This window comes from Ruditapes philippinarum, unplaced genomic scaffold (assembly GCF_026571515.1).
Source record: "Ruditapes philippinarum isolate M1 unplaced genomic scaffold, ASM2657151v2 ctg10855_1_1_1_1, whole genome shotgun sequence".
Taxonomy (NCBI): domain Eukaryota; kingdom Metazoa; phylum Mollusca; class Bivalvia; order Venerida; family Veneridae; genus Ruditapes; species Ruditapes philippinarum.
In genome coordinates, this window is record NW_026856065.1 from 1 (window position 1) to 72,089 (window position 72,089).

At 32.0% G+C, this 72,089-nt stretch overlaps 4 protein-coding genes and 1 long non-coding RNA gene across 5 annotated transcripts; 2 read left to right on the plus strand and 3 right to left on the minus strand.

Annotated features, from left to right (window-relative positions):
* Positions 1–881: 881 nt before the first annotated feature.
* On the plus strand, positions 882–2,085 carry LOC132745309 (uncharacterized). The gene is made up of 2 exons (XR_009627819.1): positions 882–968; positions 1,306–2,085. It is a non-coding gene; the product is annotated as an uncharacterized LOC132745309 (long non-coding RNA).
* Positions 2,086–2,345: 260 nt separating this feature from the next.
* On the minus strand, positions 2,346–7,665 carry LOC132745308 (uncharacterized; the record flags this gene model as incomplete). Its single annotated transcript, XM_060734197.1, is given in 2 exon segments — positions 2,346–6,779; positions 7,199–7,665. A coding segment is annotated over 1 exon segment (2,706 nt). The 5' UTR covers positions 6,052–6,779; positions 7,199–7,665.
* A 7,424-nt stretch (positions 7,666–15,089) lies between these two features.
* LOC132745305 (uncharacterized) lies at positions 15,090–16,873 on the plus strand. The gene has a single exon (XM_060734194.1). It carries the CDS (start codon positions 15,090–15,092, stop codon positions 15,669–15,671), a length of 582 nt encoding a protein of 193 aa, XP_060590177.1. The 3' UTR covers positions 15,672–16,873.
* A 3,053-nt stretch (positions 16,874–19,926) lies between these two features.
* On the minus strand, positions 19,927–22,519 carry LOC132745307 (uncharacterized). Its single transcript, XM_060734196.1, has 2 exons — positions 22,352–22,519; positions 19,927–21,993 (listed from the first exon to the last, which is right to left on the minus strand). Exon 2 carries the CDS (start codon positions 21,829–21,831, stop codon positions 20,857–20,859), a length of 975 nt encoding a protein of 324 aa, XP_060590179.1. The 5' UTR covers positions 21,832–21,993; positions 22,352–22,519; the 3' UTR covers positions 19,927–20,856.
* Positions 22,520–67,136: 44,617 nt separating this feature from the next.
* On the minus strand, positions 67,137–69,758 carry LOC132745306 (uncharacterized). Its single transcript, XM_060734195.1, has 2 exons — positions 69,735–69,758; positions 67,137–67,651 (listed from the first exon to the last, which is right to left on the minus strand). Exons 1-2 carry the CDS (start codon positions 69,756–69,758, stop codon positions 67,352–67,354), a joined length of 324 nt encoding a protein of 107 aa, XP_060590178.1. The 3' UTR covers positions 67,137–67,351.
* Positions 69,759–72,089: the final 2,331 nt, after the last annotated feature.

A 72,089-nucleotide genomic window follows, 5' to 3' on the forward strand; every position in this document is an offset into this window, starting at 1 on the left:
TAAAAAAAACGACTGACGACGACAGACAAATCATTTTAGAAGATAACACCATTAAGGCTATATGTTCAACACGGACACAGTCACTCATAGAGGTTATTCCATCCTGCTCAATCAATATTGTAGATGTAACTGAATGTCAAGGAGAACCTTTTGCACAGATTGAAACAAGAGAGATAAGGAAAGCACAACGAGAAGACAAGATTTTAGGAACTTGGTATAGATCGATATTAGACAAACAATTACCAGACAAGTTTGTATATAAAAAAGAGGACCATATCATGAAAAGACATTTTAAACAATAGGGCCCGTAAGTCTCGTTTACTTTCACTTTCGATTTACCACTTCCGGGTACATCGGCAGACTTATTTACCGTTACGCATATAGGTAACCCTAAGAACTCGAGGGATATAGAAGTTAAATTTGTTTCGGTCCTCTTCAGATTTGAAGGAATGGATAGCACGGGTCAAAACATGCAGGTAGGTCAATTATCTGACGGAAAAACGAGGGATTTATAGAGTTTAATAAAAGTAGTTTATTTTCGGATAGTGACAATTGTTTCGGATGTTTTGTCAAGGTAGTGAATTCTAGTTGTTTAGCTTTTATTATTGTTTTAAAACTACTGATGTGAGAAATTAATTCAAACCATTTTAACTTATGAAATAAACAATGGAGAAACACTTTAATTCTAGTGTATATTAAAGTTATACAAAATTCGGACATTGCACAGTAATTCGGATATTTTTTCCCTTCTATTTTATTCTTGTTCCTTTTTCAATTATTATATATACATGTTAATATGGTACCTAGCAAATTATGATTGAATTAAAAAATATAATATTTGATTAAACCATTTCAGATGTAAAGGACAAGGAGGTATATGACAAGTATAGAATATACAGTTGTTCAATATGGGACCATTAATCAACTGTTTGCACTGCCTGTGATCCTGAAATATCTATACATCAAAGGTAAATACATGTTAAAATAATTGATTAATTTTTAGTTGAGATCGGAAAGATAAACAATTATCAAAATATATTATTATAATTTAATAACTTTTGGATTTCACTGCATGATAATTGATAAGTAAATAAACATTAAAAATAGTCATGTTTCACATTCAAGAAAGATCAATATTTTTGACTTGTTATATATTATGTGTTGTTGTTTATCTTTAATGTTTATTTACTTCAAATATGAAATTTTTTCTGTAAATCATGACCAGCTTATTAAATGTAATGTAAATATCATTTCTTAGTGTCTTACACTTGTAACAACATATTTTATTGATTTTTCATTCTGCAGATAAAAAGGGAAAAGATGAAGGAGGATTTGTCCATGAAGACCTTTATTGCAACTACCATCTTCCAGTTCCTTAATTTGAGAATGATATCAGAGAACACACAGTTACAGTGAAATATTAGTTTAATATAAGCCACTGAGAATAGTCAAATGTACTTTCCTGAAGAAGATGAATGACATCCAGCACAAAAATCTTAATGTATAAAGAGTATGATTTTATGGTGTTTGACACTATGATCTTGTTAACATGTTAATGTCACAATGATAGAAACAGAGTAAAATATCCACATTTCATTGCAGTTTTAAGTATTAAAACTAGATAATCTATATATACCAAAGCTGATAACACACCAGAAATAATGTTTTTTCATGGAATCACAGTATAGTCATATGACATTATGGACATTAAATGACTATGAAGTAAAGATTAGCAAAAATATTATATAATTATCATCTACTACTAATATTGTGAGGTAATCATTGATAAGCTCACAAATTTGCAATCAAAGCTTTGATATCAAGCTGAACATTTTTCAATTAGAATATGATTTATAACTCTATGATAATTTGTTCATGTTAATTTTCAAAGTCTTTACATTTGTAAAAGGAAATATTCTTATTCTTGTATCAGTAGACATTCACAGTGTAAAGTTACATTGTCCAAATAACTAATAATAATTCCAAGTGCTTTCCTGAAGTTTTTCTTCCACTGGAAAATCAGTGTGATATATATGCTAAGCAGTGCACTATAAATTGTGTAAAAATAAAAGTTTATTAAACTTATGAACTGTTTTTTGTTTCTACTATTTGGCATATATTTATAGCAGTGCTTGATCATAAGAGTTCATCTGCAAAATAAGTGTCACTGTGTACTTTAATTCTCTAACAGCAATGGCTAGATTGCTTGAATATGCAAGCATTGACTATATTAAATACTATGCATGTCATTTGAATTTTGTCTGTCCTGAAATCGAAACAGACACTATCTAAATAATATTGATGAAAAGTTCTTGACAGCTCTTCAATGACTACATTTACACATATCGTCGCTTTAGTTCCAGAGTGACGTATGTCGTATTTCTTTCATTTCGAGAAAATGAGGTTTAAAGTTTAAAAGTCTTGTATCTTTTTTACTATTTGATGAATTAATATGAGAATTTAGACATAAACAAAATGTGTGCAGATATATATGTATGCAAAATTTAAGTGTCATTCCTTGAATTGTTTTTTTAATATTTAATAAACAAAATATAGTAATGTCATTGAAAAATACGCTGTAGCTGTTTCAAATATTTTCTAAAGTGACGCATTGACATACGTCAATTTGGTTCGAAATAATAGTTTGCGTCAATTTGGAATGGACTTAAAGTAAATACAATTTGCTTACTTTTCTGACGTAACTTTATTTAAAAATATGAAAGCATATTCAAAATATGAAGATAATAACACTTTTATTAGTGAAAACAAAGTAACTGTTTCTATTTACATGACAATACATTTGTAAGATAATTTGTTAAAACAAAATCTTTGAAAAAAAAATTAACAATGAACAACACAAAGAAAGATTTTTAAACATAAGAAATAACATATTATCATTGACATATACATGTACTGTAAGTTGTCAATATCAAAAGTTTCAAGCATATTCACCGAAAAGTACTGCTGCAAACTATGTAAATCAATAGTTCAAATATTTATCATAAAAATCATTTTCATAAGAACATCAATGACTAACATAAAGTAAAGACCTATTATTTAAACACAAGAAATTCGGACCGCTTCATGAAATGTAAATATTGTAGTCATTTATCATGATATCATGTCCTTCATCTGTTCGAATTCATGTGATAAAATGTCTTCAATATGGCACAAACGGAAAGAATTATTATGAACGTAATTATCTATTCACATTATACCGATTATATTTAGGGTAAAGCAACTTTTAACTCAAAGACTTATGATCCCATAACAATCAGTTTAACTACATATTTGAACAAACATCCTAACTACAATTGAATAAGTTTCACCGCTAATTGACTTCAATTATTGTTTAACAGTTACTAGTTTACTGGCTTTGTAAAACTGTTGGTCCACTTCAGGCATATATTTCAGCATTTCTGAAATGTCTTTCTTCTTTTGATCTGACATAATCCTGTGACACTTTAGCATTTTTGGATTGGGCAGTTCTAGAATCGGTAAACTTTGTCTTGTTTTTCGCGTTGCAATTATAACTGTTTTAAATACATCTTCTTCATAGGAAAGTTTGTACCCTACTGAAAATGGTCTTGCTTTTTCATACTTGAGACACTTTACTTTAGTATAAGGTATATCATTGAATTTTAATGGCATTATGCTTTTTTGGTAATCCATGAAGTGATGCTTCTGCATTTGAATAAATCGAACTGCATTCTTGCGTTTCATGTTCAAGGATTTAAGGACCCGAATTAAAGATAGTGGACTATAGATTTCCGTGTATCTGGTTATACGTTCAATATTGCTATGTATGTTGTCCACTTCTTGGACACAAGAGTGTCCAGGACAACCAAATTTCTGAACTATACAATCTATGTCATAATCGTTCATAAATCGTTTCAGAGCTATTGTCATAATTGAGTTTTTATTTTGTGGAATGCAGTTGTCAGACCATAATGTAAAATACTTTATTGTTGGATGGACTCTTTTAACGTCTTTCAGAATAGTAACAATCGCACTAGCAATCTCATTGGCTCCTCTTCCGCCGATAATTTCATTCCAGATACAGTTGTATGCTGTTCCATCCTTTGATACGTGTGCGGTGAGATTATACGTGGCTAATTTTCTTTTATAAAAGAAATTGCTCACATTCGCTTTCGGTAAAAGTATTACATTTTCTAAATCAAAAGAAACAATCATGTCTGTTTTGTTCATTCTATCTTTGTCTCTTTCCATTTTTGTTGATTTTTTATCACAAATGTGTTTCTTATATTTTTCTTGAAATTCCTTTTCGATCGAGTTTAATGAATTATTATCAGCTCTTATCTTTATTGCTTCACATAAGTCACAACGGTCTTTTTTAGGTATATGGAAGCCGATATTATATTCTTTGTTGAATATTTCTCTGTACATACCCCTTTTTAAAGGCTTTCTTAGAATATTTGCACAATGTTCTAAGTATAACTTGTACATTATGTTTACATTTAAACCTGGTTCTAAATATTCTTTTGAAGAGTTTGAACGGCAGTAATGAGACGGTATTCGCTGAAAGGATTCAATATGCTTCCGAATGACGTTGATTTCATCTTCACTTTTTCGTCTCTTAGTTCGTTTCCCCCGCATATCTCTAAACTCGTTTCCTTCTTTTGTATCAACTTTTTTGAAGTATTGTCTGTAACGATTATCTGATATATGAAGGACACCTAGATAAAAGTCTTTACACACTTGTATCTTATCATCATTTCTGAAGAAAAAGAACTCATAAGTATATCTACGATTACTATCTTTTTTCTTGTTTTCATTAGTGCGTCTTGTTATTGTACGGGCAATGAAACCATTCTTTCCCCCATCATCGTCTAATGACCAATATCCGTCATGAATAGCTTGAATTTGTTCATCACTAAACTGCTGAGTACACTTTCTTCGACAATTGCTGGTTCCTTTACAATTTGTTTTGACACTCACTCTTTTCTGTGGTACCTTTACTCCTTGCCGGTTTATATATTCTTTACCTGCTTGTCTCCTCCTTTTATTAATTGTTTTTGACCACATTTCGTTATTTCTGACTCGTTTTCGTCCACGTGTAACAGTACCATTCTGACAAGACTGATTGTTGATATTTTCATTGATAGGTCCATTAAAAACCTGACTTTGATCACTTTTCTGAGTGTTATCATTTTCATTTTCTATCTCATTTGACAAATTTGAATTCGTCTCTTCATAGATACAATCTTCCTTAGCAGCTTCATATCTGTTTGGTAATGATATATTGTTATTATTGTCTAAATGTTTGTCAAGATCTAAGATGTCATATTCTTCGTTTGTGTCTCTTGAGTATACGAATGTATCAACTTCTTGACAGCTTGTTTGATTAAAATTCGCGAAGACATCGATACTATTTTCAGATACCATACATACATTGTCATTGTTCAGTTCGTCTAAAAATGACGCAGGCAAACTATTCAAGTCATATACATTCAGAGAAACAGAAGATTCTTGTGGATTGATATAAGTTGCTCTTTTCATCTCAAATTCATCATTAATTGTCATAGGATATTGAACTTGATTCATGTCTGTTGATGTGTTCGATGTTGCTTCATCATTGCAATTAAATGATAAAGGCCCTTCACAGTGAACTTGAATCACATCTGTAGTTACATTCATCAGTTCAGGGCATTGAATATTATTCATGTCCGTTGTTCTATTAATAGCTGTTTCATTATTACCACTAATATGAAAATATCCCGTGTATTGAACTTGATCATCATTACTTATTCTATTCACGGTTGTATCGTTATTGTTATTAAATGTACAAGGCATAACATCTTGATTTTGAGTCACTTCTAATGTTTTTTTACTTGTTGTTTCATAAATGTCACGAAAGGACATAGACCTTACGCATAAATTATTAGCTGATTCATCACTATCACTAGTATTTGTTTGTAATGGAATACTTTTTAAAAGTTTTAAGTTATCTTCAGAGTCTTCAAGTATCTCATTATCTGAATCACTATCCTCTAGCATGTTAAGTACTTGGTTTACACTGAATTTATTCATTTCAAAATCTGTATATATTTACAGATAACGATTCATAATGTCTCGACACAAATCCTTTGAGCCATATTTCATCTTCTTGACTTTCAACACTTAAATGCAAATATGCCAAATCTGGTTGTAAAATTCTTACACATTGTTCTATATTCAACTTTATGCCTGAGATATCTAGAACAGACAATGTTAAACTTTCACACACAAATGCTATAGTATCAGGCCTTATGTTTGTAAAAGATACATATAAGTGATCCAAATGTGCTAACTTTGAAATTATTTCGAAATCCTCGTTAACCAAATTTGTACATTCCGAAACATTAAGTATTTCTAAGTTGCAAAGCATTGGCAGGAAACACAGTGTTGAAAGTCTGCATCCTGTTAAGTCGAGCCAATACAGGTTTTTAGCATTGGATAATTTGGTAACTAGCTCAAAGTCGATTTCTGAAGACCCCAAATGCAGTGTAACGCCTGGGATGAGGAACTCAAGAAAGGCAGAAGAATGATCCAAAATGTTTCTGAAATTAGTAAGTGTCAGTTCTAGTGGATGGTCAAATGAAAAATGCTTCCACAGACAAGATGTTTTCTTCACAATTTCATTGAATCTTGTATGTGTTACAGACACAGTTTTAAGCAGTTCCTGTATGTCCAAATGACTAAAGATTTTTACTAAGACTAAATCAGGTAGATCAATTAAAGTCACCATCGAATTCTTGTCAACTTGGTTTTCCATGAATCTGAATATAATGGAAAAAAATGCATTAGAAGATGAAATGTGTTTTTCTTATGATATATGGTTATAATAATGTAGTTTTTTTATGTACAATCACAACAAAGGTCTTCTAGGTGCTAGTGTGGTGGCTGTAAAAATCTTCCGATATCTGGACACAGTGTTGTTATATCGTCTGAGAACAATATTTTAATAATACAGTTCCGCTTATACTAGTTAACAGGCTATGAGTGGTATTGTACTATAAATAATCACTAGCGAACAGACCAAATCATACTCCGTCGGTTTTCTAATTTTTTTATATTGATTGTAGTCTGTAATATCAACAGATCTTTCTTCATATTATATTAAATAAAAACATTTATAGATAAATTACAAAATATCAGTAATAGAAAATGTGACAAACAGTTTCCAATGCTTACTTACATTTTATCCGAAACCTTGAAAATCCGAAAGTATTTCAGTTCCTTGGAGCACTAATTCCAATTCTGTCAATTACTGAACAATTGCTTTTGGAGCACAATCAACAGATACTCTGGTTATGTTTCTATAAAACATATTTAGATTAACCAAAACATATCAGGATCAATGAAATCTTATCGAAAAAGTCCAAAAAGTTTCAACACAGCTTTCATTGCAATGGCCGCGCTTCAAGACATGCAGTAAATGAACGTGTTTGATTGGCTTAAAAGATGCGTCAGTTTGGAACGAAATAAATAGTCACAGAACCGACATACGTCATTAAGATACCAACATAAAATGCATGATTTGGCGTTCCACAGTGTCACAAGTAGTTTCATCTTGTAGAACTCGTCGAGCTGAAAAAAATGATACCAAACTCGACATTTTTCACAAAAAATGACTTGCGTCACTCTGGAACTAAAGCGACGATATGTACATGGACAGAAGTTAAAAGCATTGTGTGGTGGTTTTTTTTTTGTTTTTTTTTTTTGAAACATTGACAATTTTGGAACAGTTCCAATGGGTATATTAATGTATCAGTGATGTAATTGTTTTGTATCAAGTGCAAACCCTAAGTTTTGCATGTATTGTATAGATAATTCACTTTTGGTCAAATGTCAACAGGTTCAATGCATTATAAAACAGGTAATTTGAAACCCAAAGAAGTATATGGTATGTAATAACTACCCCTCTGATACTAAAATTTTCAAGGAATGCAGAATTGCAAGTCTTCTCCAATTAAGAGAGAGACTTGGGCTTACAAGGGCTAGCAAGCTAGTGTTTTGCTACAGAATACTCAACACAGATGAATTACATTAATATTGTACCTGTCATGTACAATGCAAATCATGGCTTTTCTAAGAGCAGTGAAAGGCTATAACTGGAAGGAATTTTACACATCTTGCCTCAGAAACAAGTTTTTCTTTGAGATTATTTTTATGATATTTAAATAATGGTTAAAGATTACATTACTTTTACAATTGCAGTGATCATAGTGATAATATGAAATGAAACTCAATCAAGATAGAAACATTTTAATGCTGAACATTTATCTTTTTACCATTCCTGTTAATTTACAAGTCTATTTATAACAAATTTATCTTAACTGTTTTGAAACTACATGATGCCTGGTTGAAACTGTTTTGGGCAGCCATTTGCAGAAGATAAATTATCTTTGAATAATTAAGTTAATACAAAGTTACAAATGACAGGTTATTTATTTCTAACAAAGACATGTTATTTATTTCTAACAAAGACCGATATTTTGTTTAACATTTTTACACTGACATATATCTTTGAAGTGTCTTCAACCTTAGTTTTTATTAGAATACAAAACATTCAGTCAGACAGTTTACACAAGACATGGAGCTTTAAGAAGCTTTAATTCAGTCAAAAATCTGTAATGGACTGCCATGTCTCTACCACTATGTACTCCAAGACTGTGTATGGACATTTCCTTTCACTTATGCCTGGTGGTATCACTATTTGATTTCTAATCTGATGGTGAACACTCCAAAATAAATCAAGAGCGATGACAAGTACTCAAGATCCAACCATGAAATCACATACCTGCATATAAAGAAAATTTATCATGAGTTGAAAGCAATAATAATTGGTCAGCTATAAATTTCAATCATTTTCATATTGTCATGAATAGAAAATAATGTTGAAAAGGAAGAAACACGTCTTGGTGTCCTCGTTTTTGTAGATTTGCTTTGACAACTGATCTTTAAAAAATGTGATAGTGACTAAGTTCTTTTAACCATTTACTGAACATGATTTAACTAAAATATATGACCCACTTACTTGAGAAAAATACTTTAAACAGTATTTAACATGAATTAACTAGTAGTCTACATATGCCATACTGTTTGTTTATTTAGCTATACACTGTAATTATTTACAAAAACGAGAACATTATATGTTATACAATAATATTTATTTTTCATTAATGTAGTTTAAGTAGCTTTAAGTATATATTTCTTACCAAAACGATTTTACAGCAGAGCATGCATGTGTATTTACAATGGATACTGACGTCTTTCATCTCACCACTGTCCTCAGTCTAAATATCTACAGGAGCAAAATATTTCATTGAATTTTATGACAATTTAAATTGGTTATATACAGCTTGACTGTTTGTGCTTTATAAAGATAATAATTATAAATAAATAATATTTTCAGTTGGAAGAAAATATATTCAACTAAAACACACTGATAATCATATTGAAACGTTTATCCGAAATATGGGCTGTCCGAAATATCTAAACATTATATACTTCTGAGAGATAATCAGGTAGCGCTATATAAAATTGATAAAATCAAATTCACCAGTCTGGTGTCAGATGCGAATGATGTTGTATCAAAAAACAAATTTATTAGATTTACATGGAAATGAAAATATTACAACATTTATTGGGATAAACTGAATTTGAAATGACACACCCACCTGACGATTATACGAAGTTGTCTTTCATTGATACTTGTTCACAAGATGAAACCATTTGCATTTCGTTACAAAACAAAAAACTCTGCCAATTTCCACATATCATTTGCTTTTCCATGTAAGTTTTACTTTCCCACCGGCATACAAGTATTACCCAATATAGATAATTAAGCAATGTTGTTGATATTTGTTTGTACCCGGAAGTGCAAAATATCGTGAAATCTCGCAAGTCACATGACGAGACTTACATACCCTATTGAGAATTATCAGGGGAATTCTATATAGAGTTATTCAAGATGGTGAGAAAGAAATTAAACAACTTATTTTGCCAGAGATATATAAAGAACAAGTATTACGTCGACTTCATAATGATGTTGGACACCCAGGACGTGACAGAACTACATCTCTACTTAGATCAAGATTTTATTGGCCAAACATATCATCAGACGTAGAAAAATGGATAAATCAATGTGACAGATGTATAAAAAGAAAATCATCAGTAAACATCAAAGCACCATTAGTAAACATTATTTCAACATATCCATTAGAGCTTGTGACAACAGATTTTCTATCATTAGAACCATCAAAAGGAGGAATTGAAAATATTCTTGTCATCACCGATCATTTTACAAAGTATGCATTAGCCATTCCATGCAAAAATCAAACAGCAAAAACAACAGCTGAGGCAATATACAACAACTTCATAGTCCATTATGGGATACCAACAAGATTACATTCCGATCAGGGTGCCAATTTCGAATCAGAAATCATTCAGGAATTATGTAAAATCATGGGAATCAAGAAATCTCGGACTACACCATACCATGCTATGGGAAATGGTTCTTCTGAACGATATAACCGAACATTGCTCAATATGCTTGGAACTTTGGAACCAGAACAGAAAAAAGATTGGAAAAAGTATATACATCCCTCGTTTATGCCTATAATTGCACCATTCATGAAACTACGAAAATATCGCCGTTCGAGCTGATGTTTGGTCGAGCACCTAAATTGCCAATTGATTCTTTATTTGACAGTGAAATAGAAACGCAACAATAGATCAACAAAAGAATATCTTCAGGAACTTAAGCATAGATTGAAAGAAAACACAAGATATTGTCAACTAAATTTTCTGAACAGGCAAAGACCCGACAGAAAGAATTCTACGACAGAAAAACAAAAGCTTCGAAGTTGGAAGTTGGTGATATTGTATTAGTTAAAACTTTGGCGTTTGATGGAAGACACAAAATAGCGGATAAGTTTGACTCTGAGACATACCAAGTTATTGAACATCCAAACATGGATATCCCTGTTTATGAAGTGAGATCAACATCTGGAATAGTTAGGAAATCACATAGAAATCATTTACTTCCAGTAGGGAATGTTTACAACAGTTCTAAAGAGGAAGTTAATGAAGAAAGGAAAAGTGAAAAGAAATTGGTTTCTACAGAAGTATTGGAAAAGAAGACTTCATTACACGATGGAGTTGATGAACATTCAAAACCGACGGCGCGTTGTAACTAAGAATAAAAAAAAGAAAGGTAATAGAAAGCAAAGAAAGAATATACATAGAAGTGAAAAGTGACGTCCACGGATTTCAGAAAGAGGATTCAGGAGAGTATGTATCACTAACATACAATAAAGGGGACGCCTTTAAGCCTAATCCTAAGGTTGATGATAAGAAGGAAGATATAATCGATGAAGAAACTACACATGCAGATGACGTTAATACAGAACCTATTGTCAGAGAAACTGTGAAAGAAACTTCACCTATAGAAGAAGCAAGGGATACAATAGAAAACAGAACTGATGTTTCAGAAGAGATTGACCCAGAGTTAAAACATACAGACGAGATTAGTATAGAACCTTTTGTCGAAGATACTGTCAATGAAACTTCAACTTTAGAAGACAGAATTGTACCAGAAAAACAATACTAATGTTTCAGAAGAGAGTGAACGCAATGTCGAGACGATCATCAAAGATCAAGAAAGAAACCTGAATGGACTAAGGAATATCATCTTTATCAACAGACAGATAGTTTTGCAGAAGCAAAGGTTTCTATTATAAACAATTTAGTGTCTTCAGGATTGTTCGACAAACTACCACCTGATTTAACACATAAAATTATACAGTCTATAATGCAGTAATAGGTCATTTAATGAATATTGTACATTACTTTATTTTTATCATGTATTGATGTAAGAATGCTTATTTTTTTTTCTTTCTTTCTTTGAAAACTTGATTCAAATGCTAAGAGAAGATAGATATTTTTTAAAACATGTTTATCAGTACAGCTCATTTTTGAACCTAATTTTTTAAATACATTTTGGTGAAATTGAATTTTTCATTCATATGTATCATTCATATTTTTGTATATTATTTCAATTTTTTGTTCATTTTTTGTATTTTCCTGAGATTCATAGTCAAGTAATTTTCTTATAAAGTACTGAAATTGTGGGGACACCAATTTTTGCTAGCAGGGAAGGTGAATGTAATATTTTATATATAATTTTTTGTCGTTTCAAACATGCAGTTTTAAATTGTCTTATGATATTGTTGGTATTTTAATGATAAGAACTGAAGAGAACATTATCTGTCATACAGACTTTGTGAATAGCGGCTTTGAACAAATATGTTTTTCTCTTGTACAGGATATTTTTTGTCTTAGTATTTTTACTTAAGCTTTAAGGAAGTAAATGACGGGACGTCATTTCACAGACAGGGGAAGTGTGTAGTAGGGTCCGAAATACATCTTTTTGTTATTTATCACTTTTCTGATGTTTTCGGGGTATCTTTGCGCTAATTTTTATTAATGCTGTATACTCTTCTACTTGGAGGTAGAGCGGTATTTGGTCAGCGTGTAGGAAAAGGCGGTCTTTTTGGCGTGGGTTAGATATATTTATCTTTAAATGTAGTTAAAATGTTTAAGTAAAGGATAATTTCTTACATTAAATATATTATGCTGTTATTGCTAAATCATTCCCTGTATTTTAATGTTCACTTTTATTTTGGCTTTTTATTTAAATTTATACCTTGTTAAATGTTTGACATTTTGAGATGGCATTTTTAATGACCGAACTTCTATTCTTTCTTCCCTAATTTAACTAATATAACTAGTTTCGGATCTCAAGTCTTTAAATGCATAATACTTAATATCTAATTTGTTCCTGTTTAACAAGGCACCAGTTTTAGTATTGGGAGAAGAAAGATATGTGTGATAGAAAGATAAATATAAAGATTTACAGACTCCTTAAGTTTGGTGAGTAAACCTGAGTAATTTGTAAAGATATGTATGATAGAGACGTGTGTTTGATAAGGGACGTGTGTAAGTTATGTAATTTGTATTTTGATAACATATCTTATATTTTTGATAAAATGAATATGAATGAGTTATGATTTAAAACGGACCACTGAGCTGCATATGTTTTATGTAAAATAATAATATATATGTAATAATTAATAATATGATGAACTGAATTGATAATATATATATTCTGTTCATATATGTATATTTATATATTTTCAGAACCATAAATATTATAGATCCTATGGAATGTCATTTTGATGTACCAAACCGTAAATAAATGTTTGACTGAAGCAGAGTGTTATTTGTATGCTAAACCGTATAGACCAGTCCTGCCACATATATATATTAGAGCTGTCATCGATAGAAATGATATTGATGTATCGTTGATATTTTTCTGTTGATCAGTACACATTTTCGAAAATTGATAATTTTTATTTTAATAATATGTGAATGTCCAGAAATTATGAAAATTCAACCAAAACATATGCAGAATAATATTTTATAGCAGTGATGACAAAATATTGTTAGCAAAAATCATGCAATGGGCATTTGTTTGAAACAGGACACATTTATGAAAAGACCATGTTTTTAATGAAAGCATTATTACAATTAAACAATTTAACAATTATGGAAAAGAATTAGAGACAAGTAGTTGATACCTAAAGTATGTAGTTATCAATATATCTGTGTATCATCAATATTTTTCATCTTAAATTTGCTTTCCACTGAATCAATGACAGCTCTAATATTACTCGAATCATTAAAAAATATCAACAAAATTTGTTAACTGAAAAATCCCTAGCTATATTGTTTGTTGTCAAATTAAAATTTTTCTTTAAACGTTAGTTTCCTAAAGTAGTTTTATATATAAAATTTGTATTTTAGAAATAATTTTGCTATAATTATAATAATGCAATTATAGTGAAATATTTTAATGCAGTTACAATATTTTTTGCATCAAATACTGAAAAAGTCCTAGCTATATTGTTTGTTATCAAATTAAAATTTTACTTTAAATGTTAGTTTCCTAAAGTAGATTTATATATAAAATTTGTATTTTAGAAATAAACTGCTATTTAATAATGCAATAGTGAAATATTTTAATGCAGTTACAATACTTTTTGCATCAAATAATGTTCAACTTATCTGTAAAAACACTGGCGCAAAAAGAAACTTACAGTAGTTTTTGCACCAACAAATTCTGAAGCTGTACTTACGTTTTTTGTTTTTATGACAAAGAAGTCATTTTTTATCAAAATTCAGCTTCTAAGCTTCAGAGACTTGTGAAACTTTGTATTTCTCAAAAAGTGATTTTCTCAAAAAATGTCAGTTACATGACTTTTTGCTCCACAGTGACGATGTACTATGACGTCATTGGGATTGTGACGTTGCAATTCTTTCTAAAATGACGGCTTAACATTTGCAGGGCATGTTATAAACAAAGCGAAAGTTTTCATCAAAATCCTTCGGTTATTGGCGTTTATATCTGTTTATTATTATAAGATATCAAGAAATGTACTTAAATTTGATTTCAATTTGCTATCACTTGGTCAGTAGCTTAACTTTGATTATTATTAATTAGTATAAATAAATACATATTTGTACATGTTTAAGAAAAAGCATGCTTCATTAACACTTTAAAGCTACTATCCCTAACAGTGTTGTTTTAATAACTGTACACAAATATGTTGATGTTTTTAGACCTGTTTTGTGTGGGAGAGTACCTTTAACACTTATAATATATATCAAGTTTTAAAGCAGCATGGCCCTAGATTCATGCTTATTTTCCTGAAACTTTTGAAAATGTATTAAAAAGTAAAATATAGTTAAGTGAACTAAAGAAATTAGTTTACACATTACAAACAACACTTACAACCCATGTTAATTACCAAAAAGTTGTAAAAATTTACATACATACCTACCTGTTACTGCATTAGTGACGCAGTGGAATTATAGTGATTGATACTGCAAAATTAGTCATTAATCGCGCATAACATGTAAATTATTTATTGAATATTGAATCTTTTTACTTTTCTCAACATCTTAATTCTCCCATTCTCAATAAAATAAAGCATTTGAGGTTGAAAAATATTAAAAATTTGATGTTGTCATCAGTGGTAAAGCCAAAGTACGGAAGTCAGTCAAAAGGAATAAAATCATCGTTGTATGAAGCAAGGGGTATGGATGCAAAAAAAAATCTAGAGGTAACAAATGACACAATATCAAAGTTAGGCAAAATCAACCCATTGTTTGGTGTGTGTATGACAGTGGGAAACCAGGCGCAGAGTACTAGTACACGTTTGGGTTTTACTGTTCCTCATGGCTCGCCACTGTCATACCAGCTGTCCCAGACTGAAGGGAACTTTTCTGTCAGTGCGAATATTTCTGCAATAAAAGGCACAAAATGTGATAATGTTTCTAAAGTCCCCAATTTCCCATGGAATGACAATGACATTGATGAAATCCCCCAAAAGGTTCTAATAGAAGCTGGCCTTCATATTACTAGTGAACAAGCAACTGATATATTCAATAAAACAACTGATCAGTCATCATGTGAGCTCTGGCATGAAGTACGGAAATGTCGGCTGACAGCCAGTAAATTCGGAGCTATTGTTCGTAGAAAGAAAGACAAAGGAAAATTTATAAAGACCCAGAACTTTACTTGTGAAAAAAAATCTTTCTAATGTGCCATCTATTAAATAATTATGGACAGGAGAATGAAGAAAAGGCTTTGAAACAGTATATTCAGTATATGAATAACACAGGGAGACATGTTAAGGCATTCCAAGCTGGTTGTGTCATTAATTCCAATTTTCTTTGGTTGGCTGCTTCACCAGACGGAATTTTATTTGATGAGGATGCTGGTTTTGGACTGATTGAGGTCAAATGTACATATTCAAAAAGAAATATCACACCTGTTGAGGCTTGTATGGATCCATCATTTTTCTGCAATGAAGATGGCCATTTTAAAATAAAAAATGACCACGAATACTATGCACAGGTCCAAGGTCAGTTAGGAGTTTGTGGTGCACTATTTTGTGACTTCATTGCATACACAAATAAAGGCCTTGGCATTCAGAGAATTGCCTTTGATCATCAATATTGGAGAGACATGACCTCAAAATTAAGAGACTTCTTCTTGACAGAAATCAAAGAAAAGTAATAGAATATTGCATAGCACTGGCCAGTGTTTTAAGTTAGAACACAATATTATATAAATGACAGTGCACTCAATTTCTATCACGTTGTGTGGGAACAAGATATTATTAGAATATGTTAAAGATAGGTAAGAAAAGTGCATTGATTAAGCGTTCGTACAACCTAGCGACCATAATTGTCTTACAGCATTTTGCCTCTCTTCATGTCATGTAGCTAGATGCTCAGAGAAAGTGTATATATACATGTACATATTATATAAGATTTATTAGATATATTTTATGTAATTTTAACTTTTTGATTGTATTTACTGTAGATGATGAAGTGCTGTTAGATTTGTATAATACAGTTCATACATTTTTGTTTTTATATGAGGGATTAACAATATGTGCTTTTTTCATAGGAATCTTTTATTTTTGTTACAGACCGTTTTAGCCCTTCTAACATTTTTATAGCTTGAAGTCTGTTGAACTTTAGGTTTCAGATGATTTGAAATTACCTTTAATTTCAAAACTGCTAAAATGTCTGTAAGTCTATCTTTTATGAAAGAAAATCAGAAAGAATAAAGTTCAACAAATCCCTTACTATATTACATGACTGTTGGCACCTCTGTCTGGTCTAGTCATGTAGAGAGATGTTGAGAGATGTTGAGAAAAAGTGTATATATATGTACATACTTAATAGTATTTATTAGATATATTTTATATAAGTTTTTGTTCGTACTTACTGTAGATAAGGCCAAAATAAAAAATATGTCTGGTTCAGGGAACCCGACCGACCCTATTTTTTTACCGCCGACCCTAAACTTTTTTTTTGATTTTCGGTACGAAAATTTTTGGGTACGAAAATTACAAATGTGAAAATTTTGTTTAACGATGCCTGTTGAAATAGCCGATGAGTAACAATCTTAAAATAATAAAAAAATATTTAATCTTTGATGATCAAAACCCAAAAAAGTAGAATTGTGAATGTTTCTGCAGGAAACAGACAAATTTTCAATTGTCACATTTTTTCGCGATGCCGCTTTTTATAATTAAAAAAAATCGTAGCCAAAGGAAGATATGTTTTTGTTAAAATGGTGTGTTACTACTTAAATAACACTTAAAATATAGTTTAAGAATTAATTAACTATAAATAGTTGAGATGGAGCCATTACCAGTATGTGTTTGTAACAATAATGAATTTTTTTTTTTTTAAGGGAGGGGGGTGTAAGGTCTGATGATGTTATGGTTTTTAAATTATATTTCAAATCTTTTCAAATCACTTTTATGGTACATTTTTTTCCATTTGGGGACATATTACCATTTTCCTGAAAAAGCCTTTTCTTGCTGTTCAAACTCTGACTCCCCAACCCTTAGTCTGCTATACATGTATCAATACATGTATTTGTCAACTGCATATAAGTGCAGAAAAGATGGCTTAAAACATATTCAATGTGATCTGGAACTCCTACTTTTTTTGTGCTTGGGAGTCTCAAGAAACTCCTTCTCTGTGAGAACCCTGCAACTGTTGGTACCCAGTTGCACATAATTATATATCTATAGACTTTCGCCCCCTGAAGACCATTTGAATATGTTTAATATTAAATTATATATACAGTAGCTGTGTTTTTGGTCCCCGGAATAGTGCATGTCAGATGCTCTAAGCTTATAATACAGCATTACTATTAACTTGTTACAGAGGTGACCCTTGATCTTTTAAATTGTCAGACCTGTCAGATGCAGGTTAGCATAGTATAGCGGGTGATTCAAAGGGAAAGGGTACATAATAAGCAGAATAGAAAAGCAAATTAGTATGAATACAGGTGCTACATGGTAAAATGACTACATACAAGAAATAAACAACACAATATCATATGTTGATGGTTTATTGCAAAATGGTGTATGCATTGATTGATTACAATCTTTGTTTAAGTATGTTAAGCAAGCAACACATCTATATATGGAAAATTAAGACATTCTCCCAACCCATAAAAAAAAAAAAAAAAAAAAAAAAAAAAAAAAAAAAAAAAATCCCTACCCTCCTGATTTTTTGGACCAATGTTTCCTGAACCAGACATATTTTTTTTTTGGCCTAATAATGTGCTTTTAGACTTTTGACATATATATTTCATACAATTGTCTTTCATACATTGGATTTGATTAAAAAATTTTCATAGGGACCAATAACTGTTTTGATAGAGACAGTTTTGTAGTCATTCAGCTCCAGTCAATTATGTTTATATCTTTAAGTCTATTTGTTTTTAGGATACTGATGCTTTTGAGATCACTTGGTAGATTTTGACCAAACTTACAGGAATGACCCTGTGCTAAATTGATTTGATCCATGTGAATGTCATGGGAGCTGAAATACATACACTTTGTAAATTGTAACTGTACTTAAAATATCATATCATGTCCTGTTAATATTTCAAGATTAGATAGATGTTATTGTGATATATGATATTTTGTGTTGAAGTATATACATTATATTGTTTTACTAAAACAAGATATGTTTGTCAGCTTTTTTTTAAATCTTTTTTATTTGCTTCTTGCACAATTGCCTATGTATATTTATAGGGTTATATATGGCCATTTCGCTGGGGGTGGGCAAGGGGACATGCGTGAGATAGTAAATTGTCAGACTATGTGGAAAATAGACAATTGTCAGAGTATGTGAAATTTGAATTTGTTTTTGTGATATTTGGCAGGATGCATGAATCTTGTGATAACTTTTAACATGGTGGGAAGTTTCAAATAATAATATGTCAGACTTTGCGAAATATGAATTTGTTTTTGTGATATTTGCCAGGATGCATGAATCTTGTGATAACTTTTAACATGATGGGGAGGGAGTGGGGCAAATGTCAAATATTCATTTGTCAGACTATGTGAAATATGATATTATTTTTGTGATATTTGCCAGGATGCATGAATTTTGTGATTACTTTTAACATGGTTGGGAGGGGGTGGGGCATGTTTCAAATATTTAATGTCAGACTATGTGAAATATGAATTTGTTTTTGTGATTTTTGCCAGGATGCAGGAATCTTGTGATAACATGGTAATGAACATCAGCCAGTTATACTTAAATTATTGTGCTGTATATGAAATGTATTTATGTGCTGTATATGAAATTGTTCCTTAATTAAATTATTGTTTTGTACCACTGTGTTGTTTTGGCCCCCAAGATAAGTATTATGGCCATTAAAAGTCAACTAGCTAGATAGCTATATACTTCTTCACATGAAATAATTCAAAGGTTCGAACAGTAATCAATCCACATTAGTGAGTGATTTGAAGAAGACATAAACCACTCGGCCACAGAGACTTAATGAACCTACATTCTACAAATTATTTATCACATACCGAAAGTAAAAACTGTAAAATATCATATATTTTCATTGAAGCTTTTGCACAGTTACACACATTTATAGAGTATTTCTTTCATAAAATATCTTGTGAAATGTTTGCCAAGTCATGGCTTATCATTTTAGCTCCATTTTATGAAGAACAAAATAAGTGGAGCTATTGTCAGGAACTATATATGTTCAACTCAAACTGTTATACATATTTATTGTCATAAACCCTCCATTTCAAAGGGAAATACTGGTCTTGAAATTGTTTCTTGTAAAGTTATGCCATCTTTTCAAATTAGATTTTGAGCTCGCATTATTATTTTTTTTCGTTAAAGTCCATTTTCATAAAAACATTCCATATGTGTTATTTACATAAAGGTGTTGTTGACCTTTGAAAAATTGTTTTCAACAAACATCTGTATGACTCGATAAAATAAACATACAATTCATTACTCCTTGAAGAGTGAAAAATGGTACAAATTCTTCTTGCATTGCAATCTCTGCAGTGTGACTCTCTGCTGAGCGACCCTGTCTCTAGTACCTGTTTCGACTATTTTGTGTAACCATAAAAGAGGTCAATAATTACCACACAAATTCCATGAATGTGTAATTAAACTGCAAGATAATGGAGGCATTACAGAAATTATGGGGCAGTGTGATGAAGGCAGTTAGTCTGTTAAATTAGCTGTTGGTAAAATTTTTGACTTCTGCAATTACATGTATGTACCTGTATGTGAATGTCTCGTGTACATTTACATGTTTTTCTTTCTCCGGGATAATACAAGAAACTTAACTGTCAGATTTATTTCTTACATTTATTTACTTCAATTTCATAAGCTCTCCAAATAATACATTAAATTAAGTAGTTATAAAAATATAGTCCCAAAAATCAACATATGAAATGTTTATACAAAATATCATAAACACGAAATGGCATCAATATAAATGTTTACCCTTACATTATGCTAACAATATGACATAACTTTGTACACAACTTGGCCACATTCAACTTTGATTTCTATCTTGTTTTCTTTGGGGGGGGGGGGGGTAAAATATCACTCCATGACATTTACATTTTTTTGGCTAGTGAAACAAAAGGTATCCAGATGTTAAGTGTATGGGTAAGAATCACTCAAAATGCATTTAATTACCAGGGCATGATATAATAATGTCAGCAATGCACAAACAGTCCAAATCTGATTGATGGAACCAAAAAGTGACATAGGAATAGCTTGATCAAATATGTGGAAGTTCTTAATCTTATTGATTGCTCTTTCAACATGAATTCTCTTTGCAGCAATGCTTTGAGTTTGTCTCACATCACTTTCAGTCAATTGATCATACTGTCCTAGGAATGGAGGAATGTTTAATTTCACTCATATTTGATCTAACAGGTCTTGAATGTCAAATCCCATGTCTGCCATTACACTATCTCCATTATTAAAGTTCAAACCTAAAAAGCCACTGCGTTCAGTAATGTCACGGTCAGAAATATTTCCGAAGTACAACTGACTAACAAAGGTTATACTTCCACAAGGGGCTATTCTTATTAAACCTTTAAATGTATTTGAACTCTTATAATTGCTGTAACTTTGACTTTTCAAAAGAGGAGATGAAGACATTTCAGTTTTCAATTCTGTACAGTCAATTATGACTCTAGTTGTTGGGTATTTTTCTTTAAAAGTAACAGTAACCTGCTCCCTTGATGGCCAAATATTCATTGAACCTAGGCGTAAATAAAGAAAATATGCCCAAGATATGATAATCACACTCACAGCGCCTAATGAGACATTGAACCTTTTTGCTATATCAAATTCAAAGAGTCCGACCCTCACACGGCACAAAAATAACAAAAACTGATTAGCTGGTGTCAGTTTCTTGCTATTTTTTACTTGGTTTTCTTCATTTTCTGTGTCTTTCTTTGCACACATAACAATATTTTTACCTTTCTCTCCAGGGTTGACTAGTTCCAAAACAGTATCAAATACTTCTCTAGAAGAAAACCCTGTATAAAATTGCACCTCACTTGGTTTCAAATTATTTATGCTGAAGGTGTTTGACTCTTTTTCTGTCTGAAGTTGTGCAATGTCAGATTTTAATTTCTTATTTTCTTTAGCTACATATTTAGTCTTTTCTTGTAAGTAATTAACATGATCCACAAAAATTTTCTTGTTAATAACCTCATCTTCAGCCTGAGTTTCATTGGTACACACATTTGATATTGGGTCAGGAGTGTTGGTTATTTGATCTTCAATTGTAGGTGGATGGTCAACGTTATCAGACGCTACAGCAGGGTAATGACAGTCAGTTTTTAGGTTATTTTCATCATGTTTCTGCTGAAGAACATTCATTTTTCTGCTTGAAAGTGGCTTGTAAAAATGCACTTTGTCTTTCCAACACTCAAATACAGTAGGCACTGCTCCTTGTTTTAAATACCTGCGATTAGAAAATCCAGATTTTTCCAAGGCATCCTTCTCAAAGTGCAAGGAACATACAAATGTGTACTTGCCGACCTGCAGGAGAAAAAAAAATCTGTCTAAAAGTTGTTACACAAGTAGTTTTTTATTGCCAGATTGTATATAACAGTCTATAAACATGGTACTGTTTTATCTTTTGAGTTGTAACCAGTGTAATATAAATGGAATATGTAGATGAAGTTTCACAGACTTTTATGTAACAGATAGTCTATAAATATGCTTATACTTAAACTATAAATTTTATTAAAGAAAAATATAAGCAAAAGATAACAATTTATGGAAATGATTGTTTTTCGATGAATGCATTTTTTTTAAATATTCACTGATTAATGAGATTGACACTTTGCAATTTCATTTACTAAATAGTCTCGAAAGACTATGGTGCAAAACTAACCTTGAAGTGTGGCCCTTCATCCCTCTTTATTTTATTTAGCCAAACAGATCGCAGTGGATTGGTGGCTGCAGGAAAACTGTGGTAACTAGGTTTTCCATGACCAGGAATTTCATCATAACCAGTAGTGTGGCATTCCGTTACACAACAGATTTTATTGGACCGGAAAAGAAACCATTCAAAAATGTATAGTTTATATGCATATGAGAGCACAACATTTAATTGATGATGAGTAATTGTTAACTTTCCAAAAAATATGTATCTACCATCATTTCTCTCATAAAAAATGTTTTTTTCTAAAAAATTCTGTACACTATTTGCTAAATGTTTACAAATTTTCTGACTTAAAAAATAATGACTTTAACTCATTTTTCCCCTCCCGTTTTAAATTTTTTATAAGGAAATTTTTTTTAAAAATTTAAAACTACTATTTTAAAAAAAACATTTGGGGGCACAAAAAATTTAATTTTACTGTTTGAAATCTTTTGGGGAAAGTCAACCCCGGGACCCCTCTGGGTATTCAAAAGGAATTTCCCAAATCGATTTTCAAAAAAAGTATTCCCCCCTGTTGGGATCAAAAAATTATTTTGGGAAAACCAATATTGTTGGGTCAGCCCTTTTTGGGGTCCATTTTCTGAAATTTTAAAAAAATTTTAGATAAAATTAAACTAAAGCCCAAAAAAAAAAGTTAAAAGTGACCCTTTTAGAGTAAAATTTTTATACTTTTTTCTCGAAAATTCATAAACATTAAATCAAGAAAATGCCGGTCAGATCGCGAAAATATATGACACATTTAAATAACGACGCGATAGTTGATAAAAAGATGAAACTGCAGAATAACGATACAGTCTTATGTTTTTGTATGACAAAGTATTGTTTTACACCATATTTTTCACAAAATACCTTGTTTTGCCGTAACATCAACGATAAGAAGTAACTTCCTTTGCGCATCCACAAATCTGCCTTTATCCCCCAATGACGTCAATCAAGGGCGACAACTCAAAACCGCTCTTAAATGAAAGGGTCTATATAGATATGAATGTTATAAAATGAAAACTTATTAAACAACCAATACCAGTTCACATCGTTGATTTATTTCTATTTAAAATTCACAAAGTTATAAAGATAAAGATAAAGTTATAAAGTTATAAAGATAAAGTTATAATTCAATTTCAATTTAATACCATTTTCTTTGTGATAATGAAATTATTACCGATTTAATTTAAATCACAAACCACAACATTAAATGTACCGTTATTCACGTTATATACATTATAAGAGTAAAATATAATGGAGAAGAAAAACAATAATTAAACACAAATTTATTTCATGTGATCTATATTAAAACAACATTCTACTTTTCATAAGAAGCTCAACTTATAAATGGTACAGTTGATTATAAAACAAAGTCACTTTTACATCTGTTAACATCATAAATGAGAAATAAATTCACAAAAGTCTTTTGATATTAAACTAAAGTATGGTAAATAATTTTTTTTATTTTTTTTATTATTTGGCTTTCATCTTTATCATAAGTCATTTATACATACTTCAGTAATTATAGTAATGTACCATTGCTTAAAAAGCTTTCTGCATTGATCGCCCGTAATATTTTTCATTATCTAACGTAGTTCACAAGCATCTAGAAAAGCAATGAAACACAACATTGAGAACAAAACATTTCTTGCATCTAAGACAGGATTATCTACCGTTTACACCGGTTCTAGACAACTCTGTCTTACACCCCCATGTAAGACAAGTCGCGTGCTTTAAATGATGTCGTTAACGCGCGCTTTTAATGAATGAATCGCGTACTTAGGATGACGTCATTTTTTCCTTTATGAATGAAGTTGTATGTTCATACGCTACTATAAGAAAAAGTGCGTAATGAGAATATCAGTTTTCATAATTTCTATTCCGAAAATAATTGACATGTAATATGCAAGAAAAAGAATCAAACAAGCAATTGGTACAGACGGGAATATCAAGCTCTCGGGTAACTGTTAGCGGAAACTCGGCAGAGCCTCGTTACCGCTGTAAACAGTTACCCTCAAGCTAGATATTTCGGCGATGTAAGATTCTTATATGTACTAAAGAGTTAAATTGTCTTTGCATTATTGAATAAGGTTTTAAATGAATGATATCTCTTATAAACATTGCAAATGAATGTTCAAGTATTCTCTTTATAAAGAAATCTATTTAAAGAAACCCATGACACGATCAATATCTTTCCTCATCAAACTTGTATAATTTTCTTTTTTTCCCCTAGTTTTTACAGGATCACGGACGGAAACACAGAATTTCCTCCTCTTGGATCCAAACAGTATCAGCAGTTAATGGCCATTTGAATGACTTCTTACCTTCAATCATAAATGAAATGAAAATATCCTCCGTCAATTTTATCATACTTTAGAATTTTAGCCATATACCATCTATTATTGTACATAGCAGCTACATACATGTATGTATTCACAGCATATGCCTAGTTGTGGGAGTTTTTCTAAAATGATTCATCGGGTCTGGGGAATTTGGCCTTTGCATTTCAACTACATCGGCATCTTCTTTAGGTAAATAAGAAGCACTGTTTTCAGAAATGAGTACTTGCCTTTTCCATTCAGAACAACCAATATCAAATTTACCACCACTGAAGCATTTTCACAACAGTAGCATGAGGTTTCTCTTGTTGCTATTTTGCCGTCACCAAAGAGGTACAACTGCATGAATTTGAAGAATACCTTTTATTGGCTTCACTGTCATATCAGATATTTCTAATTTTGCTTCATCGCTTTTATCAACACATATATATTTCAAATTGGAACTTTCTTGACCTTTTCCCCATTTGAAAAAGTATTCTGCGTTCTGTAAGACTACCTTATGACGACGTACAGCCATATCGGCTAGGCGCTTAAGGGCCCCGGTTTTTTATAAATTTTCCCTCTCAGGGGCCTTTCCCCTGGCCCCTTCAAAAAACCATGTTTTCCTGAAAACCTGAGAAGGGCTTTTCTGATTTGCAAAATAATGAAAAATCGGCGGGTTTCCCAAAATTGGGGACTTGGGGTCGGGCATTTAAAATTGGGCATCTTTCAACGGCAATATCCCCTTTCACCCCCCATTCCAAACCTTTTTCATTATTGGGGGAAAAACATATTTCAGGGGTAGCCCCGTTCCCTTAGAAACAACACTTAGATTTTTGCTTAACATTTACCTTCTTTTTTGTCTAAAATTTTAAAAACAAACCCAAAAATGTTTAAGGGTTTCGGGGGACTTTTTTTCAAAAGATCTGTCTGGGTTTTTTTTGGCAAATGAACATGAATTTAATTTTTTTGCCCAAATTTCCCTTTTGGCATATGGCATGGTCACCGGGGAGTTCTTCTTTAAGTTATCAAGATTGTTCATACTGTGCCTTTACTCTTATGATGTGCTGTCTAAAATCTGCCAGATCTTTCTGCATTCTCTTTATAAACTCGCCCTTCGATTCTTCAACATTTACTATCTGCATTCTCTTGAACTCTCTTCTCTTTTTACCACTATTATACGTTGCCATTCAGGAATGTAATTGTATTGTTAGTTATATTTCTATACTTTTCAAGATATCTAAATCATTCATTTTTTTCTGTTAAGACGTCCAGGCTGTCTGTAGAAATAACTTTGCATGCCTCTTAGAGTTTTACATTTCAGAGCCATATTTTGGTGTCGCTGACAGTGACATGCTTTTTTGTTACAAAATTGCACGAGTTGCACGTGTTTCGGGCGTAAACGACTAAATGTAGTCAAACTAACCTTCGGTAAATCATTCTCAGCCTTGAATTATAGGTGCAGATTATACAGATAATCGTTTAAAACCCTCTTTTGTTTCTGTACTTTTCCTACATTTTTGTTATCTTTCTTTCAAGGTAAACACGTGCTAACATCATTTCGTTCCATAAAGTCTGTAATTATTCTTCTTAATTCCCTTCTCTTTTGAGATAATCGTTCTACGCGTTCTTTCATAATTTTTTTAATTTTTCTATATCGCCTTTGATCGATACCTGTATAAGTGGCAAGGTTTCTGCTCATTTTATATTTCTGAATTATTTTGCCTCCAAGCACACGGATCCATTCTTTACTGTTTTGTGTGTTGCTGCTTGTCATTTTCATCTCTGATTCTAGGCAAATTTGAAAATGCAGACGCTTGAAAATGTTCTTCTTTGACTTTGGCGTTAAGTTTATCTATTTCTTTTTAGTTTTGTTCTTTGGTGTGAGATTATTAATATCGATTTCTTTTGTGTAAGGACTTTTGTCCTCCTTCTTCTTAAGTCTCTCGAGCCTTTTCCTTATACTAGAATTCCTTTTTTTTGAAGATCGACATTTTTTTCGTTCATGATTTTCAATTTCTTGTTAGCGTTCAGTAATTTTGTATTTGCCTTTCTCTTTCTGTTATGGATTGGAACTTGAAAATTCATTTTAACTGTCATTCTTGATGTACCAGGGTCATTTCCCAACTCTGTATCCAAAACAGTTGAATCACATGGACCTGTGTCTACGCTTGAAAGGGAAGTTGTTATATTTGAAGAATTCACTGCATTTTTAAGCGATTTCATAGCATCTCTGTTTTTCTTCATACACATTCTAATTTTCTCCCGGCGTTTTGCAAGTTTTCTTGTACTAAGTTCGTCTGTGGGGACATAGTACTTTTTCACCCGCTGTGACTCTTTTTTTAAATAATCTTTCCCTTTGAGCTGCTTTTGTTTCTCTCTATACTTCTTTTGTCGCTCAGCATTTGTCATACGAACCATTATCTGAAAGTAAATAGGATATTTAGTATGTTGTGAATTACGTTACACTATAAGTGAATTACGTTACAATAATTTCATACCAATGGCTACTCTGATATGCAAAAATATTAATAATAATAATAATAAATTTATCATTATATTAAACAAAGCAATATAAAGTACAAATAATATCAATTACATTTTAAAAAAAAAGATTTAGCAAAATTATCAGAATTAAATACCTTGTTATTTTTTGCAATCTCTGCGACCATATACGATTCCAAGAAATACGTGAAATGACGGTTTTAGGCATCAATTATATACATCACAGTAAATAGCTTTTCGTCAAACCAATTTTGGTTTTATAATGCGGATAGTTGCTGTTAGTTGATATTCGTTTTTAAAGTACATGTTACATAATTCACTGTAACGTAGTTCACGGATTTTATAAGATGCTGAGGCCTGATGAAATACTGAGTAGAAATTCTGAAATTATCTGTTTTTGGAAAAGGCAAGTGCCAACATTGTGAAAATAAACGAACCATAACGCGCTTTGAAAATAAGTTGCAACGTATAAGGAAGGTAAACGTTATTTCAACATTTTTTTAATGTCAAAACGTAAATTCTTGTTGAGGGCTAAAAAATTTTAGATTTTTTGATTTGAAAAATTATTCATATTTTTGTGTAAATTTAGGTCTTTCAATATTTTTAATTCTGATGATTTACATTTATATCACTCATTTTAAGAATTACTCTCTTTGGGTTTATTTATGTAAACGTAATTCAGCAAACAATTTTGTGACATCTTTGTTTCGTTTATTTTTTTATTGTGATTTAAGTAAAAATTTTCAATTGGAAAAATTGGATTTTGAAATGAAGTTCATTAGTGCTTGGATATTTAAAACTATTTCTTTATAAAAATTTGAAAGCAACACACACCATGCCGTTGTGGACATTGGATTTTTTTAGTTTTCCCTTGGATAATGTAGACTCATACCAACAAAAAAGTAAAGCAAAAGAACATTACAAAGTTTATGGACGATTGATTTAAAAAACAAGTTGGCTTTATTCACTTAAAAAAAAGTTTTTTCATTGTGCCCAATTGAACAAAAATAAATTCATAAAATTATCTTGTGACATACTAAATTACTTTTTGGGACTATTTATAATAACTGAATTTGGGTGAATATCTAACACTCTGGGCCGCGAAAGAAATGACAATTTAAAAAATGTATAAATCCATAGAGTATCAAATCACTGGTTCTTTAACTTCACAATAATGTCAATCAATGTATGACTTTGCAATCGCAAGCACCGGTTTATAAAAAATTGTTGTTCATTACGCGTCTCCATTGGATACAACTTAGAAATTGGTCGGAAAGTCACGCCATTACTGGTTCGAACAGCTCTCACCAAATCATCTCCGATAGTAATAAGGTCCTGTATTACTGCCAGAGGCCATTTCGTTCTGTTATGGATAAGCACCACATCTCCTATTCTGGTGTGTCTTGATTGCAATTGTGAATTTATGGTATTCTCTGGGGGATGTGAGATATTCCTCCTTCATCATATCCAGAAATGTTGTAATGTTATTGATTTAAAGTTGCTTACCGTTTGACTGATTCGTTAGTAGGATCATCCAAAACAAAAGTGGGCCTGTCGTCTGGAATTGTAGGGTAAGTAACTCTTCGACCATATAGAAGATAGGATGGTGTTAGTGGGTATTCATCTAAGGGATCCGATGATACGTATGTAAGAGGGTGGTCATTAAAGATACATTCTACTTCTGTAATAAGCGTCTGTAGAACTTCCAGGCTTACAAGTGATTTTCCTTGTACCTTCTTTAAGCATGTCTTAGTCCCAATCCAATTTATTCTTTCCCCCCAGCCTCCGTACCAAAAAGGGCACGTGCGGTATGAACTTCCAAGTAATGCCAATAATTCTGTTACAGTGGGCTTTAAAAATTTAGCGGTTTGCGATGTAAGTTTTTTGATGCATTATCTGAAATCATGATTTTTGGTTGTTGATTTTCTACTGATTAATAGACGAAAGGCTAACGTGAAAGATCTATCTCATAATCTGGTACAATTTTTCCATTTGTACTGCTCTTTTTTATTAGCACATGTAAATAAACAAGTTATTACCTTTCCGATAAGAACCGTCCTTACATTTAATATTCAAAGCTCCCGAAAAAAAAAAACCCTGTCACTGTTTAATGGTGGGTCCTCCCTATATTCTATCTTTCGGCAATGTTGGGGCGTTGGAGACATGATAAGTTGCCAATAATTTTTTTCTGCAAATAATACACTTGTGTTTTATTGACTTTACTTTTTGACGTATAATAGGAATCCAAAACTTTTTGTCGGACGAAGGTTACTGTCCTCTGAGTTCCGGAATGTAATTGCCTTCTATGTGCAGATGTAACGATCAAATCTGTCAATCTGTGATCTTTCGTAGCAAAAAGGAAACCTACTGTTAACGTCTAAAAGGGTGCATTTGGAATACGACCGTCACAACGTATAACATTATTTTCATCATACAGGTCTAGTTGTTTTACGATGCTGGATTTTTTGTTCAATGTTGTCGCTTGATTAAAATTTTATCTGCTGCAGTTTTGCATCATACCTCACAAATAAATCGGCAAATGTCTGGAGTTTATAGAAAAATTAACAAAATAGAAGTTTTATATTCATTTATTTTACTACATATACATATTGCGCATGCTCAGAAAACAGGGCCCTTTTCAGGGGCTTTTAGAAATTTGGGGGTTTTTTTCATCTTTTAAGATTTAAAAAAACTTTTAGTTAAACATATTTTTTTTTGGAAAAAAAATAACAACACTGATAACCCGGGAAAGGGGACATTATTAATCATAACAGCCAAAAAAAAAAACAGGGGGGTCGATAAAAAGGGATTTTTAAAAAAAATTCGGGGTTACCCCCTTTCTAAGCTTTAAAAGGGTCGTTGAATTCCTCTTTAAAAAAAATTTCCCCTCAAAAAAACCCCCCGCCTTAATTGACCGGCAAACCAAAAACGAAGCGACTTCTGGTGACCTTTCACACAGCCAATCGGCGAGCTTTTATAATTTTGAAAGCGATATGGTTTCTAATTTTAACCCTGGGAAAATCAATACTTAGTAGGTAATTTTCAAGATTTCGAAAACAAACATGGCGTGTTTGACTTTATTATTCAAGTTAATTTGTATAAAATTACCTCAAACATTCTTTTTTCTAACAAAAATCAACAATTTGTTTAACTACCACGGTTAACGGAATTTTTCTTGCGTTTTGACATGAACTTTGGACCATGAATGTAATTCCTGATGCTGAATTGGATTTTGATAGCAGCTGAGCGACTTTTGATATTTTTGATATTATCGGACCTACTTGATTCATGTTGTTTTATAATAGTTAATAGTGGAACTTGTTGTTTGATACTTGTTGGGAATAATATCAAAGCATCAGATTTTACAAGAAAATGAAACTTGTACGTATTATCAGCCCAACAAACTTGACAAAGGCACCAGCACGCCTATTTTTGGCAACTCCGCGACGGTACTAGTCAGATGTACCACGCGTGAAGTATAGGATAGTTTTATTCACAGTGATGTGAAGAATATTATTAGTGAACAGATATGTTCAGATTGGTGGGTTACAATAATACGCCTGAAGATCGCCGAAACGTACACATTAAAGGAAGCTTTGTGTTTTTGAGGTCAGGCGTGTACATGCAATTGTCAAAGTTGACCACACTAATAAGTTTAAGGTTAACTTTAATAATTTCTCCAGGTACCCAGTTCACCGTTTCCATCGAAAAAACGCACTCCCTACTATATCTTATATTTTCTAAACTCTTGGTAACTAATAACTTTTTTGGCCATTCTTGTAATGTAGCTAACTCGAAATTTCGAGTAATGTGACACACCTGGCACTAATTTTCTTCCCTAGTGCATAATTATATAGTGCTTTCTACCAAAATAATTATTAGTATTGAAAATTCAATATCATATTTACTTATAGAATTATGTTATGGCATTTTTTCCATGGCTTACAAGAAAATATTTGTATGTGAACATATTATTTTGTTCTAGTTTATATATATCTTTTTCACTAGGTTCACAAAAAAAACTTAGTTGATATGAATCGAAAGGATTTCTTTATTTCTGAAAGTGAGTTTTACTTATATTATAGAAATGTATTGCCTTCGCGAGCTGTGTGCACTTCAACAACCATGGCAGCGCAAAATCGGCGCAAACCGAAATGTGAATACAACTTTTTAATTACATGTAGAACCAATTATTTAAAAAAGATTTTATTTCTGATATTTAAGTGTATCATTTATCATTTTTCTCATCATAATTATGAATTTTCACAATACATTCCAAAACTTAGTTATTAAATGAACTGTTTCTTGGGTTGCTGATACTGTTATCGACAATGTAGTACTATCAGCTGTTAGCTAGTTTATAAATATATACATATTGCGCATGCTCAGAAACATGCCATAGCCAGCGTCTGGATGGAATAAATCAGTTTGCTTCAAAAATAGACGATATGTGTAACAGTGATAATAAAAATTAGTTTCATTGACAAGTTTTTTTTATACTATACTCCAGAATGAATAATATCAAAAAGTATTATATTGACAATTAACGATTACAAATTATAAACATTCAATAGTTAGTGAATCAAACTAAAATTTGGACAAATATACCACATAAACGTCATTAAGAACTGCAAATAAAGCTTACCCTCTCTACAGTAATAAGTAAAATTACAATTTTGATTTAAGTTTTTATATTCATCACATTTCTTCCACGGATTAATAAAAGGCATTAATTATAAAAAACAAAATCAAATTAAAATATGAAATGTATATGCCGATATCTTCTCTTAGCTCATGGTACATAACTCTTCTAGAAGTTGATGTTCTCTGTAGCACAATTCAGTTAGGTTAATCAAGGTATTTTCTTCTTTAGATGTCCATCAACTGAAAATCCTTTTTGTTTTAATGACTTCTTAAAGCAAATGCGTCACATTGTATTTTCATTTAGATTCTAGTTTATTTTCACCTTTATGGCAAATTTACAACAGAAATAAAATTTATTCTTTGGTCTCGTGTTTGTTTCGGACCGTTTAGATCCCTATGATAAGATACCTTTGATCGATAACACTATTAGTGTTACAATTTGATTATATGGATGCCCTTTTGCTCATTGCAAAGTTGGCATTTTCATTTCGTATTGATTTCGTTTGACATAAAATGCATAAATCCAACCTACACAATGTATTTAACATTTTTGATGTTCGTGGGCGTATTCAACTAGTTTCTTTCATGATATATATATATATATAATGCTCTAGTAAATCTTTTTAAATATCACTAAAAAGATATAGAATTCAAAGGAACATGGCTGCTTGCAGTTAAATTTCATTCACATGTCACAGAAATGTTTTATACCAAGTTAATTATATGAATAAAGAAAATCAAACGAATATAATGAACTCGTTTTCAGTATAATTACATATTGTATTGCAGCTATTTTTCCAATTCTATTAAATTAGCAAAACATAACAATACAACGTTACTCTCAGTACGTTTGACAATTAATGACTACAAATAATAGAGTACTAGTTTCACAGATCAAGAGGAATAAAATATAATAGTCAAGCTATACAATCATGGATATCTGCTGCAAAAATTGTCTTTGAATTTTAAAATGATTGTATGAAATAAACATGGTAGTAAATTATCTTAAAAGCGATTGACGCATGTACGAAATCATTGCTAAAGGGATCAAATCCTACTTAAAATAGCAAAAATATTTTGTTTCGCAATATTTCATTCTGTTTACTTACAGTATTTCTGTGCGTCAAATAACAGGGACATTCTATATTAAAATTATTTTCGAGAATCGACCATATGATCATTTTACAGCTTTATTTGACTTTGTACTCTTTATGGGGTAATAATAAAAGATAATAATTTGAACTTTAATCAAAATACAGTTCATTTTAACCATGTGTACTTATAGAATCAAAGACACACATCAAGAGATATATTTAATTGACATGCAATTTAAAATAAAATTAATTTGCTGCCGATATGTACTTATTTTATCGGCGAATGACTGGCAGATTCGCTAAAGTTATTACTGAATTTGCTATGTAATAATGTAATGTAGCAGTAATCTGATATAAAAGTCCTTCACATGACGTTTTGGTTTGGTAGACCCAAAAGATCATTAACAACACTGCAAACGACTTTTAAATAAAGGTTCGATTTGATTACGGTTGAAAACTGCTGAAGTGGTTCTAGCGGGTATTGGGTTGCACATTTCACTGCTTCTCATCTTACAACCAAATCAAACATTCTTTTCTAATCTTTTGTTGGTTTTCATTACATTTAGGTTAAAATTGGAAATTTAACTTTTTACAAGGGCAAATTATATATATTTAAAGTAGAGCAGAGACTTTTCTTAAACTTTGCATGATTAAAGGGATTTAATTGAAACAAATTGATAAAAACAATAGAATTCACCATCCTACTTTTTCATTCATTTATTGGCAAATAACTCAAAACTGTGGCAAGACACACCACATTTGATATTCAATTTGTATATATTACTTTGTGCAAAATTTGCTAAAATTCTCTGCAAAACAAAAATGTATTCTATCGTTGATTAAGTGAAATAATCTAAATTTTCTTCGAATTACATCCCTTTTTTAAACAAATGTAGTATGTTTACTCATTGAAGCTTAACAAATTATATTTTAGATAGAACTGTTTAAAACGTTGCTAGACGAGTGAAAATTAAGTAACAAAAAATAATTTGAAATAAATTTAAGTATCGGCATGGTGTACGATGAAAATTTCTGCCGAAAAAAAAATTGCAAAATATCGCAAAGGTTTAACGTTATGCGTGATATTACCCTAGCACAATTATAAAATATATCAACATAGTAACCGAACAACTTGTTAAATTGGTATAAAAAAAACAACAACGTAGGGCTAACTTGCACTCGGCTTTATATAGCTTCCATTGGGGAAGAGGTGGTAGTGGGTACTGGTGAAACAGAAGTAGTGGATGAAGAAGTTTTTGCGGTAGGAGTAATGGTCGTTGAAGTAGTATCAACAGTTGTTAAGGAAAACGTTATGGCCGTTGAAGGATTAAGAATTGCCGTTGCTGTAGAAGAATCTGTTAATGTGGTAGAAGTAGCGGCTGACGTTAAAGGTGTACTAGTCTCTGTTGAAGTAGAAGTAGCAGCTGTCGTTAAAGGTGTACTAGTCGCTGTGGTAGAAGTAGCAGCTGTTGTTAAAGGTTTTCTAATCGATGTGGTAGAAGTAACCGTCGTTAAAGGTGCACTAGTCGTTTGCTAGAAGTAATAGTCGTTGTTCTTGATAGTGAAATTGTTGTTGTAGGTGCATTGGTCGTGGTTGTGATTGTATCTTTCGTTGTCGTTGGAGTAACTGTTATTGATAAGGTGGTAGAAGATGCATAGGTTTGACAACATTCTTCAGAGTACGTGCTGCAAGGTAACTCTGCACAGTTAGAATAGAAATCACCCCAAGGACAACCTGAAATGTTTGATACTTATAAATTAGCAAAAGACTCAACAACACATAACATTTTGATTATGTTTAATACTTTTTAAGTTTTCAGTAAGACTAAGTTACATTTCATTGCTAAAGTTATGTGTTACTAGATTGCTCTCTAATATAACAATTACTTTGTGATATACATGATAAATACCGGTATGATGTGTCTCTTAATTTTGTTTCTCTCTACATTATTGTACATTGTAAGATCTTACTTTGCCTTTTTTATTATGTATTGTAATCATTATTTTTGTAGACGAAGAGCTATACTCAAGTCCGGAAACAATATAAGAAACTGTTCTGTTCCGTAACTTTTATTTATAAAATAAAATACAGATGTTATTTATTTGAAATACTTCGTGCTAAAAGAGTAAAAATAAATTGAAAACGATATATATCGAGGTTGACCATTGATAATAGTGTTCTCATCAGCGGCTAGCTGTCTTTCATCTCAAATTATGTGTAAATCTGGAAGGACCTCTTTCGGAAAACATATATCACTTTGTTAATACCATAGATAATGTTAAACAATTAATTACACCAACGACTGTATGTGCAGTTTAAAAAAATATTCGTTGGAAAATTAAAGCATCTATAAATTTTATATTTTATAAATTTTGTTTTACCTGGAATATCTAATTGCATATCTCCACAGGGGCATGTTCGACAGCATAGTTCACTGTTAGACCGGCAACTATATAATGAAATTTCTGAACAGCCAGCACCTTTATCTCTGTATTCACAATCTAAAAACAAAGAAAAATATTACCATGTGTCACCCAAAATGTAACGGACATAAAATGTATAAATGAACTCAAAATGGATGAATGAAGGTCTCATAAGTTGTAAAGCAAAACATTATACATAAGTAGGTTACAATTTCCCTTATCACATACGAGAATTGTGTTGATTATTTTTCTACTTTAAGTCATTGCTGGACAACCTATCTGAGTAGAATCTTTAAGCTACACGTGCACTTCATCCTACTACAAAAGAGACTTATGGGACATTTTATCATAAAGCTTCACACTGAATATCTAGGTTTTACATCTAGACCCTGTTGTTTAATACATTGGTTAATGATAACCAACAAAGGATAAAATTATTATCTACAGGCTTTAAATTTGTCGGTTGGATAAATTCTGTTGTTCAAAAGTTATCTAACGGATAAAATGCGCTAGCACTGGTTAACTTTAACCAGTGCTATGACCACCTGATCATGTCCTTAACCAGTGGTTAGCCATCATCATTAAAAAAGTAAAAATCATTAAAACTTGTTTGAAACCATATCTTTCTTACAAATATCTTTTTTTTCTAAACAAGACTATTCCATATTAAATGCATATGATAAGAATTAATTGAAACATTTTTTAACTAGAAATGTGTCCATAGGATACGGGTGCCCCCACCGCGCCACTGTTCTGTCAATCTTATGACTCTAGGTCAAATATTTTTTGTAAATTAAAAATCTTTTACTAAGTAAAGGGCAAGAACTTCACAAATACTGAACAAATCCACAAGCAAATCCCAAGGTGCATAAGTACACATGCTGACCAACATTCTTGTAAACTTACAGGCCTACAAGTGAAATACTTTTTAGCTATGCATGAACAAGTTGAAAATTGCAAATTTATACTACTGTGAGTCAAAGGCAATAACTCTAACAAAACTGAAAAAAAATCCACATGCAGAGTCCCAGGTGCATAGCTTCACAGTGATGTGAATCATTATTCCTGTAATTTAGTGATGTTGATCATTATTCCTGTAAAGTTGGTTGATTCTAACTCAAGAACTCAAGGAACAAAAAACAACAGTATGAAACGGTTTTAACTAAGTCAAGGGAAATAACTCTACAAATACTGGATAAATCCACAAGCGAAATCCCAGTTGCAAAACTAAATATGCTGAGCAACCTTCCTGTAATGTTTCATGACTCTATGTCAAATCCTTTTTAAGTAACATGCGACACAAGTTGAAAATTGCAAAATTTTACTAAGTCAAGGGCAATAACTCTAAAAATACTTAATAAATCCAGACAAAAATACCCAGGAGCACAACTACACTGCTGATCAACATTTCTATAAAGTTTCATGACTCTAGGTCAACTACTTTTTGAGTTACGTGCGACACAAAAGAGAACGGACGGGCGGAAGGACGGACGTTCCAACATTTTGAGTTTAGGGGCTATTTTCTTTGTTATTTTCTTTGTTTTCTTAAGGGCTACTAGCCCATAAAGCCTTTGATCACGGAATGAACCTATTGTTCTCTTTTTTTTCTCTTTACTGTTATATAGCCTCTAAACCCAAAATGTTTGCTCGGACGGACAGACGGACGGACAAGGGTAAATCTAAATGCCCGCCATTATTTAAAGTGGGGGCACAAAAAGTGCTTTAAGAACCATTTTCCAATTTCATTTGATTTCATTTTGTTGTAGTTCAGTTAATAACGAATACAAGTGTTTGTACTTGTTTTCTTAGTAAGAACATAACCAATCTAATTGAAGTAATTTCAATTCAAAATTTGTAGATTTTTTTTTCTTCTGTGTGCCTAAGGGTGAAGATCTCTCGATACTTTCAGGCCTTTGATATACTTTTTGTTTAGTTCCAAAAACTTGAAAGCACAAAACATGCAAAAGTAATTCTTTGAGAGCTTCCTGGTTCTTTGAAAATAAATCGATCGGCCATTTTATTTCCATAATCACTAACCGGCCCGGTAGCAACTGTCGAACAATGAAATTTTATCCACTGGATGGCCGCTGTTAAGGATTAAACCAATGAATAAGCTATCCATTGGTTAATTCTTCATGTTTTGATGTAGACAAACGTTCGAATGTCCTTGGTTATCTAAGCCCGTTAAATGTATGTAGTCATGTATGCCACTTTTCCTTTCACAAACCATGTTAGAGTATTGTATTTCTCTTACACATAATCAAAATAGGTCATGTGAAAATGAAAAATGTATTAAGGTAACCAATCAAATAAAGCCATCACATTCTAAAACAATGCAAAATATGGCAAAATTGTCCCCTGACAATGATAAGAGCATTACAAAAGCACACAAGTGCCAAATGGCAACATAATATGCTACGAAAAACGGCGGTAAACATCGCGGAAATCATAGCAAAAACATACCTACAAACGCCGTGTTTTTTGCCTAATAGCTTCACAAGTTTCACAACAATGTAGCCTATACAGTTCATGTTAACATTTGTAAGATGTTTCAAGAGTTCCAAGTTTGGATGCAAGTTTCATTTCACTATAACAATTAAAACATTATTAAAAATTTTCATCAATTTTCATTGTAGTGTTAATATGGTTTTCCCAATCATTTGGTATCATTTATTCGCATGCACATGCCATTATCGCACATAAACAGATTGACCAAAACGTCTATCGTCGCGACTAAGTAACAAGCCTCAACCACCATTCGAACAAATCACCATTCAATTATTATAGTGAAAATTTGTAGATGGAAACTAGAATAGTACTAACTAAACATCTTAGTGGCTTTATAAATTGGTATGGTATAAATGAGTCCCTATCTCAGTTTCTGTTATTTATGTTGATATGTTTTATAATTTTATAACGTATTGTAAAACTGGCTTAATTAATATAGTCATGTCCAGATATAGAGTTAGTAGATAATTCTGCCCTGTTTGAAAAGAATTGACGCGAAGGGTTGTTTTCACAGTAGATATTTATAACAGTGTGTTCAAAAAACTATGATAGTTGTAAATTCTCTTTTGTATTTCACTATTTTTGGGAAGTCACATGGTGCAAGGATGCAATATTCCCTAAAATTGATACTGACAATGATTGTTTTGAAAAAAGGTAATATTGTCAGAAGAACCACAAGAGTGTATAACATTACAGGGTAGGTATGATTTGACTCTGTCAGATGTCTTATATTTTTGTTACCTGTGCCGACCAAGGAAATTCAACAAGAAACACCGAAATTTTCAAAACAATAAATTCCTTTTATTCATAGAAATATATGGTGAAGAGAGTTATGATAAACAACTCAATACCCATACTATGAAGGCTATAGATAAATTTTTGTTTATAACCACTTAGACCAATATAGCTTAAAGATTCACCTTTTTCCCCAATTTTTATTTCATCACTTAATGCACTACTGGTTATTTTTATGATTTTCTTCATCTTTTTGTAAAACAAGTCTTTACTTACTTCATTCGCCCGCCCCGACCTACAAGATGAACGACTCTTTTTCTCGTCTTATTGATGCAATTCAGAGAAGAAACTCTGCTATTCAACATGAATTTTGAACTGCATTTGGGGCTTTTTTTCATTTCTGTAATAATTTATTAACCATATTTATTGTTTGTTATCAATTTCTTTCATAAGCAATGATCTGCATATATTGAATGTTATAAGTATCTTCAATTAACTATTGACTGCATTTAGTGTTTTTATATATTATATAATAAACGGGAACTGCACATAGTGTCTGTTCTTCCATTTTTATATTATACAAAAAAGCATAGATATAAGAACTTTCTTCAGATAATGTGTTATACTCTACCAGGTTATGTGCTCATTTCTATTTTATTTCTACTTTATATCGAAATATAAATTCTGCGTGTGTATGTTTGCGCAAGTTTCATGCAAGAGTATGTGAGCATACGCAATAACAAAAACAAATTCTGTTATAACACTTGGTTAAAAATATGTTTGAATTATACTTAACGTTTGCATTATGTACTTTTTCAATAGAGTTTCAATGCTCACACCGCCTCTTTTTAAAATTAAAAGAAAACAAAACAAGGGGCAATGGGTAGATACTTACCGTAGACGAGAGAACAACAAGGGACACAAAAGTGTCACCATAACAGTATGAAACAACAGATATACATCTGAGGTACAAAGAGAAGCGCCGCCTTGGAATGGTTAATGCTAAAATAACCCAGTACTTCCGAAAGCACGGCTGCCTGACATTCACGATGATAGCTATATTTATAAATTATCCAGCCAATCAGATTGCGTCAGTACATCCGACTTCCACAACGGATACGCATAATGAAAAAGTTCGTGCGAAAGTTTTAATTTTTTTAAAAAAGAAATCTCAATTAAGAAAGAAAAATTATGCAAAAATTATCTGAGATACTATTTAATAATAAGACCGCTTTCTAGTAAAATAAACTATTTAACTTTTCTATTCCCTATCAATGCGCTAAGTAGTTCTGCATTGTAAATGCTACAGTTAGACATGTTTACAAAAAATGTGATCGAAAATTCATAACAGCAATTTCGTTTCATTGTAAAACTGGGCTCAAAAGTTCAAGAGTAAGGTATTTTTACCGTTTCATCTGGTTCTCGTTCTTGTGTGTATGTTTTTACATGGAAAAAGTTTAACTTATGTTGACCTTCAATGGCGTATTGTTTACACGTTTTGACAGCGCTTTTTTCAAATGACCTCTACCACAAAAAATAGTAGTCAGTTTCGTATTCAGTGTAACCCATTTAAAAATCCAATATTTAAAAAGTGATAATTTTGGTATTAAATAAGCCCTTTGGGTACATTTTATGATTCATTTGCTCACAATCGCAACTACTCGGCCCTTTCCGTCAGTCTTCGGATAAGGACCTCGAACTCAATAGTATGAATACACAGAACAGATGCGGTATTTCGGTCTAACCTACGCTTAGAAACTAAACATGTAAACAAATAGTAATTTAATGAAGGGAGTTGTTGACAATTTTATTTCCAATATATGGAGTAAAGATCCACCTAAAATAAGTGAATTCATAGGTACAAAAGCAAACAATACATTATTTAAATATTTGAGCCGTGTCACGACAAAACCAACATAATGGGTTTGCGACCAGCATGGATCCAGACCAGCCTGCGCATCCGCGCAGTCTGATCAGGATCCATGCTGTTCGCTATCAGTTTCTTTTCTTGTTATAGGGTCTGTAAGCGAACAGCATGGATCCTGATCAGACTGCGCGGATGCGCAGGCTGGTCTGGATCCATGCAGGTCGCAAACCCATTATGTTGATTTTGTCGTGACGCGGCTCATTTATTATTATGGCTGTAGAAACCGAAAGTGCAAAAAACCAACCTGTTGACATTTAGTCGGATTTGTTTAAAATTGAACATCAGTGGGCATATTTAAATTACAAATTGTTGTCAGACATATTTTCAAGCATATGAGAACCGGAACAGACATAAGATGTCAAATATATACATTCGTTTTACATAATCTCTGTTTCTGTTTACATCAGAAACCACGTGTAAGAACTACTTTCAATCCGTATTGTTTCCGAGGTTATTATAGATAATAGCCGAGGCAGTTCCGAATGATTTGCTCATTCAAGCTTCCGCTGAAAGTGATATTTTTAAAAGAAAAATGCAAAACCTTTCGCTGGTGTTCGGCAGTTGTTATTAGTCAACAAATGACTTACGTATGCTACTAAATGTCAGCCCTTTTTTTTCTGGTGCATAATCTGACAAAACTAAACGTCAGTATAATAATAAGCATGTATTTTTACGACTTGGTTAAGTAAACAAAACTGTTTAGATGTTAAGTAAACACATGTATAAATAATACATGAATTAATTCAGGTACAGATAATTCTTTTACAAATTTTTACATTGAAGTTTCACTTACCAATCGTACCTTACCATTTCCACACGATGTACCTTCCCATGGAATGTAGTAGTAGAAACAACCGGAAGTGGTTGTTGAGGCATATGCCATTGACTGACATATTGTCGAATAATTACCATCGTATTTGGACTAAAATATGAACAAAATTGTGTTTTAATTAGATTATCTGATACGTAGGTAACGTCATGTGCAATAAAATATGTGATAATTCAATTTTATTGTCAATATATCATGACCAATTTAGTAGGAAAATAAAACTATTTAAGGGAAATATATTACGTTTTTACACTGATTATGACAGTCCATAACCAAAATGTCTGAAAGAAACACGTACATAATCAAAATGTCTAAACCAAACACAAAAAATCCCCAAGAAGTTTTTAAAGAGTGGTGTTCTATTGACCTTAAGTAGTACAAATAAACTGCAGATGATGTATTTTACTTATATAAACGAGGTTGCTTATCTAATGAACATTTAAGAACAATTGTCAAAATAATTTCTTGTCATAATTTAGTGAAAAAGCTTTCTCTTCTTTGTTTAAACGGTTCTTGGAATAGGGTGAATTTGGTCTTGATATCTGGGAATCCTGATTGTCAAATATAGGACATAAACTTAGTGAGGTTTGTAATAGTTTAAAATCCGTAAAATGTCTATCTAATGATGTAGCGAAAACGATTTAAACCAAACCGTTAATGTCATTGTGACTTTGACATTAAGAAGCTAAGCTAAAAAATAGAGGTTTCCTTTTCAGTGAGGGTTATCATCCTGTGAAGTAAGTTTAAAGGTTATTGATCATATAGTTCTCTATTTTTTTTAGCGAAAATAGACTTTCTAGTTGATTCTAGTCGAATGTCACCCTGACCATCAGCCGAGCAAAAAGATAATATGTTTTAATTAAAGGGATAATCATCCTTCAAAATTTGAAGGCTTTGTGTCTCATTTTTCTCTATTTCTGAACGGAAACGGTTTACGCTTGGGATTCATTGTGCCCTTATCTTTAAGCAGCTAAGAGCAAACATTGCTCTTGAATTTAATGAGTTTGATCATCTTTTAAAGTTTGAAGGCTGTGGGTTACATAACTTCCTACGTATTGAATGGTTTTAACATTAAATGGCACATTCAACAAACATTGACCTATTGATGTCAACGTTCAGAAATCTTGTTTATTAGAGATATAAGGCTATGTTTTTAAATGGTTCACTAGTTATTTAGCGGAAGCGATTTTTCACATTCATGGTAACTGTACATTTGACGTTTTTACATCTACCCTTCCTTAATATTAGGTATTTTCTACTTAATTTGGTTGATTATCCTAGCAGTCTGAAGGCCAAGGATCAAATTACTCTAGTTACCGATCGGATTTGAAGAGGTCAAACGATCGAATGATGTTTACAAACATTATACCCTATTTCTTCAATAAAATATTGGTATTTCAAACATATCATAAAATACAATTAGATTATCCTTACCCTGTACAGAAACGATCCTGATCCTCTTATCCGCTCACATTGGATGTCAGGATTGTAAAGCTGACCCGCAAGGTCAATTACATAAGGGTCAATGTCATCATTGTCTGTTGCTGTTTTTACTGTCATACAGTTTAAGGAGCTAAGGTGGACAACAAATTAAGAAATATATATCCATTTAATACATTTGACTGTTAATGTATAAACATTTGACTGGACTTATAGTTTGTACATTTCCTACTCGTAACACAGCTGTCTATCCTTTACCCAAAGTGGTGATGATAGGTAGTTTCCTTCCTTTTGTAATTCTATCGTCCACTCTTAAATATGTTTTGTTTAATATAAGATTATCTAAGTGATATTGTACACTAGTGTGCATGTATAAATATCTTAAAATGTGAGTCACTATTGACCCTATCATGCTTGAATTTTTAATATATACAGTTTAGAGACATGGCATGATATTGCATTTTTGTAATTTCTTAACAAACACAAACTAAACATATATGCCTAATAAATGTGAGTGTGCGTAAAAAGTAAATGTCGCAAAATTATTACACCTGTGATCTCTATTGTAAATCAACGTATGTGCGTACGTTAACTTTAATACCAACATGGAAATTTGATCTATTGTTGAACAATTTATTTTAGGATAGATTTTAATCTTAAATGTGCTCATTAATGGTAATCTCAGAGCAGATCATAACCCATACGTTGAGGTTCAGACTTCGGTTTTATCAATGTGTTAGAACATTATATAATTGGAGTTTCTGCAGAATGGCTTACAAACACACTCCCAGAGCGCCAACAATCTGTTTTGAATATTTTATAAACAACTTATCAACATAAAAGAATATCACCAAAATCTCTAGACTTAAATGTGGTAGAAGCTATACGGAAATGTAATAGGAGCCATACGGGGTGAATGATCCGCCTCATAGAGAGTTTTAGTACAGTGACACTAACCATCGCCTAGGAATCAATCTCCACGCAGTGATATCCCCTTATTTCTTTGGCGTAGATCTCTGCCACCAAGGTCTGATATATCAGAATTTCTGATATACTATATTTTTTTCAAAAATTGATTTATCTGCTGCTTTTATCTGTCAGATACGTTTTTCTCAATTATTTAACAATGTTTATGAATAAATAAATAAATAAATAGATAATATGAATATTTAGAAATAGTTTTAAAAATTATGAGAATTTTTTCTTCCGAGACAATATTTTGATATTTTATATTTTTTATTGGATTCTTTCATGTGAGGAAGCTATCCAGCTAGCTTACGGACGTCGGTGGTTCTACTTAGTTGCCCGTTCGTGCCTGAAATAATGCATGGTAGGGCACCTGAGGTCTTCCTCCAGCAATAAAGCTGGAATGCGCGATATGACTTATACTTTGTTGATGTGACGTAAAACCCAAAACAAAAACAAAAACAAAAAACAAAAATTCAACATATATTTTAGAATTTTATTCTTCGAACTTTTATTGTCTGTGTAAACAGTTAAGTACCACGGAAATATGAGGCACCAGTATACAGTGAATTACAGTCAACCCGCGGCCGACCCCAAGTTAACCCGGCCTCAAAATTGGTCAATGCGGCCCCAAAATTGGTCAGTGCGGCCCCAAAATCGGTCATTCCGGTCCCAAAATATTTTTTTTTTCAAAGAAAACTAGTTAAGTCATTTTGTTGTATGTTGGTATAAAAATGATTTATTATTAATTGAAAATTATCAACTATATAGAACAATAGTAAAAAAAACATGAACTGGCATAAAAGTGTTGGTAAATGTAATTGCGCCAATTAAGACTTAATACGCAATAGTGATAATGAGTAATTATATAAAATCAACAATTATATGTACATCAACATATTATTTTAAAGCAGTTTAAAGCAATCAATTATTATAAAGGTATAGCTGTGAAAACAAATCCTTTGAATATGTTGGAAGTATCTTACATGTCTTTATTCGATGTAAATTAAAGATGGTTTCGTGAGTGTTAATCATGTTAATGCGATAATTAGGAAGAAATGCACAGAATTTCGAGTTAAAAGATTTGTATAATTATTTTAAGTTAAGTTTCCAACAGTCTTTTTTCAGTTCATTTGAATTTTTTTATTGAATACATTCATCAGTATAATTAATATTTGTTTCGTTTTTTATTAACTTATTTTCAAAGAATATTTACTGTGTAAAAATTATTGGAATATTACTATAAGTGTTTGAAAAATTAATAGTGTTTTGTGTTTAATCGATAAAGTGATTAATGTTTAAAAAATCGTATTCATTGTTTAAGAAGGAACAAACCATGATAGCATCGCCGATGTTATAGTTATTTATGTTATCACTAAGATGATAAATAAAGTATTATACTTTGTTACGCAAATGCTCCTTTCATTTCAGGCCATTTGACGTGGTCTTCAAGATAGTCAGCTGATGGAACTATGCATTGAACATTGTAAAAACAGTAAATTATGCATGTGTTGCTTGTTTGTTAATATTGACAGTTTTCATATAAAATAAATAATAAAAGATATCATCGTTAAACTTTTGTTGTTGTTTTTGTTGTTAATCTTTATTTTATATCTTGATAAGCAGGGTTCGAATTTAGGCTCGCATACTCGCAAAATGCAAGTGAAGTTTGAAAAATGCAAGTGATTTTATCTCAAACTCGCAATTTTTTTTGAGTCGTTTTCTGAAAGTAGAAAGCACATGTAATGCAGCCCACGCATAAACCGGATGTTGTTTTCGTCTGCAAGCATTTACTCAAATAATACGAAATGGATAAGTACTTGAAACAGCCTGCACCGCAGGATAAAGCCGAGACAAGTGCTGTTGCAACAGCTAGTAAAATTGCAAAATCTTCCTATGTGGAAAACGAATCCCAAGAGTCAAAGGGAAAAACTGTGAAAAAATGGGCTTAAGACTTGAATATAAACCTTGACATGAAATCTGACAGGGGAATCGTACATGGACTAACTTTCAAAACATGCAAAAATTATGCTCCATCTTCAATGACATCCAATGTGAGTTTGTTTTATCAAAATTTTACAAAATTCATTTACGATTATCCTTGCTTTGAGAAGAGTGAAAAAGGACTAAATTTTTAGTTGCAAAAACATAATGCAGTTAAGAGGTACTAAATTTAATGCTGCACACTAAGGGGTCGGTTTTATAGAGTTCATAGCAATGGCAGATTTTCTTTGTTTTCTCATCAAGCTTATTATGATTTAGGAAATTAATGTGTGAAAAAGAATTTATCAAACCATGTTATAATTTTAAACTTAGCTGACAGAAAATGAAACATGATGTATGTAGATTCTACTCAGAACTGATACTAACAAAAAATTTTGTTGTCGAGAGATATTTACAACTGACACATTTTAACAAACTCTGATGCTTTATTTTAGTTTATCAATGGAAATAAAACAGTTAAGAGAGAGTCTGTTGTCTTCTATGTAAAATCTGAGATGCATATTTGAGCAAAGGCTGCACATGAGAAGAGCCTGTTAAACAAAGCATCTGATCTTTAAAAAAGGATTTCAAAATATAGAAATTGAAAACTCTGAAAAAAGATGAAAATGATCAAGCTGTCTAAAACTGCCATCATTGATGAAGATTTTAAAAATAAGCAAAACAATAATTGTGCGAGTTGATTTTTCATTTTGCAAATTCATGAAAAAGTCACTCGCAAAAAATTGCGAGCGAGAAAACAAACCAAATTTTAAGTTAAAATTTAACCCTGATAAGTGTTTATCTGTTTATATTTTAAAACAAAGATAATAATAAAAAATTGGGCCAGGTTGACCAGAAATAACATTGGTTTGGGGTCGGGTTGACCAATTTGGGGTCGGGCTGACTTGGGGCCGGGTTGAATTGTACCGGTATACAGTATACAGTTATTTCATATGTGATTTGGGAACAGTCAAACTGTTGGCCCGAGGTGGAGGGGGTAGTGCTTTGAACTGTTGCCCAAGGCCGAGGGCAACAGTTCAAAGCACTATCCCCGACACCGAGGGACAACTGTTTGACTGTTCCCAAAACACGCATGGAATAACTGTTTTATTACCTGATCAACTACTGTTTTAACAGTATTTGCAGATAAAAAAAGGAACAAGAAAATAGTTTTGCGCATATGTTAATAATTAAACTTAATATTTTAACTATGTCTGGTTCATGATCAAGATCGATCGACGCTTCCAGTAGGAATCCTCTATGACGTCAATGACGTCAGAGCACGAGAGGGAAACAGTCGAAACTATTGACCGGTCAACAGTTCGCGAACGTTGACGTTTTTAGAATTTCAGAAAAATGTAAATAATAACAAATTACATTTATATAAGGAATCAGGTAATAATACTTCTTGTAATTTAATGAAATGCTGTGACAATTTTGTGAACAACATAATTTTTTACAATAAAAGTGACATATTTGTTATAAGAACGTTACAAAACAACACGGAACAGTACACCTTTTCACTCACTTGTATTACCAAATTCTTTTGTAGATGTATCATATATAAACAAAATCTGTGACATTTTCATGTGTTTTAGTGACATAGTGAATCTACTACTCCCGCTTACCAATAGATATGCAATTACACTTGTTTGATACAATGATAGCATCCATTTTGTTGTATGGGTGTTAAGTTTGGGGTGTTGAAGATGTGAGTGTTATGGATAAATTTCAATTAAAATACCTAAAAATAATTCTACAGTTGAAACAGAGTACTCCAAATGTTATGATTTATGGGGAGTTGGGTATTACCCCATTTTTAACACAAATTAAAAGTAGAGTTCTCAATTACTGGGGTAAAATAGTTAATTCTAAACATGATAAGATAATCAGCATTCTATATAGAACAACTCATAATTTATATACTCTGAATAATATTAAATCAGATTGGGTCTGTTTTGTTCGAAATAATTTAAATGATCTTGGATTGTCGCATTTTTGGATAAGTCAAAATGTGGAATCTCCTGCTTCATTCAAGAATACTGTCAACTTAAGACTGCGTGATCATTTTATGCAAAATTGGAGAAGTACAATTAATAATTCCAATAAATGTCTAAATTACAGGATTTATAAACAGGATTTTTGTTTTGAGCCGTACTTCAGCAAGTTACCTATGAATTTAGCTTTAATTCTCTTTAAATTAAGAAGTATGAATCACAAACTTCCTATTAAAAAAGGAAGATTTGATGATATTCCAAGAGAACTTAGAACTTGTAACCTATGTACCAGTAACTCTGTAGGCGACAAATTCCATTATCTTTTTGAATGTTCACATTTAGTTAATACAAGAAAGCTGTATCTTGATAAATATTTCTATGAACGTCCAAGTGCTTTAAAATTTAAAAAATTAATGAACCATAGTAATAAGGATATCCTCCTTTTGAAACTTGCCATATTTTGCAAAAATATTATGTTATTATTTAAATAATGTTAGCTTGTTAGACCTATGTCCTTTCCGTTTGTTTTTTCTCGCAATGATTTTTGATTTTTCTCTCTCATCCTCCATTACCAGTCAACTCCGTTCAATTATTACTGTAATTTTATTACATTATGGAGTTGTATGACCATTTATAATTTGCCATTTTGTAGTATTTTATTTTTACATATTATTTGCCATTTTGTATTATTTTGTATGTATGTACTGTTTTATGTTGTCACATGCACATATGGGCCCTGACTTATTCAAATAAACCTTGAAACCTACGCAATGATCTCCCCTTACAGGATTAGCGTAACCGTTTGATATAACCGGTGCGCGTTTGATATTCTGGGGCCCGTCTTATCAACGATCGTACGATTTTGGAAATCTTATCGTACGATTTTGATCTACGATTGTCGTACGCTCGATCGTAAGACTGTCTTATCAACGCGGTCGTACGTTCAACCTAAAATCTTACGATTTTCATAGACGCACCGTTCTTACGCCTGCGCAGTATCACGGGTCGGTCTAAAGCGCAGATTCTTATGCAGACAATATAGGATATGAAGGTGTAAATAAGATACTTTAAAGCCAATAACCCGTCACAGGAAATAAAAATTAATATTCAAAACTGTATAAACGAGATATCTGAAATAAACAGTAACATATCTAGCGAATTTGACATTTTTCCAGACATCATAAGAACGCCCCAATTTTATATCTTGCCCAAAATTCATAAAGATTATAATGAAAGTCTACCCATAGGATATCCAGGCAGACCAATTGATTCTTCATGCAATAGTTACACAGAAAATATTTCAAAATACCTTGACTTTATATTACAACCATATATGAAATCATTACCGTCGTATGTGAAAGATACCTCTGATTCTTTACGTAAATTAAAAACTTTACCTAAACTTTCAAACGATTCAGTACTTGTTACTTTGGATGTAACTTCACTGTATACAAATATCACTCATGAAGATCGGATAGCTGTTTGTAAATACTTTCTTGATAATGAAAAATGTGGTAGTAAATTATCAACGGAGGAAATATGCACTCTTCTTAAATTGACACTTAAAAGTAATCATTTTCAATTTAATTATGAAAATTATTTACAAATTTTAGGTACCGCTATGGGTAGTTCTATGGCCCTTACATACGCATCGCTATTCATGGGCAAATTATAATCTGATTTTTTAAACAGTTATGACCTTAAACTACGACTTGGCTCCGCTTTCTAGATGATACAGTTAAGATATGGGATCATTCTATAAGTGCCTTACATGATTTCATAAACAAATTAAATACATGTCATCCTACAATTAAATTTACATACAATATATAAAAAAATGTGTCATTTCTTGATGTTAAAATTCTTAAAAATGAAAATTGTAGGCCTACATTATCAACGGAAATTCCTACAGATTTCCATCAATATAACTCATGCCATCATAATAATTGTACAGAGGGTATACCATACAGCCAAGCCAAACGTTACAGACGTATCATTTCAGACAATGATAAATTTCATGAATCTCTTATAGATTTAGAATCCTTTTTCAAGATCAGAAATTTTCCTGATAGCAAGCTAAAATCTGCTTTTGCAATAGTAAAATATTCAACCCAAGAAGAAGCTCTGGAAAATAACCAAAATATCACAGAGCAGCAAAATAGCCTACCATTTGTTATCCCATATAATCCGTCTCTTCCCCATCTTGGTCTTATAATAAATAAATACTGGCATCTTTTAATGTTGCCAAAAAATGACAGTGTAAAAAATTTACATAATCATAAACCGATCTTATCATACACCCGTCCCAAAAATCTTCAATATTCCCTCACCCATTCAACTCGAAATAAACGGAATATGGACGGTAAAACTAATAAGTGTAATAGAAAAAGATGTACTCACTGAAAAAATATTGAAGAAAATAGTAAATTCACAGGTACGAATACTGGAGAAACATTCGAAATGCATTTTGATGGAAATTGTTCTTCTAGTGACGTGATTTATTTAATTACTTGTAGAAAATGTAAAATACAGTATGTCGGCCAGACCCATCAACAGGTATCAAAAAGAATGAACAGCCATAAATTTGATATAAGAAGTAATTGTCATCCCAATTTTTCTTCTAATGTTGCATTTCATTTCAATTCCGTAGATCATTCACTTGATGACTTTTCCTTCATGCTGATTGATAAAGTTCATGATAATATGGGGAGACTTTTGAAAGAGACATATTGGATACATAAGTTAAAAACATTTTGCCAACCGTTTTTCTAGTATATATACTTGCATTTTTTACAAACTCATCAATATCTTTTTTGGTACATATCGGCATAAAAAGACTGTTCTATTTTAGTAGTCACCTACTGTATCTAGAAATGTTATTAATTTATTTAAATCTATACAAATACATTATTTATGTCAATGATATAAGTATTTAATTACCTCCCTTTATTCACGCATATTTTTGATTGTTATATTTATATACTACATTATTCATAATGTATTTATATGATTTTTGATTTTTTCATATAACATAAATTAATTTTGGGCATAATACCATAACTTGAATAGATAATAGATAGACCATTTTCATTTTATTTCATAAGCTTTATAAGATATACTGATTCTAAATTATTATCTCCCTTTTTTTGAATTTCAACATGTGATTAAAGCACGTTTTTTTTTCGAAATTCTAAACTTTCACATAAGTAACTGTTATTTTCATACTTGTTGTAATTATTTAATAGCCTAGTTTCTCTATGAAAATATATGTATCTTTTGATCCAGTTATTTTATGTAATTCTTTTCGAAAATTATATATGATATGTTTAAAAAAAATACGTTTATACATACATATGCACATGTTGTATTGTATTAAACAGTAATAGACGTTTTATCTTATTGTAATACTATAAATTTTCTTTTACTCGCCAAATGTGACGTCTATTTTGTACGTTTACGTCATTTCCTTTATGTATCAACTGAGGAAGCTTAATGAAGCGAAACATGTTTTGATATTTAAATTTGTGTTGGTTTTTGATCCAATTGTCCTAATAAGTATGTTAAATATAAAAATTTTAAAATATTAGAGATTTGCAGGTATAAATATTTGATAATAGATTAGAATTTTTAAGAATAGACATATTTTTTATGAATTTTTATTAAGATGATATAAATTAAGAAATAATGAATAGTGATATTAAAAAGATTATTTGACATACTATGCTTGATTTGTATTAACTTTTATGAAATTCAATTTAAAATAGAACGTCTAATATAAGTTTTGTTAACTTTATTACATGCTTTTTGGTGGTTTATAGAAATATATCAGTTATATAAAACTGGTAATTTCACTGTTTGAAACAGTGAAATTACCACTTTGATAATTTCACTGTTCTGAATTTAAGCCCCTTACGTTGTTTCAGTGAAATACCAGCGTGCACAGTACTGGGTACCAACTTAATGACGTGACGTCGTAAATGACGTCACGTTGTATTATTATTTGGCGCGCTTTTCATTCAGTATTAGGTTCAATGTCTTTTTAAAACGTTTCTTTGCATATAATATAAAGAAAATTTGTTTAGTTTAGTGTAAGATCGAAATATATTTCACCTTGTGAACACCAAAAGTTCATATTTCACTCGTGGCTGCGCCACTCGTGAAATATACCTTTTGGTGCTCACTCGGTGAAATATATTCCGATCTTACACTGAACTAAACAAATATCCTCTATTTAATCAGCAGAATTTTAATGGGGACAATAACGTAAATTTCAAAACAAATTTAAACAAGAGGGCCATGGTGGCCCTAAAGTCGCTCACCTGTATATAGACCCCCGGAAAGGGGCCAATTTGAACCCCAGGGCTTTTATTTGAACAAACTTGGTAGACACCCATTAGATGTTTCATGCTAAACATCTAAGGTCTAGCTCGTTGGGATTTTTTAAAAGAAGATTTTTCAAGTTTTCACTATATGTATATAATGAAAATCAATGACCTGTGCTAATTTTGACCCGAGGGCCATTATTTGAACAATCTTGGAAGAGGTCTACCACACAATGTTTCATGCCAAATATAATACCTGTAGCCTTTGCCAATTCAGAGAAGAAGATTTTTTATGTTTTACTATATACATATTTAATTTATAAAAACCTATGACCCCCCGGGGTGGAGCCAATTTTGACACTAGGGACAAAAATTTGTACAACTTTGGTATTGGACCTTCAGATGATACCATAGACCAAATATCAAAGCTCTAGGCCATTTACTTTCAGACCAGAAGATTTTTTCAAGTTTTCTCTATATATATGTAATGAAAATCAATGACCCCCCCCCCCCGGGGCGGGGCCAATTTTGACCCTAGGGCCATTATTTGAACAATCCTGATAGAGGTCTACTACACAATGTTTCATGCCAAATATCTAATCTGTAGCCTTTGCCAAATCAGAGAAGACGATTTTTTTTAGATTTTGCTATATACATATAAGGAAAAACCTATGACCCCCCGGGGCGGGGCCAATTTTGACACTAGGGACACAATTTGAACAACTTTGGTAGAGGACCCATAGATGATACCATATACCAAAAATCATATCTCTGGCCCATGTTCTTTCAGACAAGAAGATTTTTTGAATTTTGTGATTTTTGAAATCCTTTTCTGGCCCTATGACCTTAATATGCAACAGACCGGAACCATTTGAACAACTTTGAAAGGGGACCACCCAAGGATCATTTCTGTAAAGTTTGGTTGATGTGCAGTCATTGGTTTCAGAGGAGATGTTGTTAATGTTCAAAAGTTGACGATGCACGTCGCACGACGACGGACGACGGACACAGGGCCATCACAATAGCTCACCATGAGCATTGCTCAGGTGAGCTAAAAACAGAACATGTTTTTATTTCATTTTTATACATAGTCCATCTACAAAGTAATCATTAAATAGATGATATTGAATAAGTGTAAGTTAAATACAATAAACAGACAAGCCACAAAAACACGAACATTTAGTAAATAAATTTTATTGCATACGTTTCGGCTATATGCCTTCATCAGTGCAAAACATAATAAAATTACCGGAAGCGACGTCATAACGGAACACGCGTTAAACGCGCGAAAAACGTTATGGCGTTTAGCGGCAAAACTATGATAACATGCAGAATTAAATATTTATGCTATAAATAAAGCTGGTACATGAATTAAAATGGATCACTAGTGATACAGATGTCTATTAGACAGTGTTGATAAAAATAAGATAATAGACAAACATATTAATTTAATATTCATGTAACGCATTATAAATCAAACAATACTTTATTATTTAGTCCATTTGGAACGCAGATAATATAGATAAATAGTGAAAATGAATTTTGCAGACATGTATTACAAGCCTACTTGTACATGTACATGTAGTTATATTTGATTTTTTACATTATTTTTTGTGTACTACTAAAGAAAATTATTAACAGTCTTACATTTCACTTTCTAATTTCTATTTTTACATGAATGAATTTACTGTTTCACATAAAAAGAAACACACATGTCTTGGGTGAATGACAAAGTATTCTCACCCTAACCAGTTCCTCCGTCTGGCAGTTCTCACTCGTGCAGTTTCCATCATTTCCCTCCCCTGACAGCCCCCACCCCCCAAAAAAATACCATATATTCATTTTCATTTTTTCTACACAGGAATTTTAGTTTATTTATATTATTTTCTCTCATGGTGAGAATTATTGTAAGCAACATTTTTATTTCATGAATGATATATTATTAAGGAAGCAGTTTCAAAATTTGTTAATTAAAGTATAATATGCAATTAAGCTGTTGTGACTTAATCAAGATCTTAAGATCATAGGTTTCTTCAAAGAAAATTAACCAAGCTGATAGTCGGCCACAACTTAATGACCACTCGGGCAATCCAATAGTTGCACTTGATGCCTGAAAGGCCTTCTTTTCTACGCCTTAATTGTAGCATTTACAAGAAGCATGGCAGCCATTTGTTTGATCTACGACTGCTTCTCAGCGATCGTAGAAAAAATGCAAGATCTTACGATAATCGTACGATTATGAAAATATGCGACGTTTGATAAGACACCGCCAAAATCGTACGATCGGCGTACGACAATCGTACCATTAAAACGGTCGTACGACCGTTGATAAGACGGGCCCCTGGTTCCCGGCATCTTACAAGTATTAGATTCTGGTGTAACGAAACGTAATTAAATGTATATAGCATTTTGTTAAAACATTAATCATCTGGAAACCGTTTTGGAAAAATTAATAAGAAAAATAAGCAAATAACTATTGCATGTTTAAATTTTATATGTTCTATGTAGATTTTGCCTGAAAGCGGTCAATGCAACTGACATAATTTTTCGGACAGTCAATTTTACTGTGAAATTTCGGATAAGGTATTGGTTAGTTCATACAGTTTTATCGAATGACTGGGTCGGACCAGAGATTGATGACTAACCACTGTAAAAGTGTTAAAACTATAATAACAGTGGTAATAGTGCTGATGCATTGTTGACAATCACTACATAGTACATTTAGACTGTAAAAATATAGGAAGTGGCTAGCCGTACGGCTAGCCAAAAGTTCTAGCCGTACGCGAGTCACGTACGACTAGCCAGGACACACTGTATTGGCTAGCCGTACGGCACTTTTCAAAATTATATGGAAGTCGAAAATGCATATGTTATTTTGTGTCGTTAAACGAGGATTTTAATCAAGTCTCCGCATTTGTCCTAGTGTGTTCACCTTAATAAAGATGCTCCGCCATTTTATAAAAAATGAATACGATCAAGCGTTGTATAATCAAACTTGATAAAAGTGTCAAAGTTGCATGTTATGAATTATAACGTCCTTGATTTTCATAATTATGATTTGTTGTTTTATTTGTATGAAAGATGAATTGTTAAATCATTTTTGTTAATTAAGCACATGGATCGAATAAATAATAATTGGAGGGGAATAAATAAATAAAAAAGAATATTGAAAAAAGAACGTTAAAAGCAAATATACATTTTGTTATTTAATAATTTTCAAATACAGTAGATACAAATCGAACATAAAAGCACAATTTATTAATTAGCCTTAATTAAAGCCTACCCATGGACTGACAACAGAATTTTAGAATGCGTTTCTCTGAACATGCAAACATTTCTTAATGATGGACAAACTTCTATACAGTCTGTAATTGACGCAATTATCAGAGCCCAACAACAATGATTTTCAGTGTTTTTTTGTTGTTGTTTTTGTTTTCAATTTAAAATTAAACTTAATGAAACAAAAAAGTATTATTATCAAAATTTTGTATATTTTATAATTTTATAATATTGTCGTGTTGGGCTTTCTTGAGGCATTCTGTTTTACTCTATTCCATATACATGTAATTTTGAAAAGTGCCCTACGGCTAGCCAATACAGTGTGTCCTCGCTAGTCGTACGTGAGTCACATACAGCTAGAACATTTGGCTAGCCGTACAGGCCCGTACGGCTAGCCACTTCCAAAAATATATTGCAATTGACATTTATTTAGTCATCGATCTTGTTTCAGTCATAATGGTTCATAGCTACACTAAAGGCAAACTTGAACATTTTCTGGGGTACCATGTAATCACTTCCAGAAGTACCCCGGATCATACATAGTATGATACTGCAACATTATCCAAACACCACAGAAAAAAAATAGAAAAAAGAAAAAGGGGAACATCAACACCAACAGGAAAGACTCCTCAACAGTCATCTAAGAGGGCTGCACTAACAAAATTAAATATTCATTTATAATTTCAAATACCTAAAGTACCATTGGTTTGTTTAGGTAACCTAACCATCCATCAGCAAACTCCTCAAATTGTTAGTTTATTTTTTTGCATTCTGAAACATACAGCAAGACAATACAAGTAATCAATCAAATGATCTTTCATGCATTCACAAAATGCATGAATCATGATTACAAAAGAATGAAGAGCAGATATATCCCTCCAATAGTCTAATAGATGTTAAATTTAAATTTAAAAAAAGAAAATATAAAATATCATTTGAAAATAAAATGAAGCAGAAATTATAATCAAGAGGGCCATGATGGCCCTGAGGTCGCTCACCTGTATATAGGCCCCTGGAGCCGGGCCAGTTTAAACCCCTTTTATTTGAACAAACTTGAAAGACACCCATTAGAAGATGTTAAATGATGTTAAGTTTTTACGACACACATATAATGAAAAACAATGATCTTACCCTACTTCTCCCATCCCGGCAGGGCCAATTTTAACCCAAGGGCTTTTATTTGAACAAACTTGGTAGACACCCATAAGAAGATGTTTCATCCTAAACATCTAAGCTCTAGCTCATTGGTTTTTTTAATTTTAAAGAAGATTTTTTAAGTTTTTACTATACACATATAGTTAAAAAACAATGACACCCCTGGGGCAGGGCCAATTTTGACCCCAGGGTTATTATTTGAACAAACTTTCTAGACACTCACTAGAACATGTTTGATGCTTAATATCTAAACTCTAGCTATTTGGGTTTATTCAAAGAAGATTTTTTAAGTTTTTGTTATACACAAATAAGGAAAATCTATGACTCCCGGGGCGGGCCAATTTTAACCCCAGGGCTTTTATTTGAACAAACTTTGTAGACACCCATTAGAACATGTTTCATGCTAAATATCTTAGCTCTAGCTCTTTGAGTTCTTTTTTTAAAGATTTTTTAAGTTTTAACTATATGCATATAGGGAAAATCAATGACCCCCTTGGGCGGGGCAAATTTTGACCCCAGGGCTTTTATTTAGTAAACTTGGTAGACATTCACTAGAAGATGTTTCATGCCAAATATCTAAGCTTTAGCTCTTAGGGTTTTTCAAAAGAAGATATTTAAAGTTTTAACTATATGCATATAGGGAAAATCAATGACCCCCTTGGGCGGGGCAAATTTTGACCCCAGGGCTTTTATTTAGTAAACTTGGTAGACATTCACTAGAAGATGTTTCATGCCAAATATCTAAGCTTTAGCTCTTAGGGTTTTTCAAAAGAAGATATTTAAAGTTTTTTCATTAGGTTGCCATGGCAACCAGAGTTCTGCATGGAATTAAATTCTTTGAACAATTTTTAAAGGTGACCACCAAAGGAACATTCCTGTGAAGTTTGGATGAAATTGGCTTAGTGGTTTACGAGGAGATGTCATTTAAAGTAAAAGTTTACGGACGGACGACGGACGGACACACGACGGACGGACGCCGGACGAAAAGCGATCACAAAAGCTCACACTGTCACTTTGTGACAGGTGAGCTAAAAAAGCACTTGTGAAGTCTTTTGTAGTCCACCAGCCATATATATTTATGTAATTGTGATCATTTTGATTCAGGAAGAAACCAGACATGTCTCTTGGACAAAGGAGAAAAAGGCCTTTTTACAGGACTATTCAAGTCGTCCACGTAATGGGATTTCTGAGACAGAGTTCTGGAAGGGCTGTGCTGAGGAAATGGAAATTCAATTCCCCAAAAAGACAAGAACAGGTATAAATTAAATTTAAGTAATTGCAAATATCAGTGTGGTGGTTTAAATTCTTTTTATAAATAAGTATTGCTGCAGTGTTGCTACCAATACATGTAAATCGTAGAAAGTTTCATCACTTATGGCATGTTTGTAAGTTAGAATATAGCAATCGATTCCAGTTTTTAATTACAATTGTAATTATTTTATTTGAAAAATACACAACGTATCGACTTTAAAGTCTTCATCAGGTGTAATTTGTTTATATTATAAATAGGAAATGATGTCAACATCATATGACGTTAAGGACAATGACGTCAAAATAGATAAATCAGAAAAAGGAAAAAATCTGAAATCAAATTCCAACAACTATGAATGGAATTTACCTACACATTTAATTAAATTATTAATTCAATTTAACATATATGGTACATAGCATAGGCTATCTATAACAAGAACTTTATGTCTTTCAGTGAATTAATTTTATCAATCATATAAGTTATCTACTGTTAAGTCATTGTTCTGGTGAAGAATGTGCATAGGGCATTTCAGTTGAAAAATATCATTTTGAGGGGAAAAATGACTTTTGTTTTGGGCTGTATAATATAGTAAAATAATCACTGCACATAAGTAAGGTAGTAAACAAATACCAGCCAAAAATACTTTAATTATATCTATCTTATTATGTTAATAATTTGTCTGTAAATTTGTGGAAACATTATTAGTTTTCGATAAAGATTGTGGCTGATACTATATCTCCTATAGTTTAATTGGTAAAACACCTCTGGTTTATTGATAACTCATGCAAACTAAGAAGAGTTCTGAGTTCAAATCTCAGTAGGAGCAAGGATATTGGCTATAAAATCAAATCTGTAAAAGGATAAATATAGATAAATGTTAAATTTTCAGATTACCTTTAGACCAATGTTTTAATAAACTTCAGAAATAATTGCTAGTAAAATTTCGCTATGTGAACTTACCATATTTGGAATATTAATTAAATTAATAATTAATTTATTTTTTTATTTCAAATATATTGCTTTAGTACATGTTCATAATGTCTATGAGCTTAAGATGTAGATTAAGAATGTGGAGTGAGTAATAGATGGTCTACAGAATAATATTTTATGTCAATTAAGGGCCTTTGGGCTTTGGCTTGTCTAGCTATAGACTAAACGTGTATATTTTAAAGGAAATCAAATAAAAAACAATTAAAAAATATATAGAATTCTCTATCAATCAAATTTTCAGTGTCAGTTTTAATAGGGTGCCACTATATTGAATGTAACTCAATGATAATAGGCTGGGTATTCCGATATATAAATGGAACAATGGCATCTTATTTTTAGCTATTAAGACCTTTTCAGCCCTTAAATAAAGAAAAACTTATTTGGAAACTCATCACTTACTGCTGTGAAAAATGAATTTATTTTTTGTTAAGTACATAAATTTATTAAACATTCTGAAATATTTAGATGTAATTGATACTTATATATCAAAATAGCCTAAACAAGATATGTTTGTAAAACACGTATGCCCCCTATGGGCAGCCAATTAGTCATTTGATCAGGTTATTATGCATGACTTCTGACCCAGTGAACAAAATATTAAGAAGGGTTATCTACTGGTCATGACTAGTCACTTGTAAGGTAATAATTATTTTGACCCCATAGGTTGTGTGCAGCAATTTAAGTAATTACAAATCTTACCAAATAAAATATGCATAAATTTTATGAATCATGTAGGCCTCATTAATGACAGCCAAGTTGTTATATTACATAAGACCTTCAAATGTGTATACCAAAAGCATTTTTAAATTAATATAAAAATATCAACCAAGGCAACTTGACTTGTTGAGTTATTGGTCAAAAACCATCTTAAAGTAGAAGGTCAATTTGACACTGACCCCTTGACCCCAAAATCAATAGGGATCATCTACTGGTCATGACCAATCACCATAACAAGTTTGAAGTTCCTAGGCCTAAGCGTTCTTTAGTTATCACTCGGAAACCATTTGGTCTACGGACCGAGGGACCTACAGACCGACAAATGCAAAGCAATATACCCCCTCTTCTTTGAAGTGGGGGCATAATTAGTATTATACAAGTAACCACCTGATCAGGACTTGAACCTGAGACCTTCCTATAACCATGTCTATACAAAGTCTAGGCTGCTCTACCAGATGAGCTATCTGGTTAACTTGTAATTGTAATTTTTATATGATATACATATTTTTTTTTACATAAATATATTACTTTTTCCTTTAATTTTCCTTTTCTGTATAATTCTTACAGGTCACATGCACTAACTTCAACCCATTTTGAAATTTCATATTTTAAAGTGGAACAGTGATAATTACTGTATGCATGTAGATACTTTAGTTGCAATGAAATATTATTTAACTAAATTACACAGTTAATATTAAGCATGTTTTATAGTATCATTGAGGTGAAACAAGTTACATTATAAACACTGATAAAATGCACCACTTAGCATGAAAGTTCCTCTCATGAAATCCTCTCAATCTTTATGAAAAATCTGTTAATTTTATTTTAATTCACATTATCCTGCTTTTTATACCGGACTCATGTTCTCTTGCGCTTCTTCTTGTTCATGATTTAAATCAAAATCTTTTTTAATTTCTTTCAACGCATATAACAAACACTGAGAAAACTCTGCCATCTTTGTTTACATCAATAATTAAAATCGGTGCTTTGCCGGGCCGTATATCAATTTGGTGTATTCCTACACTTACATACGAGGTCAATAGGAATGATGTTGGCCCGACATCGGCAGCACAATATCGGGCTGATATCATAACCATATAGGCCCGATATTTCTTGCCGACATCGGGCCTACATCAAAGCAATAGCGGTGCAATGTCAGCCAACAGTAGAAAGATATCGGTCCTATATCGACCAGGTATTGTACTTATGCTAGCATGTTGATGACATCTAGCAGCAAGCATTTGGCATAACCTGGCAAAAACACAAAATTAAAGATAATTATTTTACAAAATAAGATAATATTAAGACACATATTTTAACATAAATGTGCAAATGACAATCACTACCATGATAACGATGTCGCGAAATCATGTGACAATATTGTCACAAAATATGTCCATCACAAAATATTAGGTGGAAAAGTGGGCATTAAGATAAGTCAGCAAGTTTGTCATTATACATGTTTGAAATTTTACCTCTTTGAAATATTGTGCCAAGTTAAATTTATATCTCTCAATGCATTTAAAAGTTTTGCTGCGGACAAACATTTTTCAAAGAAGCCTAAGTATAACCTTTAACCCAAAAACCTGGTTAATGTGCAGGGCACTACGTCTCGTGGCCTTGAACAATTCTATAAAGTAACATTAAAATTTGTCCATGCAAGCTGGATATTATGTAGAATGTCTCTAGTGACCTCAACCTTGAAAATATTAACATTAATTACATGTGTCGCAGCGGTAGTCATGATAAAGACCATTTGTGTTACAATCCCTCAATAAATGATGACTTAATGATCCAAGTACACATCTATCTGAACTTTGACCGCCGGTACCTTAATTTTGCACGCAACACTTTGCCTCACAATAGTGAACATTTGTGACAAGTGACATCAAAATCCCTCTATGCATGTAGAAGTTTTGCTACATACAAGCATGTTTCAATGATTTTAAGTTAAAGTGTGATCTTCAACTTTCACCTAGAGACCTGGTTCATGTGTGCCACACAGCTTCTCATAGTTTCTCAAATTTCTATGATGTTTCATAAAAATCCCTCCATGCATGTAGAATCAAGATAGTATTTTCCTCTAGAAATCAAAATTGAGTTACAGTTTTCTTTTCCTGAAACTTATATATAATATGTTTAAAAGTAACTTTTAATAGTCCACTTTACCATAATTACTTACTTCCATTACAGGCTTTACAACATGTTTCCCTCCTTTGTATTAAGGATAAGACACATTGAAACGTTTTATTCCTTCCCTTGTAACTGATTGTGCTCTCCCTGCATTAGAGCAAGTGTGTAATGCTGCCAGGTTTATCCTAAAAGGAAATAAAACATGTGATGATATTGACAACCTATAGGCTGGCAAAAAACAAATGATGATGTACCTTAAATTGAGCCATTAAAAATAAAACGTATATATTTATATTATTAAAAATAAAACGTATCAATTTATATTATGTAAATTTGCAAATTTACATACACATACAAGTTATGCAAAAATTTCAGCAAAGCTTTTTTACCTCACACTATTGTCCTAGTTTGAAAATAAAAAAAAGCAATGTTTGATGTTAATGTGCATTATTAATATTTATCACACACCCATGCAGCTTTTACGACTCCGGCCGTGCATATATTTTCGTTATATAAATCTAGCGTTAAGACGCTTTAAATGTATACTATAAGTACATCAATGAAAAATGGGTCTTTTTCACTGCCAACGGTCTTTAGTTTTGGTATGTGATAAATAGAATATTAAAATCGTGTAAGTTTAATACTGAATTTATTGAAGTTGTTGAATAAAATAATATAACGCTCGACAGAGGCTCGCATAATATAATTTTATTCAACTTGTTCAATAAATTCAGTATTAAACTTACACTCATTCAATATCCTCTATAGAATAAAATTATGAGGAAACAACTATATTAGGACTTCACAGAGGTGCATTTTAAATTTGATGGAAAGGCTACTAACATGTGTTATCTTTTTTGGGGGGGAGGGGATTTCTAGACAATTAATAAATTATTCAACGTCATCATTGTTTTCAAATGTGTATTAATTCTTGACTTGCTAATTCATAATTTTTTCTCTTCATAAAATGTTTATAGTGAGGGCGTCTTTAACACATTATTTGACCGTAATTTTGCAGTCAATTCACCTAACCAGATGTCCTGGATAACTAACAAATTATTACAAATTCCTTAGCAATGACTAACTACTAATCCAAAGTAATGTTTGCAGCAAAGGCGAGAGACAACTGAAAATTAGACTCAATTTAAAGTAGCATAATATCTAATATGAAAAAGCAAAGGTTGAGTTACTCATAATGCTTTCTTAACCTTTGTGTATCACAGACTATGAACTTACCTTTGTTTCATTGCTGCATACGAGAAACTAACAAACTTTGGTGCGAACTGACAAACAATTTTGTGATGGGCTTCCAGCCCAGATGTCTGGTCAACAGGTGACAGCTTCCGAACATCTGATAGACGCCTGTTTCCCAACAACAACTGTAGCTCTTTATGTGCCTTGCATCCTAAGTATTCATATAATTTACATAGAATTAAAACTTGATAAAGTACACATATCAATAATGGTTATGAACAAATGTTGTTGTTTTTTTTCTAAAAAAAATTAGACCTTTCACTTCTTAAAATTCATCGCAAATTTAAGAGAAGATTTTTTAAAAATGCTATTTAAATGATTTTTAGTTGTTTAAGTATTCAATCCGACAATAGCTTGTGAAAATACAGTCTAGTTTCATTGGTGTGGAATTTAGATCAATTCAGCTCTATTAGGTCACATTGCCACATTCAACCTTTCCTATAGGATTGAGTATCACTTCATACATTATTGCAGACATCAGCTTGCACCTTGAGGTGAAAGTAGAACCACTGACTATACAAGCTTACTTGACACCTTTCTGACATGAAACAATTTAAAGCGTTTTACTTTAAAATACCCACTATATTGTAGTAAGGTGCATGTGTTTCAAGGTCATAACCTTAAACATTTAAGAATCTTTCGCATGTGACGGTTTTATTTCATAATCAGTGTAAAATGACTTGATGAAATTAATGTTATTCTGGGATAAGTTGAACAAAGTCCTGACTCACTGATGATAATTCTCTATCTGCAGGATAGTATCAACTGCATTTGTCAACAATAGATAATAATGGTAGAGTGTATTTACTGTATGCATACAATCAATTACCTGCTTTACTCCAATGTCTTTCAACTGGACCGTGACTACATTGTGGAAATTTGTTACATGTCCATCAAGTTTGTTTGTTATATGGTTTAGCACCGAGAGCCATTTCTCCTCTACTAAAGCCCCATCACCACCACTTGTTGCCGCACAAAAATATAAATGATTTGCAATAGACTGTGTTCATTTACCCACAATTTCACATCCTTTTTTCTTGCTTAGAGCTGTAAGCTTAGTTTTTATACCTAAATCATGAAAAAAAGAACAATATGTATGAAACAAAAATGTGAATTTGGTTCCCAAAAAGATTAATCCACTTTTTTTGGCTAATGCAACTGTACTTTTTTAAGTAAGGTTACTTTTAAGTGACATCTTGGTTAAACTCCTGTTTCCTGCATGCAGCAGTACCAACGTAAACTGTTTTGTGCTGTACAAATATTTCAGTTAGACATGTGCTTTGTGAAAAATGTTCCATAAAAACAAGATGAATTTTAAAAACCAGGAGATCTATACTATATAAACATTCTGAAAGCTCTAAAAATAAGCATGTTGAAAAGCTTCTTGTGATGATATCAGCTTATGAGCTACAATATACACAACGTAAGCAAATTAATCTACCTATTATTAGCAACAATTTTGACATTAATTAAAACAAAATATAAATTCATTTTAAGATATCTGTTTATGTTTGAGATGAAAAACCATATATCTTACTTTTAGCAAAATGCCAGCAATCAAACCAATAGTTTATTTCAGTTTTGTTTTCTCGGATATACTTTCTGACTTGTACATGATGATCTGTTGTTAAATCAAACAAATGAATGTCTGCACATTCTAACTTTGAAACTGCTCTTTTCAGACCTTCAAGTTCCATAACATTTGAATTTTTCACTTCATTACTCTAAAAATAATAAGAAAATAAAGTTATACAAACAAAAATCAGATGATAATTATATAAAATATATTTCTGCTTGTCTAGTAATCTCCCTTTAGTTGGGTTTTATTAGCCCAGCTTGCACCTTTAATTTATCTGTATTAATAAACAGCCCCCTGCAGTAAGTGAACAATAATATGATGACAGAATGTGTAAAATAAGGTTTGAAAGTAAACTGTAAAACAATAATGTCCTCAAATATTTGTTGTTTTCTGCATTGGGACTACTTAACTAAAGACATAAGTTATATGAACAAACATACATATTATAGAGAATATTAGAGGGAAAATCCTATTTAAGCTACTGATTTATTTCAGTGTTCAAATATCTGTAAAGCCTCATCTTTAATAAGTTTAAATAATAGAGGTGTAACGATTCATCGCGATCTGCCCTGTCCTCGATGTATGCATCGTAATGAAATTACAAATTCCAATATATTGCGATGCAATACATATTTCACCTCCCGATGTATCGATATAGCGGGAAAGTATCGCAATACACTAACAATATCTTCCAGGAATATAAGGACAAACGTATTTTTTGAAGAAAAATAGCTCGGATGAAAACAATGAAAAAGCGCGACTATTATCATATCATCGTTGTCATCTCGTTTCCCCATGTCCGCAATCATTTAACAGTAACCAACCAAGTTTTATCAATTCCATATAAATGGGCTGGTGGTCTTTGAACTTGTTTAATAATAAAAAAATAATTAGAGATCTGTGCGTTTTCAAGAAAAAAAACCTACCAACATGAATTAGTAATTTTATTTAGTCGCACTTGATGTCGAATTAAAATAGTGATGATGACAACATTCCCATGTGATATTTGTCACGTATTTTATACTTTCATTTCCGTTGACGTCATTTTCCCGTAAAAAAAACAACAAAACAAACAAACAGAAAACATGTTGACGGGCAAAAATTTAAAAGGGGGAAACATAGTTAACCCTCCCCGGTCATATAAAAAAAACTTTTGGGGAATTTTGTAGTTTGGGGGAAAAATCAGACAGAAATGTATTTGGGAAGCCCGGGATTTTGGATTTTTGCAAAATCCCAAACCCAAAAAAAAATACTGTGGGGTTTGGGGGCACAAAATTTTTTCGAAAAAAATGAAGGAAACTAAAAAACATTTTTTTCCAAAAAGGGTTGACCAAATTTTAAAATCACCTTTTACTTTTTTTTTTCCAAAAAAATTTAAAAGGTGTATTTAAGACTGAAAATTTTTTAAAACTGTCAAAATTTCCCCCAAAAAGTGGACATTAGTGTTGAATAGTAGAAAATAAATTTGTTGATATGGAAAATTTAACCCAATTTACCAAAAATTTCCCTTAAAGTAATCAGAAAAGTAAATTATTGAAAGATCAAAATCTGAAACCATTAGTTATAACAACAAGTTAAAGAGTTTATTGTTTTGTTATTGCTCTGTTGCTAATATCATGCCTGTTTCCAAATCCATCAATGTATAACTACCATATTTTGCTGTATGACCTGGTGAACAACAGCGAGCATCTCCACCAACACATACATTTTTCCCTACACATGCCTCTAGATTCTCTGCTTGTTTTCTTTCCCATACATTATTCACTGCAGGTATAATAAATGACTTCTGGTATCGAATAAATGTTCTCTCTTTTATCATTGCAATTCCAGTGAATTTAAAAAAAGTTAAGAATCTTTGAAGGTGATGCTCCTGAAAAAACAACAGTTCCTGCAGTCAATAAATTCCCAAGTGGAGCATTCCCACAAAGTGGCTGACTTCGCCAGATTCTCTGATGACCTGTCTCACAAATTGTTTCTATGACAACCATACTACCTTGCACTTTCTTCTTAATGTTCTTACACAATGAATGGCATATTTGGCATACTTTAAACAACTCCAATAGTGCACTTAAAAACACATTAAATTTTGTCTCTTCTAATGGATCTGAGTTGTCCTCTATGCAATCATACCTGAAAAAAATAAATGGATGTTTTAGTAAAAATACAATATAAAATAAATTTGCATAGACCTAGCATCCTTTGATCAGGTCTTCAAACTACTATCAAAGCGGTTGCATTATTATATTTTTTAATAGTGCAATGTAATATTTATTCATGTCCAATTTGAACAAATTGTGGAAAACTCTCCAATTGTGTAATGCTCATTCACTAAACTTGTTAGGTAAGGATCACTCTGCATTTCGTTATTTTGATCACATGTTAGTATACTTATTTGTCTTCAAAAATTATAATTTGGGTACTGGTGCTAGAAAAGCCTGCATACTTTAATGATGTTGTACCCACACATCTTTTATGACTGAATTCCATTTTAAGGATGATGTCATGTTGATGCTATGTATAAAGTTGTTAAAGTAATTTCTACCATGAGAAATAAGTGCTAGATGAAACAAGAGGGCCATAGGCCCTAGATCGCGCACCTGACCCAATGAACTCATCCAAACAATTACCTAGACAAGCATTCTGACCAAGTTTTATGACAGGTGAGTCAAAAATGTGACCACTAGAGTGTTAACAAGGATTACCCATATTTGAGCTAAAAAAAAGTTTTCATATTTTTTCAATTTGATATGCCAGAAATAGCACCAGTTGTTGTCTAAGTTGGTAAAATCTAGCTCTCTGAATACCTGTTTTGTAGAAACTTGTCCAAAATAAATGATCACTGTAAATAACAGTTAACTTTGAGCTAGATATCCCAAAATGAAATACAAATATAAAAATATAAATACAAACCAACTCTTACCAGACACTTGAATTCTCATCATCTTCATCATCATCGTCCATGTCAACAAAGTCTTCTTCAGAGGGTTCCCAATCTGGATCATCATCAACATCATCCACAAAATCATCTTCAATATTCAATCTATATTCATCTAAAACCTCCTGATTTTCTGGGAATTGAAAGTTCTTATCTATTGGTTCTACATTGTCTGGTCCACATTGTGTATCTTTAGTTTGTATCTCAGGGGTAGTGCCATTATCTTGTACTTTTGGTCTAATATGGACACATTTGTGCTCTGTTGGTCTGTTTGATATACTCTGAAAACAACATTTCTTAAACCGGTAACTGTTTAGTTGTATAAATTACAATAATATATCCGCAAGTTTTGAAAGTAATGAAAAATTAGGTAATTATAAATAAATGTTTGCACGAAATAAATTCTGACAATAGTAAGTCCAGTCTATTACAAAAAATGAAAATAATTTAGAAAAAAGAAAAACTTATTGGACAACATACAACAACTTTTATTATGCTTTTTAGATAATAATTTTGCAGTTTTATAGCTGCATGCCTCCAGATGAGCTAAAATATTTCAAGAAAATAAAACTTTTGAGTAAAAAGTACTGAGATTTTAAGAAAAGTATAAATATTCAAGATGAAAGTAATATTTTTATGTTATGATCGATTTATGAACGATTTTGCAGTATTTTTACCCATATTTCTACTGCGTAACTAACCTATTTTTTGAAGGGCTAGTTTGCATATTTTGACGTCTTTTTTGGTAGTCATTATGAGTTGTTTATGCTGTTTGCAATGTAAAAATTATTTCTTTGTTCACTTCACAATATTTTACTTTTTTTTATACATTTTCAAAATTTTCATGAAAATAAACATGAATCTGGAGGCATGCTGCTTTAAGTTGATACCATTCAAAGTGTAACAAGAGCTGTCAGTAGAACAGGATAACTTGATAGTAAAAGAGCCTTGATAATGAAAAAGTTTCTTAGTTCCCAAAAGGGCCAATTTTTTTTTTCAAATCTATGTTACAGTTATATGCCTTGGAGAGTGACTCCTATTATGCTCTCAAAGAAGTGCATAAAGTTTCAACTTGTTTCAAAGCCAGATGTCAATGGAATACGAAAATATTTGAGGTGGTACACAGCTTTTAACATAAATTTTAAGTAGAAAAAGGGGCACTATTCTATCAAAATGCTTGATAGAGTTATCTCCTACCGTCTTGAGGTTTAGGGCATGATGGTGAACAAGTCTGCAAAGTTTCAAAGCAATATATCAATGACCTTTATAAATATGTGAGGTATTATGCAAACTTAACGCAAATTCTATGTCGGAAAAGGGGCATAATCCTGTCAAAATGCTTGTATTTATATCTTCTTTTCAATGCACTCAACATATTGAAATTGTAATCATGATGCATTATTTTATTTTTCATTGGCATACTAGCGTGTTTGTATGAGCTTAAGCACATTCCTGAGAGGCGTCTGAATAATTAGTGCTAAAATTTGAAAGTGCATATTTATTCACGTAGATATGAAAGATAACTCCTAGGTGAAGTTAAGATTAATAGAGTAATAAATGACGAAATAAGTAAAAATTATTTCACTTAAAAGTTAAAGACATTTATAAGTGCCTTGAAATGAGTCAGACATTCGTGTAAAAAGTTACCTCGTTAAACATTTCAGGAAGGTATATTCAGAATAAAATGTGATTCTAGCTCATACACATACTTAGGCCAATGAAAACAACAAGAAATATATGTAACAATTTTAATATGTTGAGTGCATTGGAAAAAAACACAGGTCATAATAATTCAACATACATATTTTTTTTTTGTTACGGGAGGGCTTTTGTCCGCCTTGTTAATTTCAAGGGAGGGCTTTTGTCCGCCCAGTCATTTTCATGGGAGTGCTTTTGTCAGCCTTGTTATTTTCACGGGAGGGCTTTTGTCCTCCTTGTAATTTTTTGACGGGAGGGCTTTTGTCCGGGAGGGCTTTTGTTCGTTTCCCATTTTCTTTTACTGTAATCGTATTTAGAATGGGTGTAGGACAAAAGCCCCTCCCCCTCCCCCCGGACGAAGCCCCCCATTTAAAAATGACAAGGTGGACAAAAGCACCCCCATTAAATTTACACATATGACAAAAGCCCCCCCCCCCCAAAAAACAGGTAGGACAAAAGCCCCCCCAGTCCATCAAACAAAAGCCCCCCCCCCATTAGGTGTATAGACCAGACTGATTACATTTTTTTTCACAAGACAAGTGTTCGGGAACTTGGGTTATACTTCAAATAAATCTAAACAAGTATGCGCCTTTCACTTCTATTTCCTTGATATTTAGCGTTGATAAGCGAGTCTCTGAAAAAATTCGCCTGTACGAAAATGCCTACCCTGACTACACCCTGATTTGACATGGGATAAGAAATTTATTCCCAACCAGGTTTTTTACGCTAAATGTTCAGTTGACTATAGAGAAGACAGAAACCTATTTTTAGATTTTTTAGCATACAATATATAGTGTTTTCAGGGTGGATTCAACGAAATATTTAAATGAGCCAGAAAAAATACCACCCTGAAATGGAAATCCAGGGCAGAATTTACACTCACACAGATTTCTAAAAAAAGATTTACTTCTAGTTAAATTAAGAGCAATTTCAGGGTGGGATTAATTATGCCCCCGCCATGTAATGGCCGGGGCATATAGTGTTACCCTGTTCCGTCATTCCGTCCTTCCGTCCTTCTGTCATTCCGTCATCATCAGTTTCCGTTCATTATCTTGAGAACGGTTGCACACATTCAACTCAAATTTGACATATGGATATATCATGAGAAAATACAGGTCAAGTTCGAATTTGGTCATGGTTCGATGATTTTTGGCAGAGTTATGCCCCTTTTACTTTGAAAATAATATGAAATTTCAGTTTCCGTTCATTATCTTCCGAACAGTACAACACATTCAACTCAAACTTGACATATGAATATGTCATCAGAAAATACAGGTCAAGTTCGAATTTGGTCATGGTTTGATGATTTTTGGCAGAGTTATGCCCCTTTTACTTTGAAAATAATATGAAATTTTCAGTTTCCGTTCATTATCTCCCCAACGGTACAACACATTCAACTCAAACTTGACATATGGATGCGTCAAAGGAATGCGCAGGTCAAGTTAAAATTTGGTCATTGTTCAATGATTTTAGCAGAGTTATGCCCCTTCCACTTTGAAAGTAATATGAAATTTTCAGTTTCCGTTTATTATCTCCCCAATGGTACAACACATTCAACTCAAATTTGACATATGGATATGTTTTTGGAATGCCCAGGCCAAGTTTGAATTTTTGGTCATGGTTCAATGATTTTTGGCAGATTTATGCCCCTTTCACTTTGAAAATAATATGAAATTTACAGTTTCTGTTCATTATCTACCCAACAGTGTTACATATTCAACTTAAATTTGACATATGGATATGTCAAAGGAATGGGCAGGTCAAGTTGGAATTTATTTTCACAAGACAAGTGTTCGGGAACTTGGGTTATACTTCAAATAAATCTAAACAAGTATGCGCCTTTCACTTCTATTTCCTTGATATTTAGCGTTGATAAGCGAGTCTGTGAAAAAAATCGCCTGTACGAAAATGCCTACCCTGACTACACCCTGATTTGTCATGGGATAAGAAATTTATTCCCAGCCAGGTTTTTTACGCTAAATGTTCAGTTGACTATAGAGAAGACAGAAACCTATTTTTAGATTTTTTAGCATACAATATATAGTGTTTTCAGGGTGGATTCAACGAAATATTTAAATGAGCCAGAAAAAATACCACCCTGAAATGGAAATCCAGGGCAGATTTTACACTCACACAGATTTCTAAAAAAAGATTTACTTCTAGTTAAATTAAGAGCAATTTCAGGGTGGGATTAATTATGCCCCCGCCATGTAATGGCCGGGGCATATAGTGTTACCCTGTTCCGTCATTCCGTCCTTCCGTCCTTCCATCCTTCCGTCATTCTGTCATTCCGTCATCATCAGTTTCCGTTCATTATCTTGAGAACGGTTGCACACATTCAACTCAAATTTGACATATGGATATGTCATGAGAAAATACAGGTCAAGTTCGAATTTGGTCATGGTTCGATGATTTTTGGCAGAGTTATGCCCCTTTTACTTTGAAAATAATATGAAATTTCAGTTTCCGTTCATTATCTTCCGAACAGTACAACACATTCAACTCAAACTTGACATATGAATATGTCATCAGAAAATACAGGTCAAGTTTGAATTTGGTCATGGTTTGATGATTTTTGGCAGAGTTATGCCCCTTTTACTTTGAAAATAATATGAAATTTTCAGTTTCCGTTCATTATCTCCCCAACGGTACAACACATTCAACTCAAACTTGACATATGGATGCGTCAAAGGAATGCGCAGGTCAAGTTCAAATTTGGTCATGGTTCAATGATTTTTGGCAGAGTTATGCCCCTTCCACTCTGAAAGTAATATGACATTTTCAGTTTCCGTTTATTATCTCCCCAATGGTAAAACACATTCAACTCAAATTTTACATATGGATATGTTTTTGGAATGCCCAGGCCAAGTTTGAATTTTTGGTCATGGTTCAATGATTTTTGGCAGAGTAATGCCCCTTTTACTTTGAAAATAATATGAAATTTACAGTTTCTGTTCATTATCTACCCAACAGTGTTACATATTGAACTTAAATTTGACATATGGATATGTCAAAGGAATG

Coding starts and splice junctions, on each gene's coding strand:
- LOC132745305 (XM_060734194.1), top strand. CDS start 15,090: ATGTTGTCATCAGTGGTAAAGCCAAAGTACGGAAGTCAGTCAAAAGGA.
- LOC132745306 (XM_060734195.1), bottom strand. CDS start 69,758: ATGTCAAATCAGGGTGTAGTCAGG. Junction 67,652..69,734: donor CAAATCAGGGTGTAGTCAGG/GTAGGCATTTTC, acceptor TGTTGTTTTCAG/AGTATATCAAACAGACCAAC.
- LOC132745307 (XM_060734196.1), bottom strand. CDS start 21,831: ATGAATGTTCTTCAGCAGAAACATGATGAAAATAACCTAAAAACTGAC.